This window comes from Gossypium hirsutum, chromosome D10 (assembly GCF_007990345.1).
Source record: "Gossypium hirsutum isolate 1008001.06 chromosome D10, Gossypium_hirsutum_v2.1, whole genome shotgun sequence".
Lineage (NCBI taxonomy): Eukaryota > Viridiplantae > Streptophyta > Magnoliopsida > Malvales > Malvaceae > Gossypium > Gossypium hirsutum.
The window spans coordinates 12,072,141-12,144,229 of record NC_053446.1 but is presented as its reverse complement, the minus strand read 5'-3'; the positions used below and the strand labels follow the sequence as shown (position 1 = coordinate 12,144,229).

The window sequence follows — 72,089 nt, the reverse complement described above, 5'->3', positions numbered from 1 at the left end:
CTTTAGACATGGGCAAGGTAATTTGAGGTTTTACTCTTGCGAGAGACAGGCCATTTTAGAACTCTTCTGTGCAGTAAAGTAGATACGATTTTGCCAAGGCATTATTGACAGTAAAGGTCAATTTTGGGTAATCCCGACCTTCCGAATCAACGTCACTCTATCTTTATTCTTTTTCCTAGTAACTTTGCCATAACATATTTAGTTGTTTATTTTTTTGTTTACATTCTATTCAGATCTCGTTATTACCATTACATTTCTGCTCTCACTTTTGCTATAACATTTCCAATTATTCATAAATTCCATCTATCGCATACATCACCATTCCTTTGAATTAGCACTGTATCCTTACCTTAGTTTACTATAGCATCTTATTCGTTAGCCTTGCCATAACGTTAATCATATTACAATAACTTGACCAATTTTGTGCCTCAATTCGATCCTCGTGAGAATGATACTCACTCATCACTTTATTACTTGAACCGACGTGTATATTTGCACAAATCACATATAATTTCATACGCAACAATGCCTAAGTAAGATGAGTTGTGTTATATGAAGCTAATACAGTAGGTAATATGTTAAAATACATGAATGTGTTATGTGGTTTACTGATTTTTAATGCACACATTGAGGTATGATATATTATAGCTCAATAAGCACTATTGTGGAACTTATAGTGCAATTAAATGTTTATCTGATAAGCATATATTGTATATGATGTTGTAATGCGAATTGATGAATATGAACAGAGGTTATGTGTATTAAAATAGTAAATAAATATGTGTAATTATGGATATTTTGACCTTTAGACCTCTTGAAACTATTGGATATAGTTGGCATGCCATAGGATTGTGAGTACTCACCTTTGTTTTTTTTTGTTTTGGGCGTTAAGGCCCCGGACAAGTTGGAGAGATAAGGGAATGTCAAGCTAAGCTCCATTCAGCGGGACATGCCGGTGTGTTGGAGAGTGTTTACTTAATGCTACACTTTGGGGATATATTAGACTCTTTGATTCATTGGTGTGACAGAGATCCGTTTATCCAATGTGTGGTTATTGAGTCCACTTATATGTTTCATAATCCTAAGATATCATATTAGCATTATGTGAATCATATATGAATTATGCTGTGTGTGAATCCATGTAAGAGAATATGCTAAACTTGTGAGATAATGAAGCATGAAAATGTATTTTTAGCTTGATGAAAACAAGGTTGTGAATGTGCCTTGGTATGTTCTTGTTTAATTTATGCTATTGTGTGTGCTTAGTTGTACTTTCAAACATTCATTGAGCTTGAAAAAGCTCACACTCTTTTCCTAAAACTTGTAGGCTAGTAGTGCATCCAAGGAGTGAAGAGTGGGCAAGTGTGGTAATCTATCCAAGACATAAACTTCGAGTAGGTGTTTTTGTGGTTTTGGACACTTTGAATAAAGACAATGTGGGTTATTGTTATTATTTTTTAGGACTAGACTCATGGACTGATGATATTATTTTTGGACTATGATTGTGGATATTTTGATGCTTGACAATGAATTGATAATGCATGCTATATTTTCTTTATGAAAATGTACTAATGTGGCATGTAAATTGGTTAAAAAGTGGTAATAGGATTGAAACAATATTCTAATAATTTGAGCATGTTTAAAGTGACCAAATGATTCCAAATAGACATTTAAGATCCTTAGGAAACCTTGAGATGATGATTTTTTATGTTAAGTAATGATTTCTTGAAGTAAAAGTATGGCTGCTAGCATGAAGGTTACTTAGTATGTCAAATTTTTCTATGATAGGTTATGGTGCGTGTGAACATGTCCTAATTGGTGTATGAATGTATTCTAACTTGTTCAAATTCAATTTAAACCTTTAATGCTTGAAATGGTAAATGGGGAAGTGTCCAAATATTGGTTTAGCAGTTCTGTTTGTTGCAAAAATTGCAAGGCTCTTTGAGACAATATTCGAACTTTGTCGGGATGTGAGTTTAGTGTCGGGACACCCTTATCGCATTGTTGGGACAAGTGTAACACCCCTAACCCGTCTTTTTCGTCAGATTAGAGTTATGGAGCATTACTGTACAATCAGAAAACATTTATCATCATAATATTAAATAAATTAAAATTAATTATAAGCCAATCAATCGTATGCATTTTGTCCCTAATTCGAGCCTTCGAGACCCTAAAGATAACTTAGAAGCAATTCGGGACTAAATCAAAACAAAATAGAAGTTTTAAGAAAAAGATGTAAAAATGTAAAACAAGGGGTCACACGGCTGTGTGACATAGTCCAAGCCGTGTAACAATCGAACTAGGGATGCATGGCCGTGTCCTAACCCGTGTAACTCACTGAGTAGGGTCACACGGTCATGTTGCAAGCTGTGTGCCAGACCGTGTAACTCTTTGAGTTGCCACACATGCCTGAGTATCAAGCCGTACGCTAGGCCGTGTAACTTATTGACTTGAAATATTAAAATTTTACAAATGACACACGACCGTGTGACAACCCGTGTCCTAAGCCATGTGAACCCAAAAACTTTCCTAAAGATCCTAAATCACCTAACAAATATGCCATTCAGAGGCACCACAATTGTATCAAAACATTACTTACCAAAAACAAGTCAATATTGCATATCCCCAAGCATAATACTCTAGTTCAATTAACTACCATACATGACCATTTGTAAGCCACCAAAACTTACCAAAAGAACCTTATTTGCAAGCACTTAAAAGTGACCAATATGACATATCTTGAAAAGGCATTAAAGTGTACCAAACCAACATAACCTCAAAAACTTAAACATACCAACACATACATTACAAAGATCCAATACATGCCATTATTAACCTTGGCCAAAATACACAAAGTCTACCGAAATGATTGCTGGATAGTTTGATAGGGCTCTAACGAGCTTTCAAACCGTCAAGCTTCCGATTATCTATAAACAAGGGAAAGTAACTAAGTAAAAAGTGCTTAGTAAGCTCATATAAACTTAAATATAACTTACCATTTCATTAATACAATTTATAGATTACGCATAAAACATTACCAAAGCCATAAGCTTAGTATAAACCTATACAACATCATCAAACTCACAAGTTAGTATGCTTGTTCATGATACAAATGAATTAAATCGTAAGATAAGTAGGTTTCCATATGTAAATACATCATTTAGCTCATAAATTATTTCATAAGATCATGATTCATTCCATTTGCATACTTACCCCTTCATTTCCTTTTCTTACCCGTTGAACCATCTAGAATTACATCGAATACTCGGGAAAGCTCACACATAGTGTGCATTTACATATAACTGTAACCTTTCCTTTACATCAATGCTCACACGAGTTGTGAAATGGTCTTGCTCACACGAGCTGTAGGTTAGAATGTCAGTTACACGATGCTACTCACATGAGTTGTGGAGAATCCACAACAAATGTAGGACCTCAGCCATCTGTGGGACATTCAAGACCAGCACCCAAAACATGAAATCCCTAATGACATGTCATTTGTATCCTAAGAATTCTTAAGGTTCAAATGGGACTCTTTATCCGTCAATTCATCAAAGCAATGATACATTTATATAGATTCATTTATATTAAAACAACATATTAAACATTCAATTTAACTAACATTAAAACGATCACAGTTTATACGAACTTACCTAGATAACTAGGGTCGTAGAAGTGGAATCCGAACTAATCCAAAGCTTTAACTTTTCCTCGATTTAAGTCTAATTGTGGTTTATCTTGATCTAAATAAATAATTTCATTCCATTAAGTACTTCTAGAATTCAATTTAATCCATAGTTTATATTTATGCAAAACTATAAAATTGCCCCTAACATTTTAACTTTTCACAATTTTATCCTTAAGCTCATAGCTTGAAATTTAACCATTTTAATCCTCCATATTAGCTAGATGAATTTCATATGAACTTATACCAGCCCATTTAAACCAACAGTTCATAATTTTAACATGAAATTTTACTATTGTCACAAATAAATCCTTAAATGCAATTTCATCAAAAATCACTTAACAAAACATGTTTATTTCATAACCAAGATTAATAATATATCAAATAAATTCAAAACCTATTCAAAAACATCCATGGGAAGTCCCTCAACCTCTAACAGTTTTGCAAATTAACCCCTGGGATAGATAGATTAAGCTAAAATGCATTCAAAAACTTAAAAATCATTAAAAACGAGGCTTGAATACATACCATGCAAGTGAGAACAATGCTTAGCCGAACCCTAGCTATTCTTCCATGGATGAATCGGTTATGAAGAAACAAATATGAGGAAGATGATGATTTTAGCCTCTTTGATTTTAATTTTATTTACCATTTTACCATTTTACCCTTATTACTAATCAAAACTTTCCATAAAGCCTTGTCCATAACTATCCACTAACTCATTAAATGGTATAATTACTATCTTATTCCATTAGTTTAAAATTTCATAGCCATTTGACCCCTTTAACTAATAGAATTCAAATTTTACACTTTTTAAGATTTAGTCCTTTTTACTTAATTAACCATTTAAACATCAAAATTTCTCAACGAAACTTTAATACGACCTTAATATAATCCTGTAGACATTAAATAAATAATAAAATAATAATACATTCATTGAAATTTGGTCCCCAAAACACTATTTTCGACACCACTGAAAATGGGTTGTTACAACAAAGGCCACCCTTCAAGGCATTTCGCGATATGAAATATCACGTCGTCCCGACGTGGTGCCTTCGCTCCAGAAGTCATTTTTCATAGCTTTGCAGATTAGTCCTTAGATGGTTGGTGCAATTGGAGTCCAAAGCGTTTACGAAATGTTTTAGAATTCACTTGCCAAAGTCCTAGATGACTTAATTTCATAAATCTACTGGTAATTTTGTATTTAGATTATGTTTAATATTCTTTCAATATTATGATTTAATCCCTAAGATGCTTCTTTTAAAATTAACTAAGAATTGCTAATCGGATTAAATTTTTTCTTTACCAAACATACCTTTAGATCGGTTATACACGCGTGTTTACATTATTCGGACATGAAATAACACTTTTTTTTCCTTTCTGCCTCGTTTGAGTAAACTTTGTTAGGACAAACATGTAGCTAGGTTTCAATTGTTTATAATTGTCTATATATGAGTTGAATGCAAGCATGTGGCTTCCGCTATTGATTGAAAAAAATGAATAATTAATTGCATACTAAAATATCATGTTATAACACCGCTAACCCATATCTGTCACCGAAATAGGGTTTCAGAGCATTACCAAGTAACCATAATATAAATCATTCATTTCAAAACATTTCAAATAATCATAACATAACCCATCATTAAACATGCATATCATCCCTTATTCAAGCCCTCGAGGCCTTAGAATCACTTTAGAAATGATTCGGGACTAAATCGAGAACATTTAAAAAATTTAGGAGAAATTCAGAAAAATTTCAATTGCAGGGGTCACACACCCGTGTGGCCAGGCCGTTTTCCCCACACTACTGAGACACACTCTCATGTGGCCAAGCCATGTAACTCTCTGACTTGGGTCACATGCCCATGTGTGTTGCTCGTGTGTGACACGCGCCTGTGTGGCCAGGCTGTGTGCATCCAAAAGTACCTTAAAACTCAAGTTTACCATTTCCTACTTACTTGGGCACTACGAAACTCAATTACCAATCATTTAACCTATTCAAAACAAGATAAAAAATGCCCAAAACATGCCAAAACAATCGTCTTAAGTGTCTAACCAATGTACCCTCATTGGTACCGCAAGTTTTAAACATGCCAAAATCAATCATTTTAGCCTAGCTTATAACTACCTAAAATATCAACTTAAATTCACATACACCTAACAAGCATTGGTTCAAAACAACATGCCAAATTATGGCTCCAAACATATGGTCAACCCAACATTATACTTATAACTCTATTACAAACCATTCACAAAATAACTATCAATTTAAGACATCCTAGGTACATGCCAACACAAAAAGATAAACATCACCACATTTAAGATCAGGATCATTACTGGATGCTGAATCGGTGATCAAAAGAGAAGTACCTAACCTGGGCACGGGAAAAAAAACCGCACACTGAGTAAAACTTAGTGATATTTCTATAATCTGAAAAATTAAAGCCATAATGATACAAGAATGCATAATTTGAATTATACGAACATACTACTGTCTAAGCTTACAATTACCATATACCATCATTTCATATCATACTCAAATTTCACATGCTATCATATTTGATTTGTTTAACAAATATCTCAATTCACATCACTTGCTATGTAAATAACTTTTAACATATCAATCCACATTTCAGTTAAACAATGGCATTATCCATTCCATATCCAATTGATGAGTACATAACCCATATATTTCATTTGTTCACAACATATTTCACATTTCATTTTCCATCCACTATCTCATTTCCATTTCACATGTCATGCCATTTCAATATTAATTATAGAAATTTATTATTTATTTACCCCTATTAACACGTCTCGGACTGGACGGATACACGAATCCAACCAACATACTAGTTTGGCACCTAGTGCCTCATCGGATAAATCCGAAGTAATAACTGCGCTCAGCGCTATATAAATTGGCATCTAGTGTCTCATCGGTTAGACCGAAGAAAATTGGCACCCAGTGCCTCATCGACTCGAAGTCGAAGAAATCCCTGAACTCTTCCTATCCTATGGCATGCCATCTATATCTGACTCAGCCCGATACAGTTAATAGGGTCTCATTTCGCTTTCAATATATATATCCAATATCAAATTTCATATAAGCACATTATCACAAATACACCTATTCAATTCAATCAATATAAATTCAATAAATTCATCACATACCAAATCAATCCATTTCAATTATAAAACACAATAGTTCTCACCTCCAATGTTTACCATATGCAAGAAATAAAAATGCAATAATTTACAACTTAGTTTAGATTATACAAACACAAACCGTGGATTCCCAGCTATTCGACGTCGATGCTATCCTTCCCCCTTTTTAGTCGAGGATTCCGGTACGACGTTAGCTACGAAATTAAAAAATTAAAATACATCAATAAAACACAATTCAAATTCACATTGAATATTTCAATTTTTACTCAATATTTGCTGAAATTCCAATTTAGTCCCTAAACCGCGACTAATTTTTATTCTTCATAATTAACTCTATATTTTCATAAAAATTTCACTTTAAACTAAATTTAACTCCCTAATTTCAATTAAACCCTTAAATTTTTAATTTTTTATAATTTAGTCCCTATTACTCAAAATTTACAATTTGTTCTACAATTTAATCCTTTTCCATTTCTAGCTTAAAAATCTATCAATTTAATCCCTAATACTAAAAATATTCAAGATTAACAACATGTAAAATATTCATCAATGTTAAAATTTTGACATGGGTCAGGTAGTACTTAACACCGGGATTCCAAAAATATAAAATTACAAGAAAAGGGACTAAATTGACTAACCAATTTGAATTTGAACCTTAAAAACCCTTAGATATCGTGCCTCCAGCATTCTTTTCTTTTTTCTTTTTCTTTCTTTTATTTTCTATTTAATTGCATGCTTTCTATCATCAAATTTCACTTTCTTTTTCATTTATTATACTTTAATATTGTATAATACATATATATATATATTTAACATTTAATTTATTAACTATTATAATATATATAATAAGTTTACATATAATAATATATATACTTCATAATGTCGTCCACTAAATAAGGCAAATGTATATTTGCTACTTTAGTCCTTCAATAAATTTTTAATCTATATTTTAACTTTTACCCTATACGCGATTTAGTCTTTATACAATAACAATTATTAATTCATGCAAATTCACTTAACCGAACTCTAATTAACTACACAAATAACTTCGTAAATATTTTTAATAAATATTTATGAGTCCGATTTATGGGAATGGAGTCCCAAGAATGCACTTTTCGACACCCCTAACTATCGGGTTGTTACCCGTATGGTGTTTGGGGTCACTTTGGTGAATAATGTGACGTTTCGAATTCAGGTCAGATCGTCCCAGCTGGGTTTGGGGTGTGTAGCGCTTAGGTTTCTGTAAGTGTACACAGTCGTTATTAAGTAATAAGTAAGTATCAAGTTAGCGTCTCCACAGGGATTGTATTTGTGCTAAGTCACTTAATTTGTAAAATTATATTAACAATTTGGTAAATAAAAACACAATATAGTTGAGAAGTGGTGATTAAAATATATTAAACTAAATGCAATGATCCCTAATGCCAATTATCCTAAGTATGCAAACTATATGATTGAAATAAATTTTAGTACAATTAAACACAATTTGCAACAATTATAACATAAATAAACTAGAACAATTACTTTAATTAAACTCAATTTATTATCAACATGCTTAATAACATTCGGAAAAACATTTCATGGCAACTTGATCTTTCATGAGTTTGGAAACCATATTAGGTCCTTTCGGAATCCTTTACTTAGTAAATACACATTTTACTTATCCTTATTTACTAAGAGTTTCTTAGCATTCGTGTGAGGTAACAGGGACGTGTTAGGTTTGAAACAATTTAATCACACAAATCTAAAAACTATGTAGATAACAGAGCTTGGTTAGAGTTGTTGTGCAACCTACAATTTAATCGTGTTAGGATCTAAATTGAGCATGCACATTTTAATTATGCATCCATTAGCCTTCGTCTGGTTACGATCGTTCATCTAATTTAGGTGCATTTCAATCACGTATGAATGAAATACAGACTTGATTTGATTTTAATTGAAAACATGATCGATTGAGGCACAAACATTATAAACATGAATCAAATAAATATTATTTAATCAAAGAAATCATCCTAGCTTAAATAAAATTAAGCTAACATTGTTGTAAACAAGAACAAAGAACACATATCAAACATTTTTATATTAAGTTAAAGAAAAGAAAGATCAAACCCAACTCAGAGTGGCTGTCACCCAAGACTCTGACTAACGAGACTCCTTCGTTCCTTTGCTTTGCTCCTTTACTGATGGTTCTCCAAGGTGGCCGACCAAGGGTTCTTTAAGAGGCTTAATTGCTAAAATTTCTATGAAGAGATGATGCTAGGAGTGGGAATGGAAAAGGTTAAGAGAAAAAGAGAGAATGATGCTTGATGGATGCTTGAGGGATGATGAATGAAGGAATGAGAGGGTCTTATTTATAGGTGAGGAGAGAGAGATAGTTTGCTAAAAAATAAGAGTTTCCATCTTTTGAAGCATCTTCCATGGGTGGCCGGCCATAATTTTAGTAAGTTGAGCTGATTTTTCCTTGATTTTTGGTCAATTTGAGTGCCACAACAACTCAGGATTGAGACTCGGTCAAGTGCAAATCTTCAGGTAAATCTCTAATTTCTTCTACTCTTCAAGGACCTTGTGCAATTAAACCAAAAAGTGGTTTATGGATAGTCATGTGCAGCCAAATTTTGGGTTGACTTGGTCTCCAATTTGGACAGTTTTGTAATCCAGCAAAGCTATCAGACCTGTCCAAAATAAATCAACAAGTTAGAAGACCAAAGAATTAAATTTATCCAATTTAATTAATTAAAACCCAAATTATTAATGAAATATTTTAAAATGAATTATTAAATATAATTTTATATTTTATTATTTAATTTAATCATGCATGGCCCACTTATTCTTAAAAAATATAATATATTCAAATTAATATAAATAAGCCATTTATTGCATGCAAACTATATAACAAAGCATAAAATCACATTTTAATAATTTCTATGTCATAATTTCATATTTTCACATATTTCATTAATTTATTAAAAAATTACTTAGTTTTAACAACGGATTTAAGTAAAAAGGTGATAAATTAAATAGGAAAAATCCTATATATTTTTCCGTTTACACACCCCCAAACTTAAACCATTACTCGTCCCAAGTAATGTTTATACACAGCAAAAGGTCTTCCTAAGGTAAAATTGCTAATTGTGTAAGCAGTATTAATCTTTGTCCCATAATCATGCATTAATAACTTCATGCTTATCGATCTTTTTTGTTAACAAGTAATTCATATGCAAACATTCCTTAGGATTATACTAAGCTTTAAAATATGCCAACACGAATCATAGTTTGCGTGTATGTCACAACCATAGATAACATTCTTCATTCAACATAATTTCCTATCAATCAAGGAAACAATCACAAGGCTTATTTATGATCTTTATATGTTGAACTTAGGACTTCCTCTCCACTAATGTAGGTGACATAATCATCAAATCAACAGGTCTTTTATAAGGTTGTAATGGGGCTCAGTTAAAGGTAGGGATTTTAAGAGATAGGACATTTCGGTTTAAAAATCTTAACCTTTAACTTTGTCTTAGTTTTCACATAATACAACTTTTTTTCTTTAAGTGAACCTTTAAAACACCCCCAAACTTATTTTGAACTCGAGCACATACATTTTTCCTTTTTTTTTTAGAAACTGAGCGAACTTTTCTTTACTTTTTTTAAACATGAGCACATACATCTTTATGAAAATTTCCTCAAATGTTGATTCCCAAGACAACTTTAGTTAAGATAGGTGCACAAATTTAGGATAGCTTTAAAAAGATGATAATTGGCTTATAATGTAGGCTCATTGCACAAAAAACAAGCCTTTAAGCTCAAAATTACAATTTCTAGGGTCTAGTATCATAGGGTTGGCTTGAAAAGGCTTAAACGATCCAAAGAAATAGTGCATATATCATTTAAGATTTTTATGTCCCCTGGGATTTCGCCTCAAGAAAGTTACTAAGTCAATTCTAAAGATATAAAACTTCATGCATGTTTAATCTCAAAAGAACTAAGTTTTCATGGAAAACATTACTAAGGCTAAGATCATACAAGCATTCCATTCTTCATGATAACATACTTTCACTTAGATAAAATCATCATTCATACTTGCATACAAACTATCTCAGTAACAAGAATATCTCTAAATATTCATTTATTAAAACATACTTGAAAATTTTAAAAGTTTGAGCAATTTATTTGCCTTACCCTCTTTCAAAAGAAGCAATGTTCTTATTGCAAGAACAAAGTAATGAATGAAAACTGAACACCAGGTAGGGTTGTAAAGAAAGAGAGGTGAGTCATTAAGACTGCTTAAGTACCAAATCTTCCCTAATAACCCAATTCTAGACATGTTCATTCCCATTACCACATCACTTAGTCTTATTCTTTCTAAAGAAGTGCTAAGTTTGTTCATGCTTACTATGTTTTATTCTGCAGAAATTAAATCCTAATTACGAAAGAAATAAATTCCTAAAGAACTAAAAGTAATTAAATAAATTGCAGGACAAGAATCCCCCTTTTATTTTTCTAACTTATTCCCATTATCTTCTTTAGCTTCATCTCCGCTTGCATCGTCAGTATCTTCCGTCCATGTCCCAAAGATAGCATTTGGGAACTCAGGAACAAAAGTATTAGAGATATTCTTAAAAGTATTTTGAATTGAGTTATCTCTAATTTTTGCATATTTCCAATAATTTTGTTGTTGATTGTGCATGAACTTGCACATATCCATCAAAATTGACAACTCCGATTTCCTTAAAGTACTTGCAGAAGTCGGCATGACAGTTGTATATTCAGGTTTAACACTTTGCTTGACTGGTTCTTCTTCTGGCTTAACCCTTGGTTCAAGAATGTTTGGTTCCTTATTAGATTCTTCCTCTTCAGTTTCTGTTGACTCCTTTGTATCCGGCTCAGTTGGCTCTTCTTGCTCGCCTTGATTCAGTTCATGCACCCTCTCTACTAATCTTTCAAGATCATAATTTGTAATACATCCTTGAACATATCGCCCCTTCAAATTTTCTTGTGTTATAACACGGGCCTTTAAGCAAAATGAAGTGATTAATGATGGGAAATAAACACTTTCTGTCTTTTTTTTAGCACAATCATGAATCTGTTTGAGGATAATTTTCCCAACATTAATGGACTTTTTTTTATCAAAATTGCATATAACAAAAGCATATGTTCCATCGAGATGGTGGAACTATGTGAGATAGGCATAAAACTGTAGCGAACAAAATAAAACCATACCTTTGCTACTGGTTTTAAGTATTCTCTTCGACAAGAATGGCTCTCATACTTTCTTATAATCCATTAGGATCCCGGATTTGTCACAACATCAAGCACTTGTTGAAGAAAATCCTAATTGATATTGTTCATCATAGGGTAGTACTCATCTTCTTCAACATCAGGTAAATTAAACAAATCATTGATGGACTTAGAAGTAAGAGGTACCTTTTTCTTTCGAATGATAACTTTAGTAGCATATTGCGTAGTCAAACTAGCATCATCGGGAAGTGAACAAGCATCACAAAATTGTTCCCACTTGAGAGCATTGATTTTCTTTCTAATCGGTATAGGAACAACCATCAAATCATTACTCTTCAAGTCAAAACCTTTTTCCGGCATCATAGGTTGATGCTTGAAGATTGAATCAAATCTCTCTTTCATTTCTTTATCGATCAAAATTTGGTTTTCAGGAGTAGTCTTTGAAGATCTGGTTCTTTTGCGAGACATGGTATTTTTTCCCAAAAATTCAGCAAAGTTTCTGCACAAAAGAGAAAAGAGAAATCGGAAAAGTGGGTAGAACTTGCTATAGCAAAAATCTTGCGACAACAAGCATGGAGCGGCAGTAACGACGACATGCGACAACAATGGCGGTGCTTCGGTAATCTCTTTGCGGTGGTAATAGGGAATTCTGGCAAAAAGGGAAGAGAACTAGGGTTTCTTTTGGGATTTAAGGTTGACGGCACAAAAGAGAGATTTAGGAGTTTTTTTAGGGTGTAAGCAAATTGCTTTGAGGGTTATGAAAATTACTAGAATGGAAAGGGGTTTATATAGGAAAAATTAAGGCAACATGTAGTAAAAATTTAGCTGCATTAGGGTTACTTGGGTGGCAAGCAATAGGTGTGACGGCAAGGCATGGATTTTTCCCTCCTTTTTGCTGTCTTGGGCCTCAAACTCAAATTGTATCTTACTAAAAAAAAACTAATTAGTACTTGGGCCAAATTTGACCCTCTCTATTAACATAAAAATTTAAAATTTAAACAGAACAAATGTAATAAAAAAAAATTAAGTCTTAGTTAGAAAATTTCTTCTTAATAAATTACATTAAATTAATTCCCAGGAAAGGTTGGAGGGGTCACATCGGTCCCGCTTAAGTTCCAATCTCCTTAGACAGGATTAATTAAATGTAATAAGTCAAGAAAATAAGTTCTAATTATTTATTTATTTACAAAATGAGTTCATGAAAAATTAAGGGTCTGCTAATTTGAATGAGGATTCATTTCGCTCAACTTCACCATCCTGGTAGTGTTTGAGACGTTGACCATTAACTTTAAACGTACCTCCGTAATTTTCGTATAATTCAACAGCTCTGTAAGGATAAACTCAATAGATGGTCTAAGGCCCTTTCTATCGGAATTTAAGCTTCCCAAGAAATTACTTCAACCTTGAATTAAACAACAAAACCTTCTGACCTTCTTTAAACTCACGAGGTTGTATATGACTATCATGCCATCTCTTTGATCTTTATTTACACATTTTGGCATTCTAATAGGAAAACAACCTCAACTCTTCGAACTCATCAAGTTGTAACATCCTTCTCTCACCAGCTTCCTTAAGATCAAAGTCCAACTGCTTCAAAGCCCAGTGAGCTTTATTCTCCAACTCTAATGGCAAATGACATGCCTTTCCAAAGACTAACCAATAAGGAGTCATTCCTAACGGGGTCTTAAATGTTGTTCAATAGGCCCATAAAGCATCATTGAGACTTCGAGACAACCTTTTCTGCCAGGGCATACTACCTTTTCAAGGATACCTTTGATTTCGTGATTCACGCTTTCAACTTGCCTATTAGACAAGGGGTGATAGGCAGTAGCAATCTTGTGCTTCACATCATATTTATCAACCTTCATCGCTAATAATAGTTCTTGGTGTCCCAAATCATGTAAACACATACTTATGTAGAAATTACATGACTACCTTAGCATCATTTGTAGGGTATGCTTCATCTTCAACCCACTTGGATACATAGTCCACAGCAACTAAGATGTATTTGTTCCCATACGAAGAAGGAAACGGGCCTAAGAAATCAATGCCCCATACGTCGAACAATTCAATCTCCAAAATGTTTGTCAAGGGCATCTCATTCCTCTTTGGTATATTTCCAGTCCTTTGGCATTTATCAAAGTTCTTCACATAAGCATAAGTATCTTTAAATAGTGTAGGCTAAAAGAATCCTGCTTGCAAAATCTTTGCTGCAGTACGTGAATCACCAAAGTGTGCCCCACTTAGAGATGAATGGAAATGATACAAGATCTCAGCAATCTCACTTTCAGCTACACAGTTTCGGATTATATTATATGCATATTGTTTAAACAAAAACGGATCCTCCCAAAGATAATACTGACTATCATGAAGGAATTTTTTCCTTTGTTGGTATGTCATTTCTCGAGGAATTATTCCACATGCAAGATAATTGGCAAAATCAGCAAACCAGGGTATTTCATGAATTAGATTTACCTCAAATAAGTGTTCATCTGGGAAATTCTCATTAATAGGCACACAAGAATGAGTTACCTCAATTTGCTCCAACCTCGACAGATGATCAGCTATTTGATTTTCGACACCTTTTCTGTCTTGGATCTCAAGGTCAAATTCTTGGAGTAAAAGTATCCAACGAATTAGCCTTGTTTTTGTATCTTTCTTTGTGAGCAAGTATTTAATGGACGTATGGTCAGTAAATATTGTAACTTTGGTACCTATAAGATATGAGCAAAATTTGTTAAAAGAAAAAATTATAGTGAAGAGTTCTTTTTCGGTTACCGTATAATTGCATTGGAATCTCGTCAAAGTTTTACTTGTATAGTAAATAGGGTGAAACACTTTATTTCTTCTTTGACCCATCACAGCTACAACGACATAGTCACTTACATCACACATTAAATCAAAAGGTGAGTTCCAATCAGGTGTAATGATTATTGGGGCTGAGATTAACCGCTTCTTTAGCTCTTCAAAAGCTTCCAAACATGCTTTGTTGAAATCAAACACTGTATCTTTCTCTATCAACAAACAAAACGGTTTAGAAATTTTCAAGAAATCTTTGATAAACCTTCAATAAAAATCGGCATGACCTAAGAAACTTTTGACTCCTTTCATATTCATTAGGGTCGGTAATCTTTCAATTACGTCCACCTTCTCTTTATCGACTTCAATTCCTTTCTTTGAGATTTTATAACCTAAGACAATCCCTTCCTTGACCATAAAATGACATTTTTCCCAATTAAGGACAAGATTCGTCTCTTCGCATCTCTTTAGTACCTTAGCCAAATTACTCAAACAGATATCATAAGTGTTACCGAAAACAGAAAAATCATCCATGAAAACCTCAACAAAATTTTCATCCATATCAGTTAATATTGCCATCGTGCTTCGTTGAAAAGTTGCAAGTGCATTGCATAAACCAAAAGGCATTCGCCTAAAAGCAAACGTACCGTATGGACAAGTAAAGGTTGTTTTATGTTGGTCCTCCGGAACTACAACTATTTGGTTATATCCCGAATAGCCATCTAAAAAATAATAGAATTCATTACCTGCCAATCAATTTAACATCTGATCCATAAAAGGCAATGAAAAATGGTCCTTTCGAGTGGCTTTGTTTAACTTTTTGTAATCAATATAGATTCTCCAACTGGTAAAAGTTCTCGTTCGAATTAACTCATTACGCTCATTTTCAACAATCGTGATTCCACCTTTCTTCGGTACACACTGCACCGGGCTTACCCACGAACTATCTGAAATAGGATAGATGATTCCTGTCTCTAACCATTGGATCACTTTCTTTCTCACAACTTCTTTCATAATAGGATTGAGCCTCCTTTGCCCATCAATTCGAGCTCTTTCACGTTCTTCTAAAATGATTTTATGCATGCAAAAAGAAGGGCTTATACCTCGAATATCAGCTATGGTCCAACCAATTGCTTTCTTAAATTTCTTTAGAACAGCAATTAGTTACTCCTCTTGATCTTTTGTCAGTTCCGATGAAATAATCACAGGAAAAGTAGAACAATCACCTAAATAAACATATTTCAACTAGGAAGGAAGTACCTTTAGTTCGAGTTTAGGTGGTTCTTCAATTGACAACTTGGGTTGCACAAATTCTCTGACTTCCAACTCCAACGGTTCAAACCGTATGGATTGAATAAATTTTTCTAGATTGGCTTCCATCAAAGCCATGTTTTCTTCACCTTCTTCATCTTCCAAAGGGTCAAGATCTAAAGCTTTCTCCAATGGATCTTTTTCAAAATTACCTTCCATAGAAACCAAGGTTTCTATCTCTTCCATAACTGAACACTCCTCTACCGGATCGGGAAATTTCATCACTTTAAGAATTTTAAAGGTTACCTGATCGTTTTGAACTCGTATGGTGAGTTCTCTTTTCTTCACATCAATTAAAGTTCTTCTTGTGGCTAAGAAAGGTCTCCCAAGGATGATCGACACTTCCTTGTCTGCTTCAAAATCTAAGACAATGAAATCAGTAGGAAAAATAAATTTATCGACTCTTACTAAAACATCCTCGATCTTTCCTTCAGGATATGCTAAAGATCGATCCACTAGCTGAAGCGTCACAGTTGTAGGTCTTACTTCACCTATCCCTAACATCTTGAAGATAGACTTTGGCACCAAGTTGATACTCGTTCCTAAATCACACAAAGTTTTACCACAGTAAGATTCACCAATGTTACAGGGTATAGTAAAGCTTCCTGGGTCTTTCAATTTCGATGGCAGTTTGTTTTGCAGGAACGCACTGCACTCCTTTGTCAAGGCAACAGTCTCATACTCACTCAGTCGTTTCTTCTTGGACAGTATATCCTTCATAAACTTCACATAATTCGACATTTCTTCTAAAGCCTCTACCAACGGAATATTGATGTGTAACTGCTTCAGAACATCCAAAACCTTCTTGAATTGCACTCCTTTTTCTGCTTGTTTTACTGCAATCTTTGCGTGTAACACCCCAAACCCGACCTAGACATTATGGTCGAATCTGGTGTGCCACATTGAAGTGTCTTTCGAAAAATTGAACTCGTTGGTAAATATTTGTTTCTAAGTTTAAAATAAACCCCTTTATTATTACTAATTAACAAACCAACCAGTCCAAATGTTTGTCTCGTTATCCGTTACTGATTTAATAAGTTGGTCTAAAATCGCGGAAGCTTCTTAAATTCTTATTGTTTAAAGCCTGTGTCTTTGAAAATAATAATTATTTTAAACAAAAAAACTCGTCTTCTTCGAAACTAGTAGCTTAAAATATGTAAGCAAAAACCCAATTAAAATTTTAAACCACCTTAAAGGCCTTATTACAAAACAAAACCCAACTTATGATTTAATTTAAAATAAAAGCAATTGTGAACAACAGCAATTGTGTGGCCACCTCCGAGTCTCTCGCAGCACCGAATCGCCTAAGGCTGGGGATTACTTGCACAGTTAAAGTAGAGGGTGAGTTTACGAAACTCAGTGTGTAATCTACTATCAATCAATCAAAATACGACATGCAGTAACAGTGTAATATGGGCCTTAGCCGATTTCAATAACAGTGTGAGCCTTAGCCCAATACAAAAATAATATAGTGCAGTAATGCAACCCAACCCAATCCAGCCAACACACCACTCCGTACCACCAACACACCATGTAGGGATAATGTCGACCCACCTAGCCAACACACCTATATCGTAGCAGAGCTGCCAGTAATAGAATCGCAGTGAATCTGCCAGTAACAGTATATGTGACAAAGCCACCAGTACAATATACTTCCCCTATATCAGAATCCCAACCCCATGCAGTATGTCATGCTCAGTAACAGTCATACATATATCATAGAACAAGTCAATCATACACACATTTCAACTCCTAGGGGTATAACAGTCCTTTTACCCTATGAGAGTATTTCGATTATTTTACACTTCGAGCGTATTTTGGTCATTTTACCCTTCGAGGGTATTTTCGTCATTTTACCCTTTGAGGGTATTTCAATTATTTTACCCTTTCAGAGTATTTCGGTCATTTTACCATTCGAGGGAATTTTTTTCATGTTCACCTTCGAGGGTATTTCGGTTATTTTACCCTTCGAGGGTATTTCAATCATTTTACCTTTCGAAGTTATTTTGGTCATTTTACCCTTCGAGGGTTTTTCGGTTTTTTTACCCTTCAAAGGTATTTCAGCTATTTTCTCATGAATCGCAAGTTGGGCTTGCCACTCGAGCGATCGCACGCCCGTGTGGTCTCAAACACGGTGTTTACGTCATTTTGGCTTTTCGCTAATCTATGGTTGTAGTGGGTGATTACATACCTGATTGTGAAGACGCACCTAGATCCACGAACACCCAAAATTTGCATTCAAACACATTTTCCATTAGTCGCTAAAAATAAGGCTAATCTACTTCTTTTACATCCTTAACCAAAATTAAACTAATACTTGCCTCGACTAACAAAAATGGCTTAGCCCACTTTTACAACCGATGAGGACTGACTTCAATCTTTTTGACAGATATCTACAATACAACAACTTCATTAAACAGTATTGCTTAATCATGTGATTGAAATCCACTCATGATCAAATATAGAACAATAGGAACATTCAACCTTCACTTAAAATAAGACTAGCCTACTTACCTTGATCGAGGGATGAGAGAGTGGTTTCGACGACATTAACAACACTTACACTGCACCGCTCTTCGAGAAAAACTCTAAAACCGTAACAAGCAGCATATTGAGAGAAAAGCATCAGCAGTCGGTAATCAAATATTACGAAGAAGGGTATTCAGTTTTAGGAAAAGAGAAAGAAAAGAACAGAGTGAAGAACATAGCACTTACTGGTGGTCGACAACTCTTGTAGCACTAGAATGAAGAGGAGAAGAAGAGAAGATATGAGAAGAGAGGATTCGACAACAAGAGAAGAAAGAGGAAAATGCAATCGACAAGGAGAAACCACCAATATTCGGCCAACACCCAAAAGAAAAAGAGATGAGAGAAAACGAAAAGGCAAAAACGAATATTTGGCACTCAAAAATGAAAAGGCAAAAACGTAAAACTGACCGAAATCAAACTGACAGAAGAAAAATAACTTCAGAAATTGATTCCCTCAGTGCCTACTGACCAAATTCGGCACAAGCACACCCCTAGCCGAAAATTCTAGCTAGGGTTCCCCGAATCGGCATAACTCTCCTCACACAACAAATCATTGATTTTCTACTAAAATCACTCCCCTTACCTCTCATTGATTCACTCCACCTAATCACAATCCCATTATTCTCTCCATGATTCACTCCTCCATTCAAATTCCACAGTATTTCAGTCAAACTCCACCACCTCACTGCACAGGTGATAAAAATAAACACTCCACAGTGCAGCACAGGACTTGAACCTCAAACCTTAAGAGTACTCCACATGCCACCTACCATTGGACCAACAGGCTCTTTTTGTCATAAAACAAGCACAAATATTTATAAAGCCTATATACCAACGTCCAGATTCATTTAAGGGAAAAACTAAAAATTCTGCCAAGGACAAGACTTGAACCCAGGCTTCTCAAACACTCTCATACACACCCAAATCACTTATCCAGTAAAGCAAACAAGCAATTTGTGTCAAAACCTGAAAAAATTAAAGACTTAGATTTTTGGAGCGTTACAACTCTACCCCTTAAACAAAATTTCGGCCTCAAAATTTACCTATTCAGAAAAGATAAAGGTATTATTGTCGCATTGCCTCTTCAGGTTCCCACGTGGCCTCTTCTGAACTGTGATTACGCCAAAGCACTTTGACTAGAGGAATAGATTTCTTCCTCAGTACTTTAACCTCAAAATTCAATCTCAGCATTGGTTCCTCCTCGAAGGTCAGATCTGGCCTAACCTCAATCTCCTCAACTGGTACTATATGTATGGGATCAGAGCGATAACGCCTTAATATGGAGACGTGGAACACATCATGAATCTGGTATAATTCTAGAGGCAACTCAAGTTTATAAGCGACTGGTCCCACACACTTCACTATACGATAAGGCCCAATGAACCTAGGGCTAAGCTTACCCTTCCGACCAAACTTTAGTATCTTTTTTCATGGTGAAACCTTGAGGAAAATGTAATCACCTCCAGAATACTCAATCTCTCGATGTTTAAAACTCGCATAAGACTTCTTCCTAGATGCTTCCTTCAACAAGTCTCGAATCAGTTTTACCTTCTCTTCGGTATCAGAAACTAACTCTGGCTGTCTTAAGATAGGGGCCTCAGTCAGAACCTTCTTCAATTTCTCCAAACTTTCTTGCTACTTGTCAGTCCAGTTAAACAGTACCCCTTTACGTAGCAACTTAGTCAAAGGTGCAGCAATTAAGAAAAGCCCCTCAACAAAACGTCTATAATACCCTGCCAGACCCAGAAAAATTCGAATCTCAGATGCAGTCCTAGGTGGTTTCCAATCCAGTACAGTTTTAATTTTTCGAGGATCAACCTTAATCCCTTCGGCAGACACCACATAACCCAGAAATGTCAGTTCTAGAAGTTAGAACTCACACTTACTGAACTTAGTGTATAGCTGCTTCTCCCTTAAGATCTGTAGAACAATTCAGAAATGAGCATCATGTTCATCATTGGTTCTCGAATACACCAAGATATTGTCTATAAACACCACCACAAATCGATCTAGGTAGGGGTGGAATACTCAGTTCTTGGATTTGAGCTTTTAATTCCACCAAATCCTTCGGTGCTATCCTATAAGGGCCGATGGACACTAAAGCTGTACCTGGTAGGAGCTCAATTCCAAATTCAACTTTGTGTCTAGGAGGCAACCTAGGAAGCTCATCAAGAAAAACATCAGAAAAATCCTTAACAATTCTGATATCTCCAGCAGAAGGACCCTCAGAATCAGATACACCAACATAGGCTAGAAATGCCTCACAACCCTTGCGAACCAGTTTTTTGACCCTTAATGTAGAGATCATATTAGACAAAAAGTCCCTTCGCTCCCCAATTACAGCTACCTCTTCATCCTTATTAGTCTTTAATATCATGCGCTTAGTAGTACAATCTAAATTTGCACGGTGTTTAACCAACCAATCCATCCCCAAGATTAGGTCGAATTCACCAAACGGTAGCTCCATTAAATCCACTAGAAATATAACTCTTTGAACTTTTAGGGGCACTGAACAACTTGTCTACCCTTACTGATTGTCCTAGTGGACTTAACACAGTCATCTCATTAACAATATTCTCACACATGATACCCAAAGTGCCAGACACAGTGCACGCAATGTATGAATGTGTAGACCCTATATCAATTAAATCAGTGTAAGGTACATTATGAATTAGGAATGTACCAGTTATAAAATCTAGAACGTCACCATCCTCTCGACGGCGAGTATCATAGACTAGTACTGGCTGTCTTGCCTCACAATTATCAACACCTCTGCCAAACGTTCCACGACCTCTCCCTACACTATTACCACCTCTAACCTGCCCATGGCCTCTCGGTGGCTGCTGACCACCTCTTGCTAGCTGAACAAAACCTTGACCCGCAGCCTGCATCTGAGCAGTCCTCTAAAGACAATCCTTAACTTGATGCTTCATAGACCCACATCTGAAACATGCCCCAATATTCTTCCAACACTCACCCAGATGATGTCTCCCACAATCAGCACAAGGCTGTGGTCTTGCAACAGAAACTCCAGCTCAGACTGGCCCATCAAACCTGGCCTTCTTTTTAGGCCTTTCAGAAGAACTTAAGGGCTCTAAATCCCTCTTATACCTGCCCCTATCTTTTTCACGGTTCTGGCACTCAGAGAACTTCATATCCTCGGTGATTTTCGCCTTTTCTACTAGGGCAGCAAAATCTCGCTCCTTCTGTGGAGCTATCAAAACACACAATTCATCTCGGAGACTGTCCTCAAATCGCACACAGCGTTCATATTCAGTCGCCACTATCCCACGAGCATAACACTTAGTTGCAGAAACTCTGCCTTATATTCAACCACAATTTTATTCCCCTGGACCAAACTCAAGAATTCCTTTCTTCGGGCATCCACAAAACTTGCGCCCACATACTTTCCTTGAAATGCCGGCTTAAAGAAATCCCACGTTAACCGGTCATCCTGAGTACCTTCTCTCACAGTAAGCATCCACTGATAGGCTTCATCTCACAGTAAAGACACTGCACCTTTTAGCTTTTGCTCAGAAGTGTAGTCGAGGTCATCCATTACTCTCTTCGTGGATTCCAACCAGTATTCAGCCACATTAGGGGTACCTTGAGAAATACCCCTAAAAATTTCTGCTATATTTGACCAGAGTTATTCTGAAATCGACCCTTGGCCCACAACACCAGTACTGGTCCCCGCGACCCTTTCAGAATGTGGAGCATAGCTTGGGATAGTGCATCATCCACAGCCACTCGATCGAATGATCCCGTCTCAGTCACTGATGAAGCTGGTGCTTTCTTAGCCCCAACATTAGGTATGTGACCTGATGCCGAAGACCCAACCCTAGCACTTCCTCAGCCTCTACCACGGCCTCGAGTACCCCTTTCGTGAGTACCTCTAATGCTCATATCGAATAACGTATAATCTGTTTACGAAGTTTTATGCATTATTTAGTAGTTCCATTAATTATTAACAGATGTCTTATGAAAAGCAATAATCAGAGTTTGTTTTCGTAATTCAAGAGTCTACCTACAGTTTTTGTTTTTCTACAGTATTTATTTTCCCTAATTTAAGAGTTTTAGTACAGTTCTGCTATCTATAGTAATCTCTCAATATATTTTAGTTTAAACAATCTACAATATATAGAAACTTATAGATTCAGTGTTGGAGACTCAGTGTGCCACACTTGAAACCTTCAAAAATAATTTAAAATAATTTTCCAAAAATTCTAGATATTTTTAAACCCATTCCATAGTCGAGTTTTGCAACCTGGCTCTGATACCACTAAATGTAACACTCTAAATCTGGCCTAGACGTTATGGTCAAATCTGGTGTGCAACATTGAAGTGTCTTTCAAAAAATTAAACTTGGTAAAAACATATTTCTAAGTTTAAAATAAACCCCTTTATTATTACTAATTAACAAACCAACCAGTCAAAATGTTTGTCTCATTATCCATTATTTACTTAATAAGTTGGTCTAAAATCGCATAAGCTTCTTAAATTCTTATCGTTTAAAGCCCGTGTCTTTGAAAATAGTAATTATTTAAGAAAAAATCGTCTTCTTCTAAACTAGCAGCTTAAAATATGTAAGCAAAAAATAAATTAAAATTTTAAACCAACTTAAAGGCCTTATTACAAAACAAAACCCAACTTATGATTTAATTTAAAATAAAAGCAATTGTGAATAGTAGCAATTGTGTGGCCACCTCTGAGTCCCTCGCAGCACCGAATCGCCTAAGGTTGAGGATTACCTGCACAGTTAAAGGAGAGGGCGAGTTTAAGAAAATCAGTGTGTAATCTCCTATCAATCAATCAAAATATGACATGCAATAACAGTCTGGGCCTAAGCCCTAAGTAGTAATAGTGTAATATGGGCCTTAGCCCATTTTATTAACAGTGTGGGCCTTAGCCCAATATAGAAATAGTACAGTGCAGTAATGCAACCCAACCCAATCCAACCAATACACCACTCTGTACCACCAACACACCATGTGAGGATAATATCGACCCACCTAGCCAACACACCAATATCGCAGTAGAGCTGCTAGTAATAGAATCGCAGTGAAGCTGCCAGTAACAGTATATGTGGCAAAGCCACCAGTACAGTATACTTCCCCTATATCAGAATCTCAACCCCATGCAGTATGTCATGTCATAAATCATACGTGTATGCAGTATGTCATACCCAGTAACAGTCATATATATCATAGAGCAAGTCGATCATACGTACATTTCAACTCCTAGGGTTATAACAGTCATTTTATCCTATGGGGGTATTTCAGTCATTTTAACCTTCAGGGGTATTTCGATCATTTACCCTTCGAGGGTATTTCGGTCATTTTACCCTTCGAGGGTACTTCATTCATTTTATCCTTTGAGGGTATTTTAGTCATTTTACCCTTCGAGGGTATTTGAGTCATTTTACCATTTGAGGGTATTTCGGCTATTTTACCCTTTAAGGGTATTTTGATCATTTTACCCTTTAAGGGTATTTCCGTCATTTTACCCTTCGAGGGTATTTTGGTCATTTTACCCTTCGAGGGTATTTCGATCATTTTACCCTTTGAGGGTATTTCGATTATTTTACCCTTTGAGGGTATTTTGGTCATTTTACCTTTCGAGGGTATTTAGGTTATTTTACCCTTTGAGGGTTTTTCGGTCATTTTACCCTTCAAGGGTATTTCGATAATTTGCCCATGAATCACAAGTTGGGCTTGCCACTCAGGCGAACGTACGCCCGTGTGGTCTCAAACACCGTGTTTATGGCTTTTCGAATCTTCGCCGATCTACAGCTGTAGTGGGTGATTACATACCTAATTGTGAAGACGCATCTCGATCCATGAACACCCAAAATCTGCATTCAAACACGTTTCCCATTAGTCGCTAAACAATAGTGCTAATCTTCTTCTTTTACATCCTTAATTAAAATTAAACTAATACCTGCCTCGACTAACAAAAATGGCTTATCCCACTTCTACAACCGATGAAGATTGACTTCAATCTTTTTGACGGATATCTGCAATACAACAACTTCATTAAACAATATTGCTTAATCATGTGATTGAAATCCACACATGATCAAATATAGAACCATAGGAACATTCGACCTTCACTTAAAAGAAGACTAGCCTACTTACCTTGATGGAGGGATGAGAGAGTGGTTTCGGCGACTTTAACAACGCTTACACTGCACCGCTCCTCGAGGAAAACTCTAAAACTGCAATAAGTAGCACATTGAGAGAAAAGCATCAGCAGTCGGTAATCAAAAACTACAAAGGAGGGTATTCGATTTTAGGAAAAGAGAAAAAAAATAACAGAGTGAAGAGCATAGCAGTTACCGGTGGTCGAAAACTCTTGTAGCACTAGAATGAAAAGGAAGAAAAGAGAGCAGAGGAGAGGAGATGAGAAGAGATGATTTGGCAACAAGAGAAGGAAGAGGAAAATGCAATCGATAGGAGGAAACCACCAATATTCGGCCAACAACCAAAAGAAAAAGAGATGAACAAAAACCAAAAGGCAAAAACGAATATTCGGCACTCAAAAACGAAAAGGCAAAAACGCAAAACTGATCGAGACCAAACTGACAGAAGAAAAAAAACTTTAGAAATCGATTCCCTCAGTGCCTACTGACCAAATTCGGCACAAGCACACCCCCAGCCGAAACTTCTAGCTAGAGTTTTTCCCAAACGGCACAACTCTCCTCACACAACAACTCATTGATTTTCTACTAAAATCTCTCCCCTTACCTCTAATTGATTCACTCCACCCAATCACAATCCCACTATTCTCTCCATGATTCACTCCTCTATTCAAATTCCACAGTATTTCAGTCAAACTCCACCACCTCACAGCACAGGTGATAAAAATAAACACTCCACAGTGTAGCACAAGACTCGAACCTCAAACCTTAAGAGTACTCCACATGCCACCTACCATTGGACCAACAGGCTCTTTTTGTCATAAAACAAGCACTAATATTTATAAAGCCTATATACCAGCATCCAGATTCATTTAAGGGAAAAACTAAAAATTCTGCCAAGGACAAGACTTGAACCCAGGCTTCTCAAACACTCTCATACACACCCAAATCACTTAGCCAGTAAAGCAAACAAGCAATTTGTGTCAACACATGAAAAAATTAAAGACTTAGATTTTTGGGGCGTTACATTACGGATATGAAGGTGATGGAATTTTCGGTTGAACTGGACAACTTTTCCGAGTAGGTAAATCTGCATCCAAAGAAGATGTTAAAATATTTGAATTCACTAAGTCAGGGTTTACCTTGTCGGACTTTGTAGTTTCTAATTCCTTTGGTGTAGGAACTTCAACAACTGGTTAATTCTTCTCAACAAGCTTATCTTCGACATCAATCAATAGAGGTTCTAGAATATTACCACTTTGCAATACCGCTTCCTTGATATGTTCTTTACCCAAATTTCTTGGATTCTCAGTATCGCTCGGCAAGGTTCCTTATGGTCTATTATGTAGCTCCATAGCTAACTGACCCATTTGGTTTTCCAAATTTTTCAGTGTTGCTACTTGGCTTTGGATCAAAGCGTCATTCTTTGCCATGTACGCTTTCAACAAGTTCTCAAAACTGTTTGATGCCTCAGCTTGAGGTGGTTTTGAAGCTTGCTGATTATACCCTTGAGATTGGTTGGGTCTTTGCTGTAATAAGCTGTTGTTCGGTCGATTTCCTTGGTTGGTCCAAGAAAAGTTAGGCTGTTTATGCCATGAAGGATTGTAGAAGTTGGACTAGGGTCCTTGTCCACTCCTATTTTGATATTGGTTCCCCACATAGTACACTGACTCAGGATTTGATGACCAATTATCAAAAGAATGACCTTTCCCACAGTACACAAAGGAAACTGTTTCAAACGGACTTGGTGGCTGAGCTGCAAAATTATTAGTACTATTAGCAGTTAACTGTTTTAACATAGAGGAAATAGATGATACCTGAGTTGATAATTAAGTGAGGGAGTAAAATTCATGAACTCCGGCTATGCGTCTTCCTGTTGTTCGATTTGTTGGCCATTGATAGTTATTACTCGAGATCCTCTCGATGATCTCATAAGCCTCATTATAAGACTTAGACAAAATCGCACCATTCGTGGAAACATCTACCATCAATCTTGTATGTGCATTGAGGCCATTATAGAATGTCTCTAACTGGATACAATGAGGAATCCCATGATGACAATGCTTGCGAAATAACTCCTTGAATCGCTCCCAAGCCTCATACAAAGAATCGTCATCCAATTGTTGGAAAGTTGTGATCTCGTTCCTCAGCTTAGCTTTTTTGCTAGGTGGGAAATACTTAACCAAAAATCTCTCTGCTAATTCTTGTCATGTAGATATGAAACTTGGTGGCAATGAATTGAGCCATGCTCGTGCTCGATCTCATAACGAGTACGGAAAAAACTTCAACCTCAATGCGTCTTCAGTCACACTGGCTATCTTGAATGAATCACTCACCTCCATAAACAATTGAATGTGGAGATGTGGATCTTCAATGGGCATACCACTAAATTGGCCCACCGTTTGTAGCATTTAAAACACCACTGGTTTCAATTCAAACTGGGTTGCCTCAATATCGAGCCTTCTAATTCCTGGGTTTAACTCACTGAAAAGTGGCACAGCATATTGTCTGACGCATCGATCCCTATCATAGGCAATGAGGATAGGATTTCGTACGTAATCGGCTTCATTACATTGGTATTGATTCTGATTTCCAAGGTCCATCTCGACTTGTCTTTGAGTTGTTCGTTCACGTCTTCTTTGTCTGAAAGTTCGCTCAATTTCAGGGTCTATAATAAGTATATTGATAATTCGATCTATGCTCATAAAAACCTGAAAAGAAAATCACAAAAATTAAAAAGAATAAGTTAGTAATGTCAGAAATAAATCAAATTGAAAATAAAAAATTTCACGAAAAAAAATAACTATGGCAACAGTTGACAATCCCCGGCAACGGTGCCGAAAACTTGTAACGCTTAGGTTTGTGCAAGTATACACAGTCGTTATCAAGTAATAAGTAAGTATCAAGTTAGCGTCTCAACAGGGATTGTATTTGTCCTAAATCACTTAATTTGTAAAATTATATTAACAGTTTGGTAAATAAAAACACAATATAGTTTAGAAGTGGTGATTAAAATATATTAAACTAAATGCAATGGTCCCTAATGCCAATTATCCTAAGTATGCAAACTATATGATTGAAATAGATTTTAGTAAAATTAAACACAATTTGCAAAAATTATAACATAAATAAACTAGGACAATTACTTTACTTAAACTCAATTTATTATCAACATGCTTAATAACATTCGGAAAAACATTCCATGGCAACTAAATCTTTCATGAGTTTGGAAACCACATTAGGTCCTTTCAGAATCCTCTACTTAGTAAATGCGCATTTTACTAATACTTATTTACTAAGGGTTTTTTAGCATTCGTGTGAGGTAACAGGAACGTGTTAGGTTTGAAACAATTTAATCACACAAATCTAAAAACTATGTAGATAACAGAGCTTGGTTAGAGTTGTTATGCAACCTACAATTTAATCGTGTTAGGATCTAAATTGAGCATGCACATTTTAATTATCCATCCATTAGCCTTCATCTGGTTAGGCTCGCTCAGCTAATTTAGGTGCATTTCAATCACGTATGAACGAAATACAGACTTGATTTGATTTTAATTGAAAACATGATCGATTGAGGCACAAACATTATAAGCATGAATCAAATAAATATTATTTAATCAAAACAATCATCCTAGCTTAAATAAAATTAAGCTAACATTGTTGTAAACAAGAACAAAGAGCACATAGAAAATATCTTTATATTAAGTTAAAGAAAAGAAAGATTAAACCCAATTCAGAGTGGCTGTCACCCAAGACTCTGACTGACGAGACTCCTTCGTTCATTTACTTTGCTCCTTTGCTGATGGTTCTCCAAGGTGGCCGACCAAGGGTTCTTTAAGAGGCTTAATCGCTAAAATATCTATGAAGAGATGATGCTAGGCATAGGAATGGAAAAGGCTAAGAGAAAAAGAGAGAATGATGCTTGATGGATGCTTGAGGGATGCTTGAGGGATGATGAATGAAAGAATGAGAGGGTCTTATTTATAGGTGAGGAGAGAAAGATAGTTTGCTAAAAATAGGAGTTTCCATCTTTTAAAGCATCTTCCATGGGTGGCCGACCATAGTTTTAGTAAGTTGAGCTGATTTTTCCTTGATTTTTGGTCAATTTGAGTGACACAACAACTCAGGACTAAGACTCGGTCAAGTGCAAATCTTTAGGTAAATCTCTAATTTCTTCAACTCTTCAAGGACCTTGTGCAATTAAACCAAAAAGTGGTTTATGGATAGCCATGTGCAGCTGAATTTTGGGTTGACTTGGTCTCCAATTTGGACAGTTTTGTAATCCAGCAAAGCTATCAAAGCTGTCCAAAATAAATCAACAAGTTAGAGGACCAAAGAATTAAATTTATCCAATTTAATTAATTAATTAAAACCCAAATTATTAATGAATATTTTAAAATGAATTATTAAATATAATTTTATATTTTATTATTTAATTTAATCATGTATGGCCCACTTTATGTGTTAAAAAATATAATATATTCAAATTAATATAAAATAAGTCATTTATTGCATGAAAACTATATAATAAAGCATAAAATCACATTTTAATAATTTCTATGTCCTAATTTCATATTTTCACATATTTCATTAATTTATTAAACAATTACTTAGTTTTAACAACGCATTTAAGTAAAAAGGTGATAAATTACATAGGAAAAATCTTATATATTTTTCCATTTACAGGGTGCCACATTAATTCTTGACAGCACAGATTGCTTTCTAAGGTTTCATACAATTTGTATTATTTTTTGGTCTTCGGCATTGTAATGAATTGATGTCCTTTTAGCAATAAGCATACGTATAACATATAATATTTGAATGCAGATTTTTAATATGAAAATTCATGTAAAAGTTACGTTCCTGTTTATTTATTTATCATTTGTAATTTGGAAGGTTTATCATTCACCAAATATTTTAAGTTCTTTATAACCTCTCCAGCTCAAAGCTCGACAAGCCTGTAACTTGATTTGGCGAGCCATGTTTTATTGCACCCACCCTTCACCATTAGTTTTTAAGATATAGATGAGTTTCCTTCCAAGGTGATGAGTTTCCTTTCAAGGTGGTGTAGATGTGTTTGTGTTGGAGTAATTTCATCAAGTGTTGTAATTATAACATGACTCACAAAGGTTAGCGTATAAATTTGTATTACAAAAAATACTGATATTTTTCTCATGTCTTGTAAAGATAAGTGTAAGAGACATAGTCCTTAAGAGATAGTCCTTTTGTAACACCCTTAACCCGTGTCCGTCGCCAGATTGGGGTTACGAGGCATTACCATACTTAATGCCTATTTCAAGTTTTTTTTAACAATATATATATACGATATAAACAATTATATCAAATTTGCATGCTTAATATTTAAACCAAATACACAACCATAATTTACTATTAATTTATAAACTTAAGAATTTAATTCCAATTAACATTATAAAATTAATTATAATATAAAACCAAATAAATAAGATCAAAAATAACATACACATAAATATGCATATCTTCCATTTCCAAAATTTCCAAAATCATATAGACGGTTTGGTCATTTCCAAAGGCGGTTTGGTCATTTCCAAAGGACTTCATTTCATTTCATAGTATACTAATATTATATTATAAACTAAAAAGTTATGCTTGTCATTTTATATCATCTCATTAACCTAATTGCATTGTAACATGTTATTTCAATTCAGATATAAAACCTAATTTCATAGTTCCATACTTACCGAATATACCACATGCATTTACTTAAATAGCAAACCAAATATAAGTAGTAATCAACCTTTGCAAGCATATTACAATTTCTAAATCATAACCTATACTTATTTATTAAATCCAAGCATATCATACATATCACTTATGTATATTTATTTATATATATATCACCCAACCAATGTGAATTAGTTTAATATTGTATCTTTAAATACATATGGTAAAATTATCCATTAATAAGCTTATTGCCGAATCACATAGATAAATATCATCTTTTTATTCAACTTATGTCTCAAAATTTTAATACCTAACTTAAACCATTTATGTCACATACTTGTAACTTTAATATCTCATTCGAATGCAAGCTCAATCATGTTCCAACATAATCAAATTCAAGCATAACAATTAGACACAACAAGCATCCATTCAAAATCACATGAATTCATCTTGAACTAAATGATCATGGACAACCATTTTTAAACCAAACCGAACATATATAATCAAGATATACCCAAATACATTATCAATACAAACCAAATCAATTTAACCTATACTTCCTAATTATAATAATCCAACTCAATTAATTACCAAATCAATACTTACTACCATATTATAAATATACATATATATATCATCCATTCACCATATTATCAATGAAACATAACTACCGTATACTACATATAAATAAACCATAGCTGAAATTATATAATTAAACACATCAAACACTTAATCAAGAGTCCATAAAATCGATCTAATCACTAATGATCAAATTCAAGCCATTTTTGCATGGCTATGTATATTCAAGTCCCAAAATCAAATATTTCATCTAGGCTATACATGCCATAAGCTCAAAATTTAACTTAGTAATATACCGAATAAAATAGTCGATAGTGTGATAGGCTTTGCTAATGATCCTCGAGCTCATAACGACTTCAAAATCTATAAAACAAAGATAAATAAAAATACAAAGTAAGCTAACTTAGCCTAGTAAATCTTTAGCATAACATATAAATATATGAATCATATAATTCCTTAGATAATTTTACTAAAGCCGAAAATACATCATACAACATTACCAAAACATTCATTAACACTACACCAAAACAGGGATTTAGCGGCGCTTTTTTAGGCCTTTAGCGGCGCTTTGTAAAGCACCACAAATAATGCCGCTATCGACCACGTCGTTAACTTTAGCGGCGTTTATAGCAAAAAACACCGCTAAAGGTCACGGCCTTTAGCGGCGTTTGTGAATTGAGCGCCGGTAAAAGTCAAGCTCTTTAGCGGCGTTTCTGACTTAAGTGCCGCTAAAGGTTATTATCTTTAGCTGCACTTTACCATAAAACGCCGCTAAAGAGCTTGACTTTTAACGGCGCTTAAGTCACAAATGCCGCAAAATACATTAGCCTATAGCGGCGCTTGATTTACAAACGCCACTAAAGACCTTGACCTTTAGCGGCACTTCAATCACAAACGCCGCTAAATACCCTGACTTTTAGCGGTGATTTTCTTGCAAACGCCGCAAAAAGACCTTGACTTTTAGCGACGCTTTTCATAAAAACGCCACTAAATGCATTAACCTTTAGCAACACTTTTCCCACAAACGCCGCTAAATTGAGCAGGTTTATAAAAGAATATTTTCTATATTTTTAGACCTCCTGTAACAACAAATCAGAAGAAACTAAAATCTAAACCAACCGAAAGCAATAAATTTATATAATATTTAAAATTAAATGAATAATATATAATAAATATCAATAAATAGAATAAAATTCATATTATTCTTACAAATATGTTAAAAGGTAAAATGATAATATAAAGTTAAAATAATAAAAAAATTTACACGATAGTCTAAGACGACGGTGGTTGTGACTGTTGAAACATCTTCATCATATTCTGAAGCTGCTGCTGGAGTTCATCGTACTTTCTAGTCTGCTCTGCTTTCCTCTCTGCCGCTTCTGCTTTTAGCTGTATCTGGAGTTCTTCATACTTCCGTTGAACCTCAGCTTCTCTCGCTGCTGCCTCCGCTTTAAGTTGTGTAATTTGCTCAACTGTTGTCGCTTGCATCTGAGCCATCTGGTCTCTTAACCTCTGGACTTCAGCTTGAGCCTGACTCCCCGAAGGCATGTATTGTTGCGAGATAGATCCAAAATATTGGGTTGGGCTAACAAAAGATCCTTGAAATCGAACCCGACCTTACCTTTTAAGACCCAAAACATCAGTGATAATACGGTTATCAATGTCTTCAATATGAACAGAACTATCACTGGAAGCAATCGCTTCGTACTCCGCTTTTTTATCTTTTAGTTTATCCTACAACAATAAATCACATAGTTAGGAACGCAATATATATTAAAAAAACAAATGCAACATAACTTAACAAAATTTGCATTACAAGAAATGAAATAAACCATTAGAAAATATACACTGTAAAATATTAAAACAAGTCAAATTGAATTAAGCAAACGTACCAGAATTTCTGCAGCTTCAGGAGTCATAGGGTTCCCATCTTTCTTCCTATGTGTAATGTCAAAAAGTTGAAGGCGTCCAACTTTCTGACCGGACGACAGTTCCTATAGTACAGTAGTAAAAATATTATTTGATAGAAAGTAATAAAAATCTGACAGAATTACAAAGTTCAAAATACCTCAGAGTGAGCTACACAAGCAAAACTTTTGGACCCAGCTGTGTGAGTGAATTTCTGTTTCTGCCTACTACATTTTCCAACTCGTTCACGATCCTACGTTATGAAATTATTAGAACGTTGATTAATAAATAATATAAACCAAAATAATTACAAGATTGTTTTAGTAACACATACCTCTCCTTTTTTCGAAGTCCAAAATCTAACGACCTCTTCCCACTAATACCTCAGCATTCCCGGTGGGACATTTTGTAATCTCTTGTCCAAGGTTGTTTTTGTCTTAAAATAGTATTTCTTTAATGTGCTCTTATGGTATCTCCATCTTTTTCCCAATGCCTTTTTTACATAAGCATCGGAGACCTCTAGAGCAAATCTCACCTACAAAGAACAGAAGCTAAGAAAGTTAATATAATTGAAACTTAAACCCAAGTATTATAAATGAAATTAACGTTTTGTTACCTTAACGTTATCAAGAGCTTGGTTCTTGTTACTATCGGGCATTTGTCGCCATGTCTCGAAGTTAATTGGCAACATATTTGCATTCCGTGCGAGAATGCCCAAGTATCCTGCTAAAAGACGAGCTTTTGATCCAACAGGCTGACCAAAGCTATTACTGCAAACTTTGACACGCTCGGCTGGATCTAGCTCGTATAAATCCCTCAGTAGCGTACGCCCTCGAACTCTCCGCGTCCCACCATTTTCAACTGAAAATTTTTATATTGTTATAAGAATTTTAAAAATAAATAAACAAGAAGTCAACAAGCATTTAAATTAAATGTTAAAGTACTTTGAATTTCTGTAGGTTCCTCAGGTGTAATAGAAATATTTGAAGACCCAATAGCAGTCTGTTGATCAGTGCTGTTTGTTTCCGCAGAGTTTGGAGTACCTGGAACCAGGCTTAGCTGTCGCACTTTTCGTCCCCGCATTTTATCTGCAATACAAATGAAATCTTTGAAAACTTAGTTGAAATATACAATAAGATTAATATTTATATTATGATATTACATATAATTAAATAATCGTAAAAGCTTACTACATTATAATTCGTAATTATCTTCATCCGTATCCTGGCGGACCCATTGAAATTGTGTACTAGTACTAGGGATGTTTTCATCTAAGTTTTGTTCTGGAAAGGGCAAAGTTTGTGTTCTATCGTCAATGCCATCTCTACTTCCACTGCCCATGTCAAACAAGTCTCTAGGGATGTTATAGAGTACAACGTACCAACCCTCATCAGTTGGATCTTTTGAGTAAAAAACTTGTTTGACTTCAGAAGAAAATACATACGGCTCATCAATCAACTGTTGTCCTGTGTGAATTAATCGAGCGAAGTTCACCATTGTGAAATCAAATTGATCTTGCTTAATTCCACGAGCAGTATTAACATCGGCCCAATCACCTCGAAATAAGACAACTTTCCATTTGTCGTAGTAATCCAACTCAATTATGTCAATAAGAAGTCCGAAATATTCCACATTTCCCTCGACCGGATTATTGTCCCTAGCACTAGCATAACTTGTAATTGAGGAATTAACAACTATTCCACAATTTTGCATTCTCCTCAATCTCTCGCGATATTTTGTATGAAATCTGAATCCGTTGATGAGGAACGCAGTATATCTTTTAACCACCCGATTTGGACCTTGAGAAAGCCATTTAACTTCGTCGGTGACGTTCTTCCCACTCCAAACCTACTGAATGGAAAGTAAACTGAGTTATTAAAAATGTTATAAGTGAACATTATGGATTTTGTTGATGAAAGCTCCAATTGCATACCGTTTGGCTTAACCATTCATGGAAAGATTTTGTGAACAACTTATTGATATCCCGATGTTGTGTTCTTCGGGAGCGCGAACGAGATCTCAATATTTTTTTGTACTCACTATGTCAGAAATATTTTTGAAATTTATTAGAAGATAAACAATTTTTTATTGATGAATATTTATCAAATTTCTAAAACTTACTTACGTAAAGGTTCCATTTATTCGTGGTGAAACAAAACATATCGATGTGCTTGTACCCACGATAAATCATCTAATTCTGTAATTTCAACTTTGCCTAGTGGTTCTCCAAAACTTTGGAACAAATAAGTATCGACAAAGTGATGATCCGTGAGTCCAGCATTTCTATTTGGTCTGTTAAACCTTGTTTCAACACCTTCCAAATATCTTGAACAAAAAGTCATACATTCCTTCGCCAAGTAGCCTTCAGCAATCGATCCTTCTGGATAACGCTTGTTGCGGCAGTAAGACTTCAATTTGGAAAGGAACCTAAACACGATATACAACATTATCAAAAAATTTTAACTGAAGGCATATAGGTGAATGAAGGAAAAATTTAATCATTTTATTTAAGACCTTTCTATGGGATACATCCATCGATAGAAAACGGGTCCACCAAGAATTGCTTCATGCGGGAGATGGATTATCAAGTAAACCATAATAGTGAAGAAGGAAGGTGGGAAGATTTTCTCCAAGTTGCATAAAGTCAACGCAGCTCGATCTTGTACCTTCTGAAGTTCTTCAACATCCAAAACTTTGCCACAAATGGCTTTCATAATATTCGATAGTTCAATTATACAAGACGTCACATTCTGTGACATACAACGTCGTAGAGCAACTGGCAGTAAATCTTGCATCAAGATGTGATAGTCATGTGATTTTAGCGAATACAGTCTTTCATCTTTTACACTAACACATCGAGATATATTTGATGCATACGCATCTGGAACCTTTATATCCTTCAACACCATGCAGAATACTTCTTTCTCCGTCTTTGACATTGAAAAAATAGAAGGCGACAACCGATATTTCCCATTCGGAAGTGGATTGGGATGAAGATCAGGCCGAATGCCGATTTGGACTAAATCAAGTCGACTCTGAATATTGTCTTTTGATTTTCTATTGACATTTAAAATTGTACTCACAATGTTCTCACAGACATTTTTCTCAATGTGCATAATATCAAGATTGTGTCGTAGAATGTGATGCTCCCAATAAGGCAACTCAAAAAAAATACTTCTTTCTTTCCACAAGTCCGCCTCATTAGGATCGTCCTCTTCATCTGACTCATCATCAGCTTGATCATCTGATCTTCTATTTCTTTGCGTGTTAGGCGGTTGGTTCGTCTTCCCGTAAGTGAAATTCATATGTTCCAACATGAACAAGATTTCAGAGCCAGTGGTCTGCAAAGGAGCTTCTCTGAACTCTTCAGTACCGTCAAATACAGAACTCTGAAATCTAAATCTATGATTTTTCGGTAACCATCGACGATGCCCCGTGTAAGAGAACTTCTTCCCATTATACAACCATTGCGAACATGTTTGTGCAGCACAACAAGGACAAGCATAACGACTCTTGGTACTCCAACCGGATAAATTGGCATAAGCAGGGAAGTCATTAATGGTCCACATCAAAGCTGCACGTAAATTAAAGTTCTCCTTTCTTAGCACATCGTATGTCTCAACACCGGCCCATAATTGATTTAACTCTTCAATAAGTGGCTGTAAATAAATGTCGATATCATTCCCGAGCCCTTTCTCTCCAGGGATAATCATAGATAAGATAAGGGAAGATTTTTTCATGCACATCCACGGAGGCAGATTGTAAGGAACAAGCACCACTGGCCAAGTACTGTACGCAGTGCTCATGATCTTGTAAGGATTGAAGCCGTCAGATGCTAGCCCAAGCCTCACACTCCTAGGATCGCTTGCAAAGCTTGGAAATTTATTGTCAAATGATTTCCATGCTAAAGAATCTACCGGATGTCTTAGTAATCCATCATCGGTTTGTCCATCATGGTGCCACGTCGTTGACTCCGCTGTTTTCGATGACATGAAAAGCCTTTGAAGCCTTGGTATCAACGGAAAATATCGTAAAATCTTGACTCGCTTCTTTCTTGACTGTGCATCATTTTCATCATCGTTCCCATCTTCTGTGTTTCTATTTATCCAACGGGATTCGCCGCATACATGGCAGCACTGTTGGTTTTTTCGATCGCCCCAGTACAACATGCAGTCATTAGGGCAACTATGGATTTTGTTGTAACCAAGGCCTAAATCTTTAATCATTTTCTTCATATCTTTGCATGATTGAGGGATTTTTGTAAACGGAAACATTTCTGTCAAAAACTCTAACAGTATTGTCAATGAGTTTCCAGTCCACCCTCCCAAACATTTTAACTGAAAAAGCCGAACGCAGAAGGACATTTTTGAAAATTTTGATCCCTCATACAGTTCTTTGTTCATGTCATTAAGTAGCGCGTAGAAATTCGCCGCTTCACCATTCGACTCTTCAGGAGGTACAGTTGTTCCCGGTTCGGTAAAAGTATTTCCATGAAGATTACAATCATCAGATGGCACAAAGTCAGATGGGATCGACAGCAGATGCTGATTGTTCATATTAAATGCATCCCGCAACGTATATTCCATGTCATCCCCTCTAACAGACTGATGGTAAGCAGTACCAGGATAAGATACATCCATCGTTGAAGATGAGGTACTAGCCGGGCATTCTCCATGAAAAAGTCATTTTTTATAACCCCGAACAAACCCATCGACAATTAGATGCTCGTACACAACTTCACGATAATGCCAGTTTGTGTTGACAGAGTTGTTACACGGGTAAAGAATCATGTTCTCTTGGCTTGCATGTTCAAATGCAAAATTAAGAAAAGATTGTACTCCTTTTCGATAACCGTTGCTTAACCTTGACAATTGCATCCAAGAACGGTCCATTTCTAAATTCTTGAAGTCTGATTTTCACCATAAATTACAACGGTAAGTTGTTCAGTTACAAGTATATATGAGTTATGTAAGTTACGTATTACGTAAGTTATGTATTATGTAAGTTATGTAAGTTATGTAAGTTAAGTATTATATAAGTTATGCAAGTCCGACAAGTTAATGTATAATATAAATTAATTTAGTTATGTGAGTTATGTATAATATTATGTAACTTATTATGTTATTATGTAAGTTATGTAAGTTAAGTATTATATAAGTTATGCAAGTCCGACAAGTTAATGTATAATATTAATTCATTTAGTTATGTGAGTTATGTAAATATTATGTAACTTATTATGTTATTATGTAAGTTATGTATTATGTAAGTTAAGTAAGTTATGTAAGTTAAGTATTATATAAGTTATGCAAGTCCGACAAGTTAATGTATAATATGAATTCATTTAGTTATGTGAGTTATGTATAATATTATGTAACTTATTATGTTATTATGTAAGTTATGTATTATGTAAGTTAAGTATTATATAAGTTATGGAAGTCCGACAAGTTAATGTATAATATAAATTGATTTAGTTATGTGAGTTATGCAAGTTGTTATATAAGTTTCTATATAAGTTACGTAACTTATTATGTAATAAGTTATGTATTATGTAAGTTTATATATAAGTTGTTATATCATTTTAATTACGTAACTTATGATATCATTGATATTTAGAAATTTTGAATTATATATGTAACTTATGATTGATATTTGAATTATGTAATATTTACAATTCTTTCTAAAATTATAAAATTTATTATTGAAAATATAGATGTTAATATTTAGAAAATAACATTTACAATAATTTCTAAAATTATAAAATTTATTATTGAAAATATAGATGTTAATATTTAGAAAATAACATTTACAATAATTTCTAAAATTATAAAATTTACTATTGAAAATATATATGTTAATATTTAGAAAAATAACATGTACAATTAGTTTTAAAAATATAAAATTTATTATTGAAAATATATATGTTAATATTTAGAAAAATAACATGTACAATTAGTTTTAAAAATATAAAATTTATTATTAACAATATTTAAATATAACTTATATACGTAAATTAATATATGTATAATATTTAAAATATAGTAATACTTATTTAAGTTATCAAATTATGTCCCAAATTTATTACGTTTTTTCCACGAATGCTTGTGTGATTTTCTAATATAAAAGCATAAAAACCCTCGACAATTTAAAGTTGCATGCTTTTATATTTTATTTCTATAAGTTTACTACCATTTCTTTATTTTATAAGTTATCATTGATTTTCAGAGTGTAATTACAATTGTAAATCATATATATTACTATCAACAACAATAATTCTAATTTAACTTGAGTACCTTTTAATAGTTCGAGACCAATAAGACATTATGTTTCAAAAATATTAACTTGAGTACCTTTTAATATTCATATGTTATAAATCCATTTTAAAAATAACTAGTATTAATTAATAAAATTTGCATCAGCAAAAGGAACTATTAGCACATAAACATAGTCCACTTGCTTAAAACCATTTGGGGATTTGCATAATACATGTCGCAACGGCTATATCAGTACCTCGAAAAGCACCACGCATAACTGACGCTGATACATTACAACAAAAGAATGAAACATTTACCTTCCACGCCAAAGAATAGACAACTTATGCAGCGAAACAGGCAACAATCTAGCCCGAAGAAATTGACCTTTCACACCAAAGAATAGCGTTCTCCTTCCAACACAGCAAGCTAAGCACAACAACGCAAACATGAATTATGAACACAGTACTGTAAACTACAAACAGGATATAAACAAACAAGATGTTTCCTTAATGTAATGCACTGGATTAAGCATTTCTATATTATTTGACTGCATATGACCAATGAATTTTGTCATCTAACTATATATATTCAACTCTGTTTTAGGGAGGGAGAGCTGAAGGAGGACAATGACCAGATTTATTTTTATTTTATTTCATTTAAGCTATATGTATATTAATTATGCTATATTATTGGTGATCACAACAAGAAACCAAATTTCCAATAATTTCGGTCAAGACTTCACTAAAAACGTCGCTTCTAGGTCTCTCAAAGTCAAATTTAACAACAGCATAAATGATAGGCACTTACATCAATTTCAGTTAATTAACTACTCCATACTATACGAATTGTAACTATAATTACAAAATTTAAATTTTAAAATTTAAATTTAAAGTTTCAAACTTATGAACAAAATTAGTACAAACAGTTCATGGCACCAAGGGATGAACAAACAAATTTCAAACTTATGAACATATAAAACGCATATAATACAACTATGCATATAAAACGCAGTTCAAGTGAATCCAGTACTACAAGCCTGCAAATCCTGTAATACAAACAGTTTCAAACTTATGAACAAAATTAGTAACAATTATGAACAAACAGTATTACAAGCCTGCAAAATCATTTTCTATAATACAACAGGATAGTTAAAATTATGAACAAAATTATGTTTCAAACTTTTTTTTAAAATACAAACAGCAAAGAAACCAATAATGAACTAAATCATGCAACGGGTATAGATAAAATTGTAAGAACAAATTCCAAATTTTTTCTGTCCCAAACACGATACTGAAAAATTGTCTAAAACCCATCAATAATTTGCGAATTCAGTCCTCAATGAAGGTGTAAAACTATGTAGCACAGGATGCAAGACAAACGGAACCTTAACAAACTTTCTTACTGCAGGAGAGAAAGAGGAAAACCTTATATTTTGTTGTACCCTAGCGACGGCAGAGGACTGCGGCAGCACAAGACAGTGACAGTCGACGGTCGACGAGCGACAACAGGAGGGTCGGTGAGCAATGTAGCAGAAATGGTTCGGGGCAGCCTAGGGTTCTAGAATTGAGGGATTTTTTGGGGAAAATTCGGGGGGAATTTTGGGGATAATTTGGGGGAAATTTCAGCTAAGTGTTGGGAAAAAATTGATATACCAGAATGAACTATTGTGGCGTTTGTAACATAACGCCACTAAAGCTGTTAATGAAGCAAATAAAACGACACCGTTTTATTAAAACTGTGAAGAAACATTGCGGCGTTTTCAATATACCGCCGCTAAATCCTTCCTTTAGTGGCGTTTGTACACTTACGCCACCAAAGCCATTCAATTCCAAAACAAAACTACACCATTTTCTCTGATTAATTAATAACTTTTTGCGGCGTTTTTGCTTAAAATGCCGCTAAATCTCACATCATTTCTTTATTTATTTTATCTTTTATTAATTGTATCTTTTAATTACTAAGTATAATTAAAGTTTATCAATTCTTTTGACAATTTCAATACAATAAAAATAAAAATTTATTAATTATTAAAACATTTGTACACTACTAAAAGTTTACTTATATATATCTAATTAAATTATAATATTTTAGAGTAAATGGTTTAAGGTTTAATACATTTAGATAATATTACATCTTATGCATGTATACATATAATTTAACCATTCAATTATACATGCATATATATATAAAGTTATCTATACACCTATCTCTTAATTAAATAATATAAACTATGCATCCAAATCCCGCCGTTCATCCAAGAAGGCTGAACCAGATTTTGTAGACTACTGACCAAAAATTGGAGGAAAACAAAACCGCGCAGCTGGGCGATAAGACATAATATTATATACTCATAATTTAAATATATTAAATTAATTTATTGTAATATAAATTATCAAAACTAATTAATATAAGCAACCATCCCTAACTTGAGTACCTAACCCCTAAATCCCAAACCTCAAACCCTAAATACATAACTCCTAAGTCCTTAACCCCTAAACCTTAATCCCAAACCCTAAAACCCTAAAACCTTAAACCCTAAATCACAAACCCCAAACCCCAAACCACCAACCACAAACCCCAAATCCTTAACCCCTAACCCCTAACCCTAGACCCTAACCTCAACCCCTAAACCTTAATCCCAAACCCTAATCCATACCCGGTACTCCTTAAAAGACCATCCAAAATTTTTTTCCCTAAATCTTTAATAATCATAAAATATATTTAAAATCGACTAAACAATAATTAATATTTAATAATTTTGTATAAAGTACCAATACACAATATTAATCTTTATAAATTTTTTTATATAAAGTTACCAATCATTAATATATTTTTTTATTTCTAATTAAAAAATTCTCTATTTAACTACTTTATTATACTTTTAATTTATCAAATAGATAAATGAAAACACAAAGGACGAACAACGACTATATATATATGTATGAGATTTTTTTTAATATTGAAGTGATAACAAAAGGAATGATAGGGAGTTAGGTATCATGCATATATTTTAATTTGAATGAATTCAATTCAAATTCACAAATCTATTTAAGTTACTAATTATATTGCAACCTTGAATTTAAATTAAATAATATTATATATCCATCGAATTTTTTAATCCTAATAAAAAACATATCTTTAAAATTGTAACCCTTTTTTGGATTTTCATATCCACAATAACCACAATTTTAATTTAAATTAATAGTTCTATATACATTAAATTAATAATCATGATATTAATTCAACATGATTATAATTAATTAGATTAAACGTAAAACCCTAAATTACCTAATACTGATCAGTAAGTAATTCAATTTTTAAAATTTATAATCATAATATCTATTTTAGGATAAAATGCTTTTTACCGGTGTTTTTCAACAAACGCCACTAAATAGACTAATTTTCAGGCGCTTGCCAATAAATGCCGTAAAAAACCCAACCTTAGCGGCGATTTAAAACCAAACGCCACTAAATACCTTAACATTAGTGGCGATTGACCAAAACACGCCACTATCACCCCCAACCAATAGCGGCGCTAGGATAGAAACGCCGCTAAATACCTTAACATTAGTGGCGATTGACCAAAACACGCCACTATCACCCCTAACCAATAGCGGCGCATACATAAAAACGCCAGGAAAATTCACAACATTAGCGGCGCTAGGATAGAAACGCCGCTAAATACCTTAATATTAGTGGCGATTTACCAGAAAACGCCACTATCACCACCAACCGATTGTGGCGCTAAGAGAAAAACGCTGCTAATACCTTAACACTAGCGGCGATTGACCAAAAACGCCACTAAAACTCCATCATTAGCGGCGCAAATGTAAAAACGCCGGTAAAGGTAAGAGCATTCGAGACGCCACACTAGAAAACGCCGATAAATATCGTAACATTACTAGCGGTTTCTCACAAACGCCACTAAAAGACCCACGATTAGCGGCGTACACTCAAAAACGCCGTTAAAAGTCTCAGCATTACCGGCGCTAACAATGAAACACCACTAAAGCCCTTCGAAGACCACAAAAACGACGCCGTACCGTTTTTTTTACGGCGTTTTATGTGGAAACGCTGCTACTACATATTTTTTGCGGCGTTCTCTTCAAAACGCTGCTAAAGATCAGTTTTTACTGGCGTTTCTTATTAAGTGCCGCTAATTCTCTATTTTTTCCGGCGTTTATTCGAAAAACGCCACTAAAACTGCCGCTAAAACCCAATTTTGGTGTAGTGTAATCTCAAGACATTTAGTCACAACTATTTAACATTATATAAACTTTCAAAATTATACCTAACATTAACATAAGGCCGAGTATACTTAACATATACATAGGCACACATAAGTATTATTTTGTTACTTATAATCGACCAATGTACTTACCTAATCATCAAATAAGATATGAAATATCACATACCTGGTTATATTACTTCACAATCCCATTTGACATCACATTAACATAGAAATTTCTAAGCACATGTCTTGACATGATGCACCGACACGTAGTTTGCTAGGCCTGAAGCCTGATTCAGTTCACCGGCATAAAGCCTGCTAGACATAAAGTCCGAAATAATTCATCGGCATTAAGCCTGCTAGGCATCGAGCCTGACTATCACAGATACGAAGTTGATCTTTCACAAAATTCTTTATAAGAAATTTTAAATATTCTTTATGATTCATATAAATTTTCTCAATAATCAAATCTCAGCAAAAATCGAATATATTCAAATATTCGTAGCAAACATACATTCGAGTAACATATGTATAATTCATACTATTAAATTCGGCTCATATAACTCGAAACATACATTCGGTTATTATCTATATATATAATTTATACTACTAGTTTCAACTTATAATACTCAAGCATATATTGGCTAACATACATATAATTCATACAATTAATTTCAACCTAGCGAATTCAATACATACATTCGGCTAGCTTATATGAAATTCATAAAATTTTATTCAGCTTATAGAATACATATATATATTAATTTAATAACATTCATTTGCAATTAGACTTACCTCGGACGGTGAAAATCAGAATAAGGCGATTAATTGATGATTTTGGTTTTTCCTCGATCCAGCTCCGATTTCTTTTCTTTTTTTATCTAAATATATTCAAAATAAACTAGTTTAAATATTATTCCATTCAATTTAGTCCAAAAACACATAAATTGGTAAATTATCATTTTGCCCCTGATATTTTACACTTCTTACAATTTAGTCCCTATTGCATAAAGCACAAAATACACAAAATTTGCACATACTATGCTAAGGCCGAATGTTCCTTGTCTTTATAAAAATCTACACATTTCATTTATTTATATTTTAACCCCTCAAAATATTATTTTTGCAATTTAGCCCTAATTACTCAATTTCATCAAAAATTCCAATACAAAACATATTAATCTAAAATATATCTTTCATTATTCATCATCAAACATCACATAACACAAATGTTCATCAATGGCACAACTCAAAATATTCATCAAAATCAAAAATTCAAACATGGGTCGGATAGTATTCGAAGCAACGATCTCAAAAACGTAAAAATTATCAAAAACTGAACAAAGAACTAACCTTAATCAAGCTTCAAAATGGCCGAATATTGCTTGACTTCTTTTATTTTTTCTTTTGCATGAATTCGGCTAAGGAAGATGATAATAACCTTATTTTTATGTTTTTATTTTATTTAACATATATTATTCATTTATTGTTTTACTTATTTAACCTTTATTAATTAAATTAATAAACATATAATACAAGGGTAATGTTGACTATAGCCATCCACTATCTTAGGTTTGGTTTTATTGCACCTTTAAAACTCCCATTTAAAAAGACAACAACAATTAGGTGCTTTTATATCTGACCCCTAAATTTTTATTTTACGCGATTAAGTGATTTTCTTTAATCAGTTATTCAAACGATAAAATTTAAACACGAAAATTTCACACAATCAAATTCACACATGATAAACACACAAAATAATATTAAAATATTTTTCTGACTCAGATTTGTGGTCCCGAAATCACTATGTTCGATTAGGGTCAAAATCGAGCTGTTACACCTTTAATGTTTTTAGGTACACATCAACGAAAGTATAATTATATGATATAAATAATTATTGATGTTTTTATTAAGTTTAACACTTCACCAAACTTATCTTCACTATGGCTCGTTAAAGGGATAAGTTACAAGTGGGAAAAGTCACCAAGTTTTTTCAAGCTTACCTCAATGAAAGGTTAGAAATTTTATGAGAGTAATGAAATTCGACAAAGATTGCAAATTTTGGAGAAGGAATCAATATGAGTGATGGTGGTAAATTTAGCGAAGCATGGTTCACAAAGGGACAAGTATCTTGCAACATACCTTGTGGGGTAAATATTCTATAAAGAATGCATCATCGAATTCAAAAGCATCGTGCAAAATTACAACTCTTGATTGGTACAGGTTTTGTTAACAAAATATAAATTCTCACCTCAATTTACATATATTCCTTCATATTGATATATGCAATGCCAAAGTAACTAATGCATCGCCAGACTTATTTTTCTCATTATTTTTTCAATTAATTAGTAATGTATATCATTTGTTATTTCCATAGCCATCGACATTATTTATATCTCTATTGTGATCCATGATTCAAAATTTACGCTTTGCATTTAAGGCGAGCCTCACTCTACCTTAAAAAGGTACAAGGTCCAAAATCCACCTTTTGCTTGCGAGATTTTAAGAATCCCATGAACCAAATTTAAAACTCTCTAATTTACAATCATAACTTCAGTTCATTGATTTACGATCATGAGCAATTCATTAAGATTTCGTCAATTTACGATCACTACTCCACTTAAATAGTTTGTTGATTTATGATCACAACTGTCATTTTCAAAGCTCACTAATTTACGATCACAACTTCAGTTCATTGATTTATGATCATGAATAATTCATTAAGATTTTGTAGATCTAAGATCGCGACTTTACGTAAATAGTTCATTGATTCACGATCACAACTGTTATTTTTAAAGCTCGATGATTTAAGACCACAACTTCAGTTCATTGATTTACGATGATGAACAATTCATTAAGAGTTCACCAATTTACGATTGCTACTCTACTTAAACAGTTTGCTAATTTACGATCACAGTTTCAGTTCATTAATTTACGATCATGAACAATTCATTAAGAGTTTGTTGATTTACGATCGCGACTCCACTTAAACAATTCATTGATTTACGATCACAATTGTAATTTTAAAGCTTGCTGATTTATGATCACAATTTCAGTTTATTGATTTGTTATCATGAACAGTTCATTAAGAGTTCACTTATTTATGATTGTAACTCTATTCTCACGGTCCGTTGATTTACGACCACGACTGTCTGCTTACAAAAATTTAAGAATCTCATGGTCTTTAAAAAGCATTTTCCCCAATATCCTTTTAAGTTCTGTACAACACTATCAGATAATAAAACTTACGCAGCAAAGTTTTGAGTTAAAACTTACATAGTAAGCTCCCAATTACACACTGCACACGTCTAAGTCTGTCTCAAAAGAGGCACTTCATAACTCTTCTTCGACAATGTGGGGGATAAATTGTTATAGAATATATCATAACCCAACCTAAAATTCGAATCGCAAAAAGTCCTTTATATACACTTTTAAAGAATCTTAAAAGGGGGGTCGTTTCTCTAAAAACTCTATTTTCCCCATCTCCTTCTTTACAAGAGAACCTCTTTCTTCTCCATCCTCTAACTAAAAAGAATATGAACTGATCAATAGAACTACCAACTAAATCTTGTATCAACAAGATGAAAACACTTTTGTTTCATTGAAATTTTACATTATTATATGCCGTCAATCTTGTTACAATACAATTGCGCTAAGTGTTCACTTCTCCAATAGTTAAGGCTCATCATCTCGCTAGCATTAAAAACCTCACCAAAGACTAGTTACTACTTATAAAGCACACTTATTGATTGCTATGAAAATTGAGGAGCTTTGCAAAGGAATATATGACTTAGGAACCAAATCTTAACATGTGTGCAAGCAGACTCACACGACTCGGTTCTCAAGTGCTAATGAAAAACATCTAACTAGGGAACATTTATAAACATGTTACCACTTATTAGGGAGAGAGAAAAATCTTCTCCCTAGCTCTTGGCACAACTCTTTGTATGAACCACCATCACCCTTAACCTTTGCTACCTGTATCAACAATCATTATTACACTTAACTTTTTTTTCTTATATCAGCGATTAGTACAATAAGTGTGGACTGACTTTGCTCATCCCACCAAAGGTATTCTCGATCATCAAATTTGAAATATTATAAAAAAATCTTGTTGAAAATGAATTGTATAATCTATACAATCCTTGCAACCAATATCCGTACTCTGCCCAACAACAAAACAGTTTCCCAATACCTTTTCCACCACCACCACTACCAATAGAAATGTGACCTTACCTTACCCTTGGTAACTAGACTACACAATACCCAAACTCCAATCCAATTCGAACTCACAATTAATCGTCAAACTCTAAGATCAAGTGAAAACCAAGTAGGAGAAATCGCATCAATAATGTGAACAAAATAAAAAAACTCTACCAATGAAATAACGAACTCATGCAAGAGTTGAAAGTAAATTGGGCAACCCATTAGATCCGAGACCTCACAAGGAAGAAAAAGCTCTATCATTCCAGTTTGGGGCAAACAAAGCTCCTTAAAAAGGAAACCCTCTAGAAGATCAAATGGAAATGACAAGAATAAAATTAAAAGCATTCCAAGAAGGAAAATCTGATAACATAGAATGGACTTTGTGCACTAATAACCCTTTATCCCTAGATATTGCCATTGAATAGGTGCCCCAAAATTTAAGCCATAAAGAAAATTAGAATGGTAAAAGAGATCTTTATGACCAACTCCAACTCTAAAAAATTACATGAAAATTATAAGTACTATAAACAAGCTTAAATGCAAGGTTTTTCCTAGGATGTTGACAGACCAAGCTAGAAATTAGTATTAGTCAATACATGTAGGATCTCTTTGTAGTTTTAAACAATTCAATAGACAATATATGGGCCACTTTTGGACCAATATAGTAATTCTCAAGTACCCTACATGCTTACTTTTCATAAGGAAAAACAAGGGAACCACTTTGAGATAACATTCATTAATTTAATGCAGCTACCATGGAGATTAGGGATTTGAGTGACGAATGGCGATTCGGACTTTTATTGCAGGGGTAAACCATGACCACTTCAAGTATGCCCTTCTTAATAAAAAAACTAGATTTCTTTTATCATCTATATGAAAATTCCATTTGATTTGTTGAAACTGAAAAAATGACTCATTCTTTTACTAGTACACATTGTCCTCATTATGCATTAACGCAAAATAAATTTAATCATCCTCAACGAGGCCACCTTTATAGTGGGCATCACACCCAAATAAACCCAAATTTAGGAGCCTACATGGGAGGAACACCCTCTACAATATTTCTTAACTAGGAATAATGACCCCTGCAATAAACAATAACTCATCTAAAAAAAGAAACAAGTAAATAAAGCACCATACAACAAGTTTGACAACCACCTTTTATGATATCCAACCAATCTAGAAGGTAGTCTTCAAATAATTGTTAGTTTCATAATGAATTGGGTTACAAGACTAAAGATTGTGTTAACTTGAAGGATAATATTGAAGTGGCAATTAGACGATGACAATTGAAACAATATATCACCCAAGCTCTCTATCAAATGAAAATGAAGATGTAGGGTCTTATTACCAAGCTAGACAGTTCAAGACGTAAGGAAAAAGATGCATTATAGGGGTTATAAATGTAACACCATGAATAATTTAATTTTTTTTTAAATTTAACAAATGTGTATTTGCTTCAATGGTTAAGTGTTCTAGGTGTGTGTATGAGGTATTAGGTTCAAAGTCTCCTTTTTGGAAAATTTTGTTATTTTTTATCCAAGCCTCATCTCTGTTGGGTGGGCTTATATAAAATTGTCTTTTAACTTATATTAGAATGAGCCTGTTGGTTCGAGTGGTAAGGAGTTAGTGTGTTAGAGGTCTTATGTTCAAATCCCTGCGCGAGCGTGAGTGTTAATTTTTGCTTCGGGTGTCTGATAGAGGTTTGGAGAAACCAAAATTATGAGGTGGTTGAGAGTTAGTGCGTTAGTGGGGAATGGGAGGAAAAGTAGGGATAGATTATCAGGTTTTCTGAATTTTAATTTTAGTTTTTCTCTTTTCCCAAACAAATTTTTCTCTAACTTTTTTTTCTTTCAATTTTCGTTCCTTCTTCCGATTTTTATCAAAATTTATCTTTGAATTCATGATACTTTGATGTTTTTATTCCTTCGTGTTGTTGCGTAGGTAAAGGGTTCGTTTTTTTTGGAGTAGTTTTGATTATACTTTAGTCCCTGTTGGTGTACGAGGTTAATTCGTCATACCATTTTGCTAGGTGTTCTTCAGGAAAACCCTGACTCTTCAGTTGTGTAGTTAAGTTTAGAGGCTGTCTCGTCGAGGGTAAATTTTCTAAATGTTTTAGTGCTGTTTTTCTTTTGAAAGTGTCCGTTTGGTTACGTAAATTTGAATGAGGATTCATTTGGATTTGTGAACTCACTTTGATTGTAGGCATTTTGTGAATTCATTTGAATTTGAACGAAGGTGCATTTGCTTCAAAAACGAACCAGGTGTGTTCTCCTAACACAAAAAATTGAGTTTCAACGAAAGTCAAAAATAAAATTTGTCGACGCCACACGGGTGTGTGAAGCATGTTTAATCTGATATTTCTACATTTGTACTCTGTATCTGTGATTGGGGTGAGAATTGTATATGTGGAGGAAGTGATCTGTATGACGACTTCTCATCTATATTTCGGCAGCTTGACTGCATATGATCTGTTATGTGTCGCATCGACACTATATGGTGTGTAGGGATAAATGGGTGTTTTTAACCCTACAGGTGTGATGGGATGGTCGGAGACAGTGTGTAGAGGATAAGGGAAGGATTCTATGTATCTGCATCTGTTATGGACTTAGGTTCGAATCTGTATCTGACTATATACGAAACATTATGCATGATACATGGCTATTTCTATCAGGTTACACACTGAGTTTACGAAAATTCACTTCTGTTTGTTTGTTATGTTTAGGAAATCCCTAGACTTAGGCAGGTCAGTGCGACAGAGGCTCAGCGGTGACTACTCGACCAAGAACTATTTTTATTTAGTAATTAATGGTTTAATTTTAAAGTTTGATTTTTCTTGAGAGTTTGTAATTTTTGAGACTCACTAGAATCTTTGGTTTTAACTTTTGGATTTGGAGTTTTTTTGCTATTTTTCTTCAACGTCAACAAAAATACTTTATGCAACAAATAGGTTTTCGAAAATACGAGCTTGGTTTTTGTTTTAAACGATTTCCAAACTTTTGCTGCGAAATAAACGGTTAATTTTAAAGAACAACTTATAACAGTTTCAGTAATGAATATGTTTTATAATACTTGGACGTTTATCAAATAGCTAAACATAGTTTATCGAAACATCATTGATTTCAAAAATCTTCTTCGTAACACTCACAGATTCAGCCATAACGTCTAAGCCATGTTTGGGGTGTTACATTTAGTGGTATAAGAGCCAAGTTGTAAAACTCGGGCAGTGAATTTTGGGGTCCAAAATTGTGCTTTGAAAAAAAAATCGGTTTTCAAATAATTTGGATCATTTTGAGTAAGTATATGGTACACCGAGTCTCCGACACCAATCCTGTAAATATCTTTGAATTTAGAAAACAATGTAGTTAGTACTTTCTGAAACTGTACTAAGTTAGTTAGAGACTAAAACCTCTGAAATACTTCTGAACTTCTTATAATATAAGCATAAAATACTTGATAATAAACACTGGAACTGATGCATAAATTTTTCTAATGTAGATAAATTTGAAATTACGATGAGCGTTTGTGGAACTCGCGATCGTGGTATTTGTGGGCGCCGTAGGGGGCTCGAGCTGAGTTTTCTTTCCTGGGTAGTATGCTGAATTTAGACACGAATGAGACACTGGTTTCACCTCTACTGACACTGGGTCTCAAAGCCGCTCAGCTGGGGACGACACACTGTCCTAAGCAATGTTAAAAGTTTTAGAGAGGATTGCTGGACCCCATTCTGGATCTGGGGGCCATGGGTCGGTAATTAAACAACTTTGATCCAATAGAGTTAAGTTGTTTAGGGGTGTCACTAGAGTCTCCCCTACTGTGGCCGAGTATTGGTTGGAGACCACTGAAATGATTATGAATGACACTGATTGCACTCATAATCAGAAATATAAGAGTGCAATTTAAGGGTGCAGTTTATTTGCTTCACGATGAGGCATATCAGTGGTGGTTGTCGGTTGAGGAGGGTACTCAACTAGATCGTCTGAACTGGGACTATTTTAAGACTGCCTTCCAAGAAAAATATATGGGCAAGAGTTATGTTCATGCTCGTAGGTGTGAGTTCATGAATCTCACGAAAGGTGATAAGTCTGTGGCCGAGTATGAGGCAGAATTTTTGAGACTGAGCCGCAACACTCGAGGCATGGTGGCATCTGAGTATGAGAAATGTATCCGTTTTGAGGATGGTTTGAGGGATAGTCTAAGAATTCTAATTACTCCACAGAGGGAGTGTGAGTTTGCTATTTTGGTAGATAAGGTGAAGACCACCGAAGAGGTTAAGCGCGTGGAGTGCCAGAACAGACCCTGAGAGAGAGGCAGGAATAAGAGGGATTCGAAGCCCTCTAGTTCTATTCAAAGGCCTAAGAAACGGGCCTGTTAGAGTGGGGGTTCCTGTTGCTCCTACTGGGATTCAGCCTTGTGGTGGTTGCGGTAGGCACCATCTGAGCGAGTGTTGGAGGAGATTAGTGGGTTGCCTGCAGTGTGGGTCATTGGAACACCGGATTAAAGAGTTCCACATCATACGAATCAGATGCAAGCTTCGATACCAGGTTTTACTCAGCCTCAAATAGCAGTACAACAGCCACTTAGAGGTCGTGGACTGGCTAGGGGTGGTAATGGCATGGGCTGAGGACAGAGAGCATCAGGAAAAGGTGCTAGTTAGACTGAGGTGAGGCAGTCTATATTGGTTTATGCTGGTCGACACCGAGAGGATAGAGACGCCCTTGATGTGATCAGAGGTACGTTTTTAATTTTTGATGCTTCATTTACTACTTTGATAGACATAGGTTCCACACACTCCTATGTAGCTAATTCTGTTTTCGAAAACTTGGGGATTTCTGCTAAATGTACTTCTAGTGAAATTACAATATTGAGTCCATTGAGATAGTCTGTTCGGGTAAATAGACTTTATATGAATGTTCCGTTGGAAGTACAAGAGACTATGTTTCTGAAAAATCTAATGGAACTACTGTCTGGGGAGTTTGACTTAATTATGGGTATGGATTGGTTAGTTGAGCACCGAGTTAGCTTGGATTGCATGACTAAGAGGGTCGTTCTAAGGATTGAGGATGATAAGGAGTTGGTTGAGATTGGCGAGCATTGAGATTACCTATCTAATGTAACCTCTACTTTAGTGGCTAAGAAATTAGTTCGAAAAGGGTGTAAGGCGTATTTAGCTTATATCAGTGTTTCAGTTTCTAGGGGCTCTTCTGTTGGGGATATCAGAATAGTAAGGGAATTTTTGGATATTTTTCTTGAGGAGTTACAGGGTTTACCTCTGAATCAGAAAGTTGAGTTCGATACTGAGCTTCTACCAGGTATAGCTCTGGTGTCCATTGCTCCTTACTGTATGCCACCGAAAGAGTTTACAGAACTTAAGGCTCAACTTCAAGAGCTTTTGGATTGTGGTTTCATCCATCCTAGCATGTCTCCGTGGGGGCACCGGTTTTGTTTGTAAATAAAAAAGATGGTACCATGAGGATGTGCATTGACTACCGGCAGTTGAATAAACTGACTATGAAGAATAAGTACCCACTTCCGAGGATCAACAATCTGTTTGATCAATTTTGTGGGGCTGCGGTATTCTCGAAAATAGATATTCATTCTAGGTATCATTAGCTTAGGTAAGGAACCTGATATTCATAAGACGACATTTAAGACTCGTTATGGGTACTACGAGTTCCTAGTTATGCCCTTTGATTCAACGAATGCTCCGACTGCATTCATGGATCTGATGAACCGAATATTTCAGCTGTATCTAGACCAGTTCATCGTAGTCTTCATCAACAATATTCTGGTGTACTCTAAGACTGATGATAAGCATCATAGAGTAGTGCTTCAGATACTTCGAGAGAATTAACTCTACGCTAAGTTGGGTAAGTGTGAGTTCTGGTTGTGAGAAGTAATTTTTTTAGGGCATTGGTTTCTACTGAGGAGATCTGAGTTGATCCTAGAAAGATTGAGGCTGTGCTTGATTAGAAACAGCCTAAGAACGTATTTGAGATCTGCAGTTTTCTGGGTCTTGCGGGTTATTATCGACGATTTGTTAAGGGGTTTCCACTAATTGTAGCTCCTCTGACTAAATTTCTACCCAAGAATGTTCCTTTCGTCTGGACTGATACGCAACAGTCAAGCTTCGAGAAGCTCAAGTCTATTCTGACTCAGGCTCCTGTTCTAATACAGCCTGAATCTGGTAGGGAGTTTATGGTGTATAGTGATGTGTCACACGTCGGTCTGGGATGTGTACTGATGCAAGATGGTAAGGTTGTGGCTTATGCATCCTATCAACTTAAGTCACATTAGGGGAATTATCCAACGCATGATCTCGAGTTAGCTGTCGTGGTGTTTGAATTAAAGATCTAGAGGCATTATCTGTATGGTGAGAGGTGTATCATCTACACCAATCACAAGAGCCTCAAGTTCCTCCTTACTTAGAAGGAGTTGAATCTTAGACAGCGTCAATGGATTGAGCTGTTAAAAGATTATGACTGCACGATAGAGCATCATCTTGGTAAGGCTAATGTGGTGGCCGATGCTCTCAATCGTAAAACGATGACTGATTTGAGAGTGATGTTCACTCGTCTTAGTTTGTTCGATGATGGGGATCTGTTAGCTGAGTTGCAAGTTAAATCGACTTGGATTGGGAAGATTCAAGAAAAGCAGTTAGAGGATGAGTATTTGGTTCTACGGTTTTGTTAGGTTGAGAGTGGCAGCACATCTGACTTTGGACTAAATAAAGATAAGGTATTGTGTTTTCGAGTCGGGTTTGTGTACCGAATGATTCTGATTTGAGGCAGTCGATTCTGAGGGAGGCACATAGTAGCCCTTATACCATGCATCTCGGTGGTAATAAGATGTATTGGATCTCCGCGAACTGTATTGGTGGCCGAATTTGAAATAAGAGGTAACAAATTTTATTGCTCGTTGTCTAACGTGCCAGCAAGGTAAAGCTGAGCACCAGTTGCCTACGAGTTTTCTTTAACCTGATAAGATTCCCTTATAGAAATGGGAACGAGTGACGATGGATTTCGTTAGTGGGTTGCCCTTGAAACCCACTAAAAAGAATTCTGTTTGGGTCATTGTGGATCGATTGACCAAGTTTGCCCATTTTATTCCGGTGGACGGACTACTCTCTGCAAAAGTTAGTGAAGCTCTATATTTCTAAAATTGTGAGACTGCATGAGGTTCTGGTTTCGATAATCTCTGATAGGGATCCTAGCTTCACTTCTCGGTTTTGGAAGAAACTGCATGAGGCTCTGGGTTTGAGATTGGAATTCAGTATTACGTTCCATCCTCAGACTGATGGTCAATCTGAGAGGGTGATTCAGATACTGGAGGATATGCTTCAAAGTTGTGTGATTGATTTTTGAGGTAGTTGGGAGGATTTTCTACCGTTAGTTGAGTTCACCTACAATAAAAGGTTCCAGTCTAGCATCCATATGGCACCCTACGAGGCTCTGTATGGTCGTAAGTGTTGTACTCCACTATGTTGGACTGAGTTGGGAGAATGATGAATTTTGGGTCCTGAGTTGGTTTTCGATACTGAAGATAAGGTTAGACTGATTCGGGATCATCAGAAGGTGACTTCTGATAGATAGAATTCCTATGCAGATTTGAAAAGGAGAGATATCGAGTACTCGATGTGTAACTTCGTGTTCCTTAAGGTATCCCCATGGAAGAAGGTTCTGAGGTTCGATCGTGAGGGCAAGTTGAGCCTTAGGTCTATTGGGCCATACCGAATTCTGAAGGGTGTGGGATCGGTCACTTATCAATTAGAGCTACCTCCAGAGTTAGACCATATCCATGATGTGTTTCACGTCTCGATGTTGAGGCAGTATAGGTCTGATCCATCTCACGTTGTCTCTGTTGAGGAGATCAATGTTAGACCGGACTTGACTTTTGAGGAGGAAGTCCATTCCATTAGTTAAGATTCTGTGGCGAAATCATGACACTAAGGAAGCCACGTGGGAACCTGAGGACTCGATGCATTAGCAGTATCTTCATCTATTAGGATAAGGTAAATTTCGAGCCCGAAATTTCCTTTAAGGGGTAGAGTTGTAACACCTTGAATAATTTAATTTTGTTTGTGTGAAATCTGATAAATGTGTATCTACTTCAATGGTTAAGTGTTTTGGGTGTGTGTATGAGGTATTGGGTTCAAGTCTCTATTTTGGAAAATTTTGTTATTTTTTATCCAAGCCTCATCCCTGTTGGGTGGACTTATATAAAATTGTCTGTTAACTTATGTAACACCCCTAGCTCATATCCATCGCTGAAATAGGTTTACAGAGCATTACTGGAATTTACAGATAAAATAAAATGATATTTCACATCATATAGCATTCATATCAGAAACCAATTGAAATCAAGCATAATGTCCCTTATGTGAGCCCTCAAGGCCCAAAATACACATTAGAAACAAGTTGGGACTAAACTAGGTACTCAGAGAATTTTTTAGATCTCTGTGAACTGTATTGGTGGCCATGTCACCTGGCTGTGTGTCACACACAGTTGAGACACACGCATGTGTCTCTGCCCGTGTGGACGAAAATAGGTCATTTTACAAGCCATATTTATCACCCAATTTGGTGTTAGCCTACAATCAACATTATGCATATCAACAAGCCAAAATTAGGAACTAAAACAAACCAAAATCAAGCTTTTCACATATAATATCTTTACATACAACCAATATGCCTTTAGGCACCTCAGATGACAAATTATAACATGTGTACTCATGTATTCAATATATTTATATGTATAACTAACTTACATGCACATTTGTACCCAAGGTTTACCAAACTAATTTGCATTATTTCAAACCAAGTTACTTACCTACCAAAACATACCATTTGATGCCAAAATGTATTTCAAATACTAGCATATTTAGTTATATATACCTTACATATCAAGGTACCGATTCATGATCAACTTATCGCATACTAAAACACATGTATATAAATGCATGTTTAGCTAACACTTTACCTTTCACTATACAAGCATAAACTAAACCACACATCAACCACATAAGGCAAATATGCACAAACCAAAATGTGCCAAAACACAAGCCAAATAAGTAGCTAATCTCCACAAATTACATATAGGCCAACATTTAGCCAAAATAACCTATACATGCCATTATAACCAAAATAAAAACATCCAAAAGTACCGGTAAAACCAATGGATAGTGTGATTTAACTCCGACAAGCTTCCAACCCAATCGAGCTTCTGATAATCTGAAAAGTAAAGAAAACAAATATGTAAGCAATGAATGATTAATAATCTCGTATAAACTTTAATCATATCAATTCATTTCAAATATGAAATATATACATATTAAGAATAATTCAATATCGATACCGCAAGATTCATAAAGCTATATTCAACAACTCACAAGGTGAATAAATCCACAGCATCACTTATACATATCATTCCTAGCATAGTAGGATTTTAAATAACTTTAAACCTTACTTCTATTTCATGAGCTCAAACATATTTTCATTTGAACACTTACCATTTCAATACAACTTATAATTAAACATATTACCATTCAACCAACAGCTTGGCATTTGCCTAAGCATCAAACAATAATACTTGTTAGCATACTTGAATATATTTCATATAAATTCAACATCGATAACCTTATTATCTCAACATGTCACACTTGAGTTTATTACTCGTCTCAACTTACATAATTTCCATGTATCAACATATCAAAGATATTTGTATATGTTCATGTCATGATACATATCATTCTCTTACCATTTCTTCATATACATATATCATCCATTTCAATATATCAATATATCATGTACCATCATTTCCATGTATTTCATGTATATATTGTATTAGTTCGTATCAAATTCATAACATCTCATAACAGAACACTTCTCGTTGAACCATTTAGGATATCGTTGGATAACTTTCAAATTCATTAACTAAATCACTTTACCAAGACTTTCCCAAATCGAAGAACAACTTACGGATAAGAGTACATCGTTAACAGAAGCTCATAAGAGCTGGGCATTCCAAATACGCCAACATAAGCTCGAAAGCTAAATAGAAGCTCATAAGAGTTAAACAGAAACTCAAAAGTTGAACAAAAGCTCGTCAGAGCTGAACAGAATCTCATAAGAGTTGAACATAAGCTCGTAAGAGCTTAATAGAACTCATAAGAGTTGAATAGAAGCTTGTAAGAGCTGAATAGAAGCTCAAAAAAGCTAAACAGAAAGTAAAACACGAGAGTTCACAACAAATGCTGAACCTCGGTTTACTTGGGTAATTTTTTGATATCTACCTTCAATAGCGCCATACACCAAATATCGAATGTACTTAAATCCCGCGTTCTATTCAACATAAATATTTAATTCAATATTATAATTCCAACAATAATTCATTTTCAACAATAAAATAACTTCATAATACCATTCATCAAATTAATACAAATATTAATTTTTAACCGTACGAACTTACCTGGATAAATTGCAGAAATACCAAGATTCAGGGGCATTTTGGTAATTTTTTATTTTCCTTAATTTTCCACCAAGTCTTGATCTAAATTAATAATTTCATTCAATTTATTAATTTAGACAATAAAAAAATCCATTTCATGTAATTTGGTCATTTTTTACATTTTTACAAAATTTCCCCTAAAGTTTTACTTTTATTCAATTTAGTCCCTGAACCCAAAATATGCAAATTAATCATTTTTAATAGAAATACAAGCTAGCCAAATATTTATGGCATTCAATACAACCCAATTTTGCAATAAATTCACAACAAACCCTTGTATTTATACTATTTCAATAATTTAGTCCCTAATAAAAAAATTCATCAAAAATCACTTAATAAAATACTTTTAAATAACAATTAATATCTTAAATTCATCATTTAATATCAAAAATCACAAGGTTCATCAATGGAAACTTTCAAAATCTTTAACAGTTTCAAAATTGAAGGTACAAACTAGCTAGATCTAGTTGCAACGATCTTAAAAACATAAAAATTATTAAAAACAAGACGAAATTCACTTACTGATTGACTTTTAAAGCTTGGCCAAACCCTAGCTCTATTTTCATGGAAGCTTTTGATTTGTAATTGAAGAAGAAGATGATAACCACACCTTTTTTTTTCTTATGTTTTTAATTTAATTTAATTTAATCTATCAAATTACCATATTACCCTTAGTTAATAATTAATTTAAAACACCAAATCTATGCCCATATTTGTCCATCACATAAATATATGGCATAATTACCATAAAAAAAGGTTTAATTTCACAATTGTTCCTTCAATTTAATTAAATTCTAACTAAATAAACTTATTTACAATTTAATCCCAAACTTATTAGGACTAAAAGAAAAATTAATCCAAAATCTAGTGGAATCAATCATAACACCACCGCTTGGAAACTTTGACTATGGTTTAATTACCATTTAAGTCCCTTTTCCTTTATCAATTACCCATTTAATCAAATAGTGATTAAATTTAACATCTTTTACAATTTAGTCCTTTTTAATTAATTAACAATCGAAACGTTAAAATTTTTCAATGAAACTTTAATACCACCTTAATTTCACTCTGTAAATATTTTTATAAATATTTACGGTTCGGTTTATAGAAATGAGGTCTCGATGCCTCACTTTTTAAAACCACTTGACCTACGATTTTACCACTCGAACCTAATAATTCATTATAAAACATAAATTACCCATTCAAAAATCTTTCTAAAACCATATTTGACTCGTAAATATTCAATAAAAAAATTTATGAGCTTATTTGACAGATTTGGTGGCCTCGAACCACTGTTTGACACCACTAAAAAATTGGGCTGTTACAACTTAAATCAGAATGAGCTTGTTGGTTCGAGTGGTAAGGAGTTAGTGTGTCGGAGGTCCTGTGTTCGAATCCCTGCACGAGCATGAGTGTTAATTTTTACTTCGAGTGTCTGATAGAGGTTTGGAGGAACAAAAATTCTAAGCTGGTTGAGAGTTAGTGGGTTAGTGGGGAGTGGGAGGAAACGAAGGGATAGATTATCAGATTTTCTAAATTTTAATTTTATTTTTTCTCTTTTCCCAAAATTTTCTTTCTCTGACGTTTTTTTCTTCCTATTTTCCCACTTTCAATTTTCGTTTCCTTCTTCCAATTTCTGTCAAAATTTATCTTTTAATTCGCGATACTTTAATGTTTTGATTCCTTCGTGTTACTATATAGGTAAGGGGTTCATTGTGTTTTAGGGTGGTTTTGATTTATACTTTAGTCTCTATTGGTGTACGAGGTTAATTCGTCATACCATTTTGCTAGGTGTTCTTCAAGAAAATCGAGACTCTTCGATTGCGTAGTTAAGTTTAGAGGTCGTCTTCGTTGAGGGTAAGTTTTCCAAACGTTTTAGTGATGTTTTTCTTTTGAAGTTGTGCGTTTGGTTACATGAATTTGAATGAGGATTCATTTGGATTTGTGAACTCACTTTGATTGTGGACGTTTTGTGATAATTTTAGGTTCCGTTCACTCCATGGGGTATGTTTGCTTCAAAAACGAACCAGGTGTGTTCTCCTAACATGAAAAATTAAGTTTCGGTGAAAGTCAAAAATGGAATCTATCGACGCCACACGGCATGTGGCCTGGCGGTATGGTTGGCTATGTACGAGACACGGTTGTGTGACTGACGAAGGCGTGGCCATGCGCAATACACGGCTGTGTGACGGTACAAGTGTGGCCGTGTGGGCCATACAAGCTAGGCCGTGTGCGCCACACAGGCAAGGCCAATCTGGGCATGTGGGCCCAGAATTCTGAAACATTCTCTAAGGGCGCACAGGTTATTTCGATCGACTGTAGGCCTACCGTAAGGTCGATAAGAGCTAACCAAACCCTATTTCATGTGATTTAATATTCTAATAGACTGATCTGAATAGGATACTGATATGTATGTCTGACTATACTGTTAAAGCATGTATCTATCTGTATACGATCATGTTAAGCATGTTTAATCTGATAGTTCTGCATATGTACTCTATACCTGTGATTGGGGTAGGAATTGTATATGTGGAGGAAGTGATCTGTATGGCGACTCTTCGCCTATATTCTGGAAACTTGACTACATATTATCTGTTATGTGTCGCGTCGACACTATATGGTGTGTAGGGATGGATGGGTGTTTTTAACCTCACATGATGTGATGGGATGGTCGGAGATGGTGTGTAGAGGATGGGGGTAGGATTCTGCATATCTGTATCTATTATGGACTTAAGTCCGAATCTGTATCTGACTGTATACGAAACATTGTGTATGTTACATGGCTATTCCTGTCAGGTTACATACTGAGTTTACGAAAACTACTTTCTGTTTGTCTGTTTTATTCAGGTAATCCTTAAACTTAGGCGAGTCGGTGCGACGGAGGCTCAGCGTGACGACTTGACCAAGAACTATTTTTATTCAGTAATTAATGGTTTAATTTTAAAATCTAATTTCTCTTGAGAGTTTGTAATTTTTGAGACTCTCTGGACTATTTGGTTTTAACTTTTGGATTTGGATTTTGTTTTGCTATGTTTTCGCAATGTCAACAAAAACACTTTACACAAAAAATAGGTTTGCGAAAACACAAGCTTGGTTTTTGTTTTAAATGATTTTCAAACTTTTGTTACGAAATAAACGATTAATTTTAACGAACAACTTATAATGATTTCAGTAATGAATATGTTTTATAATATTTGGACGTTTTATCAAATAGCTAAACATGGTTTATCGAAGAATCGTCGATTCCAAAACTCTTCTTCGTAACACTCCCGGATTCGGCCATAACGTCTAGGCCGTATTTAGGGTGTTACAATCAATATGATTATTGGTAGTGATAAGGAATGGGCACTTTCTAAATTTGAGAGAAAAGCATTCAAGAAACACCATGTCAATTAGAACTTCTTTAAAATTACCTTATTAGAAAAAAGCATGGTGAGTTGAGTTTAATGACAAGGACGAGGAAATGGTCTTCGATGACAAAGGAAATGACCCTTTGGTAGTAATAGCAGCCATTACATGATATTAAGTTAAAAGAATCCTAGTAGATTATGGTAGTGCAGTGGAAGTCTTATATTAAGATGTTTTCAAACAAATGCAGTTGAAAGAGACAACCTTGAAGAAAGCAACACATTTGGTTTTGTTAACCAACTTATCCAAGTTAAAGGATTGATTATGCTTTAAGTCATAATCAAATATGCTGATTACAAAACTATGAAATGGAAGATTTTTTTTTTGTAGTAGTAGATCATCTTTCAACATACAATGCTATTTTTGGTTGTTTGATCATGCACATGACTAAAATGATTACGTTTATGTTTTGCATGAAAATAAAGTTTCCTACTTCAACAGGGATTAGTTATTTGAATTCGGATCAACAAATGGCGAGCTAGAGCCATACTATGCCCCTCCAATTAACCACCAAGACTGCACCAACCAAGACCTTAAAGAGGTGCATTCTAGTATTTGAGGTGCTAGAATTGATTCATTTTCTTGTAGCTAATAACAAATATTAGTTATCCTTTAACCACAAAAAAATAATTTTTCTTTTTAATGTATTACACTATCAAAAAACATCCTTCAACAACATAGATTTACTCGACCTAACCAAATTAACTTTTTAGTAAAAATTTAAGGGCCTAAAGATATGTTTAAATGTTGGGTTATCCATTCCCCTAAAGTTTTGGACATAGTATTTATTAATTCAGGTTGGATTGGTTTAATCTAAACATGTCTAAAGGTCGAGCTATTTATTTAAATTTAAAGTCTTACTCAATATTTGACAAAAATTTGAATAAAAATAATAAACTTAAATATGAGATTGAGTAAAAACAAAAGTTATGCATGTTTAATATATGTAACAAGTTTAGGCTCCAATGTTCAAAGCTTAAACTAAATTCGACTTGGTTTGTTTTACAATTTTATAATTCAAAACGATATTTCAATTTATTTTTATATATTATATAATTTAGATCATATGAAGATTAATACATTTTTAACATGTTAAGTGAGTCTAAATAAACTTGAGCTAGCCATTTACAAATATTGATAAGTCAAGACAATTAAGGCATATTTCGAGTCAAATCACATTTGAACAAATACGTGTGGTGTTGATACTATATAAAGGCCGAACTTAAATCCGATTTGACTACACATTAACACTTTTAGGCTTTACTTGGTAGGGTGAAAAGAAAATTAGAAAGATAGAATATTGAAGGAGTGGAAAAATAAAAAGATGGAAAATATAAAAAAAAAAGTTCAATAGAAAAGTGGAAAGAAAATAAATTTTGAGTGTGTTTAGTTGGAAGAAAAGTGAGAAGAAAGAAAATATGAGAGATGATTATTTTCCATCTTAATGCATAAAAATCAATCTTTTCAAATTGGAATGATGAGAGGAGAGAAATGAGACAGATGTATATGTTAGTTCAAAATGATTATTTTTCAAATGTTTTATTTTTTTAATTTTATTTGTTTACTCTACCAAGCAATGGATAGAAAGAAAATGTTCTTTCCAAATTTCTATATTTCCTACAAAGCACACCTATGAAAAGAATAATTATATTTTCCATTCTTTTAATTTTTCTTTTTCCTCTACAAAGTAAAGCTTTAATCTTTAATGATAAAAAATAATTATTTTATTTGAATTTATAATTATCAAATATATAAACACTATGTTAAATTATTTTAATATTATATTATGTTTTAAATAGTGAAGTCCAGCCCTTTAGACAAAATTTTAAAAAATTGGAGGAAGCCCATCCAACGAATTCTAAGTCAAATCGAGTATGAATTTGCCGCGAAGACCGTTTGGTTTAAGATGAGATATTTTTGAACGGGTAGGCCTTGCATTTCGCTCAATTTTCTAAACTGTAATGAAAAAAGCCCCCATTATTATTACTATACTATGCTTCAAAAGGAAAAAGAAATGAAATTAAACTGCCGAAGTTGTTGTCGAGACGAGAGTTGAGATTTAGTCAAAGATCACCAATGGGTAATTGCCAAATAAAGAAGAAAAAAACCCACCCATTTTCTTCTTATGTCGTTTTTGCCTCTTTGTCTCTCCACCATTTTCGAATACCAAGCTAAAAAAATCCCATGTAAAATAGAATTAATGAGCTTTTTGTTATATTAATATCCCTACCATCCTCCTTCCTACTTTGCAGAGGTACATCTTTTTTTGTTTTTTAATATTTGAATTCTGGGTTTTGGTGTTTCTTAATCATCTTTGAATGTTGGTTAGTAATATTTAACATTGTATTTGCAGGAATTTGGGTCCAAGGGGGTCGATAAGATATACGATAAGACGACTGTGTGATCCTTCTGCCCTTTACTGTTGCTCACCTATCTGGAAAATTCTCTCACTACCTTCCGATGATGTCTGCTGTTCAAGCCGAGACCCAAGGTCCTCTCTGTTTTTTTTTTAACATTCTTTTGTTAGATCTTCATGCATCTTTAGATTTTCCATTAACATGTTTATAGGTATAATTAGTCTCCCCCCCTTTTTTTTATGTATTGATTTATGTCTTCTGTGTTGCTCGATGGGATTCCATCGTTAAATCTAAGGTATCCGTTTTGAACATCCACAGATCATTTAAGAATTTGTCAACCGAATGTGTGCTTATGTTGATTCGAATCAAGAACTTCTCATTTAAGAGAGATCTTTTCTCAAGGCAAGTAGTGATTGAGCTACTTGTGTTGTAAAAAGGTCCCGAGAAGTCCTAAGTTTGAATCAATGGAGGCGCACTTTCGAGTGATAAATCCTTTTAAGGGATCATTGGTTCTCAAAAAGGATAATACCTTAAGTATAAGCGCATGCAAGGAACATCTTGGTGGAGAATGCTTTTATTTATTGTACCTTTGAATGTTGATTTGCATGGCTTTTTTTTGTGGCATAACTGTAATGCTATTCCAGTGCTATGCTATTTAGTCGTTTTTTGTTAATGATGGTTGATCAGAAACCAAAATGTAATGTTGGGAGATGAAAAAGCTTGGAATGTTTTCGGGCTTTTAGTATATATCCATTTATAATGTTAATAATTTGTTCATCATATCGGCATTGATCAGATATGGAGCTGAAGCAATCAGGGTCTGTTAAGAAGGCAGCAAGGAGTGCATCCAATAAATTCAGGAATTCACTTTCAAAGAGAGGTAGGAGGAGCAGTAAAGTAATGTCTATTGAAATAGATGATGAGATTGATGCAGAGGAGATGCAGTCTGTTGATGCCTTGCGTCAGGCACTTATATTGGAGGAAAAGTTACCTGCAAGACATGATGATTATCATACGTTGCTAAGGTAACTTTCTTTCCCGACTCTTTATTTTTCTTTAAAGTACTCGTATCTGACATATTTGGATAGGAGGGAGGAGTTATAATCTTTCTAAATATATGAAAATGAACTTCTAAAAAATTGAGCATAATGTCTGTATAACATAGGTTTCTTCTATCTTGTTGTAGATAAATACACTGTTATATTTTATGTTTCGACATGTCTATTCATGTGTAAGCTGAATGAATGATTAAAAATGGGTTTGCATGTGAATCCAGAGTATAGAACAAAATATGCAGAGTTCAAGAAGGATTTGAGCAGCTATGCACAGTCCGATGGGTAACAAAATATTATATTTAAGTTTCAACATTACTCACCTGTAAATGTACCTCTCTATAATGCAGGTTCTTGAAGGCCAGAAGATTTGACATTGAGAAATCAAAGGAAATGTGGACTAATATGCTCCAATGGAGGAAGGAATTTGGTACCGACACAATTAATGAGGTATTCTTCTTACAGAACATACAACTCTGCTATTTGTTTAAGGTTCCTATCAAACATTGCCTTTTTAAAACTGGCCCAGAAGATGACTCTCATTTTTGCTAGTGTTTTCTTCTTTTCCTAAGGACTTCGAGTTCAAGGAGCAGGCGGAAGTGTTGAAATATTATCCTCAGGGGTATCATGGAGTAGATAAGGACGGACGACCGGTGTATATAGAAAGACTAGGCCTTGTAGATGCTTCCAAGCTCATGCAAGTCACCACCATGGACCGCTATCTCAAATACCATGTAAGGGAGTTTGAGAAGACCTTTAGTGTTAAGTTTCCTGCTTGCTCGATTGCAGCCAAGAAGCACATTGATCAAAGCACAACAATCTTAGATGTACAAGGAGTGGTAAGTGAGATTCAATAATTACTATGTCTATGATACAACAATTTCAATGCTCAGTTTAACAAATCCGGACTTAATCCAGCTGGTTCTTCTCTAGCCATCCTTTTTGGCCATTGAATAAAAGAGAAATGCTAGTTTCGACCTCTAACCTTCCAACTCAAGTATTTTTACAAAGAAAAAAGGAAACTTTTATTAATGTATAAGAATGTTTTTGGGGTTTAATTTCGAGTTAACAACACAGGGTCTTAAGAGCTTCACGAAAGCTGCAAGGGACCTTGTAGGTAGCCTTCAGAAGATTGATGGTGATAATTATCCTGAGGTACTGATTTCCTTAAAATTAGTGATGGATAATATCTAAGTTTTTTATTTAGTTGTGACATTTTAAATTGTAAATGATAGAAGTCTGATGTGCAACGTTGTTTCCATTTTGGCAGACATTGAATCGCATGTTCATCATCAATGCAGGTTCTGGATTTAGAATGTTGTGGAACTCTGTCAAGTCTTTCCTAGATCCTAAAACCACAGCCAAGATCAATGTAAGCATACAGATTACATATGTTTCCTCACACCTGAATTTGCTAGTTTTAACCAATAAGCAAATAATTGGTAAAATCAATTACATACCAGGTTCTTGGCAACAAATATCAGAGCAAGTTGCTTGAAATAATTGATGAAAGGTATGTTCCCGCTAGATTATTTAAATTTTTCTTCTTTTTCATGATGTTGCAACATTTTCCTGGTGTTGCTTCTTTTCTTTTTCCTATATACATACATACATATGTATGTATGTATGTATGTATGTATGTATGTATGTATCTATATGTAGATGATATATATTCATGTTGGGGCTCTATATCAGTGAGTTGCCAGATTTTCTGGGAGGCACTTGCACTTGTGCTGATAAAGGAGGTTGCATGCTTTCTGATAAGGGTCCATGGAAGGACCCAGAGATCATTAAGGTGAACCATTCATTTTTTATTTCTTTTTTCTCCCTCAGTTGCAGTCATATTGATGACCTTGTATCGTTTGTGATCTGGATTCAAGGCACTTCTAATCAGTCCTTTTGACTTTGCAGATGGTTCAAAGTGGTGCACATAAAGGCTCAAAGAAATCACAGGATGAAAGCACTGAAGAGAAAACGACTTCAGAGGTTAAAACTGAGTCCCCAAAGGTTCTACTTGCTCTTTTGCCCTCTATATCGACGTCCTCTTCTATTTCGATTCTTCATTTTTCTTTGATTGACCAAGTAGTTTGTTTCACAGTCTACGCCGGCTAGTGAACCCGTGGCTGCTGAGGCAGTTCCAGTTGCACCAATTAAACAATCAGACAATCCTGTTGAGCATTCAGAACCCCCTCCCGTACAGGAAATAGTAAGTTTAGCAGCCTTTAAGAGATTTCAGGACCTAAAAGGTGAATCAAGTTAATATAGAAGCCTTAAAGGATGCTATGCAAGGCCTATTGGCAAAGAACTTGAGTTGCTAAATATCTTAACCTGATCGAATTTATTTGCTTTCCCTCAATCCCTTCATTTTCTTCCGAAAGTCACAGGTCCAAAAGAGCCCAAATGAAAATGTTGTCGCAGTGGTTAATGAACCCGTGATGGATTTGGCATTGGCGAAACCAGAGCAAAATGGAAATTTTGCTCCTCTACAGAGAGGTGCATGGCCTACTCAGACTCTAATTTGCTCTTCGTGTTCCTCAATCATGTATTCATATTGTGTTTGTTATTATTTCCGTATCATAATATCGTGTTTAAGGTATTACATTACGTGTCTAGATTCTAACAGGTATAAGGTTCTCTACTGTGGAAATCGCAGATTCTTTTAGTAAGCAGGCAAGTCGCAAGCACCCGGATGCGGCTAGCTCTCATGTTTTCAATGGTGTGATGACCTTTGTTATGGGAATAGCCACCATGGTGAAAGTGACACGCAACATGCCAAGAAAGGCCGGCGATGACAAGACCGACTCTAGTCCGGCTGAAGGCATTGGCACAAAGGTTAAGAGCGCGGAAGGTCCGGCCAAGTTAACACCACCACCATCACCAGCCATCTCCCATGATGAGTTGGCGTCAGTCATGAAACGTATGGCTGAGTTGGAGCACAAACTATCTGTTGTCAACAGGCAAAGTACAACAATGCCCCCTGAGAAGGAAGAAATGTTGAATTCTGCACTAACCCGGGCTGATGCCTTAGAACAAGAGCTTATGGCAACCAAGAAGGTAACCGTTTCTATTTTTGATGAAACGAGCTATAATTGCACATATATATATATATAAATTGTATTGCATGGACGTAAAACTGATTGCAATTTCCATTGCCTTGCTTTTTTCAGGCTCTAGAAGACTCATTTGCACAACAGCAGGAGCTTGTGGCTTATATTGAGAAAAAGAAAAAGAAGAGGAGGACTTTAATAGTAAGATATCAAGATCATATTAGTTAATATTTGCCCAATTTTATCTTTTGCTTATAAACCTGTCTCATTCCGAAATCTCCATTTGCTTGTGTTCCAGTTTTGGTGATGAATGAGATGCTGTAAGCTGACACAGGTGCTCAGGAAAGAGGTGGTGGAATAATTTGTTTCTTTCAAGACCAAGCCACCCCACACCCTGCAAATGCACTCTGGTCTCATAAGATGCTAATCTCAAGTTTTTATCATTATTAATTGCCCCGCAAGGATCAATTGTACAAATATACATATATTTATATATACCTATCGCCTGGCATGAGCTCGACACTCAACTGTTTATTTTCTTTTTTATCTGCCTTGTTTAGAAAACCAGTGGTTACAAAGCAAGGAAATGAAACTTTCCTGGAAACATGCAGCGGAATTTAATTATGTAGTCAGTGTTAATCTGCATTCTTTAATTCCTAGTCTCTGTTATAAAACATTATGGGAAGTTATATAATCAGCCATCTATTTCAACATTTTTTACATTACATGTGACTCAATGCATGTGTTTAACCAGTAATATAGACAGATAATCCACACTTCTATCATAAATTTAGTGTACCCTTTATTATAAAACAATAACCCTCCCTAATATTACCAAAATGAGATGCGTATGTGTAAATGTCGCATCATTTCTACAAGCGAAAGCAAGGAGGCGGTCCAAAGAGGCCGTGTTTACTTGGAAATGGAAGGTGTAGTTGAAAATTTTTCACTTTGATGATTGAAGGAAAAGCAAAGTCAAAGGCAGTGGCTATCGGCGAAAATGTAATCAAAAGAAGAAGCTATTTTTTTTTCTACGCTTTTATCAATGCAAAGCAAAGCCAACCCCTTTTTAGGCATTGAGATGGTTTTCAACTCCACAATGTCAACATTTAGTATTAAATTCACATTAAAAGTGTTAGAAAAAATGGAACACGTGCTTACTATATATTTGCTGTTATTTTGTGTTCCATCAAAGTAACATGTTTACTAATAAAGCATTTGATCGTTAATTTTTTCGACATGAGTAATCTCTCTAGTACTCTCTCTGGTACTCTAGCATTGGCTGCTCAAACAGGCAATAGGGCAACTAAAAAAGTCCGATTGAGGGAGGAGGAACCTCTCGATGGAGGGGGAATGGATATAGATTCGACAGCAAAAGGCAGCCTATCGTTCAAAGATATGTTGATGATGAATGAGAATAAGAATAATGAGGTATTAAAGGATGCGGATTCAAATGATATTAACCTTAAGGAGGAGGATGTTATCACGAAAATGATAGGAGGAATCCCTTCTGTTAGATTCTTTGATAGAGTCCATGGAATTCTGAGTCAAAGTATAAAGAGAACTGTGATTATGAAGCTTTTAGGATGGTAAATTAGTTTTAATGTCCTTTGGAATAAGGTTTGTGTGCTGTGAAAACCTTCTTCATCATTCCAACTTATGGATTTGGAGGATGATTAAGTTTAAATCTGATGTGTATTATACCAAAGTTCTTGCAGAGGGTCCATGGATTCTATTTGGAAAAATTCTCACTATTCCACCTTGGTCCCCTCTTTCTCTACCGCCCAGCCATATCCCACAAAAGTCATGGCATGAATTCGATTGTCTGGTCTTTCAGGATTTTTTTTTTGTTTTACAAAGTCGGCCATTAGCAATATGGTTGGCCAGGTCATTAAAATTGATGAAAATACTTTTGGATACAAGATGAAGAAAGAAGAGAAATAGAAGCAAAAACAAGACAAAAATGGAGAAATCAAATTGTGACAATTGTTTCATTACAAGAACTACATATTAGCTTACATGAACTATTATGCTTAAATAAGTAAAACAATAATAATAAAATAATTATAACTTGGCTTAATCTTGCAACTTGATTCATACAACTTGCTTATTCAGTTGATTGATTTCAGTTTTATCAGCAATCAAAACGTCTTATAAAAAATTATCATTGTTTCAGTGCAAGTTTGGCAACTTGCAGAGTAAGGGCTTGCATCTATAAGCTCGCCTAACATAGCTTGCACTTTCCCAGACTACGAAGCTTTGGTGAGCTCGCACTATTGGAGAGCTCGCAGTCTTGATGAGCTCACAGTTTTGGGTGAGCTCGCACATTTGGTGAGTTCGCAATCCTACGATAAAGGTTCGCTAATGATCGGATGGTCACTTCGCAACACTCCTCCTTGGCCTCCATGTTGCAAACCTCAATATCATGACGCAACTTTTCAAACTTTGTATTCCCAAGTGATTTTGTTAACATGTCAGCCAACTGTTCTTGCAAACTACAGTGAACCAAAGTTACTTCCTTAGCTTGTTCCACTTCTCTCACAAAACGATACTTGATTTTGAAGTGTTTTGTTCTTCCCTGGAACACTAGATTTTTTACAATTGCAATAGTAGATTGATTATCGCACTTAATCTGTTTCCCAACTTCAATTCAAGAACATTTTTTTCTTCTTATCTAAATATTGTTTGCTAACATAAATTTTAGGAAATTAATTCAAAAAGAGTCCTAGTTCATCCATTCTTTTGATACTATAGTAGTTAAAGTCAACTGCCAGTGAGAAGCCTTCTATTTTTAATGGTGACACAGAACATTTTAGAAAATCTTTAGAAAGACATAAGATTTCTTCTAAAACTCTGTGTTTGTTAATTGATACTTGGCTTTAGCAGAATCACCACTCACTTTACCTCTAAACTCTTCGGTCCCGCATTTTCGAATTTAATAAATAAGAAACCTATGAATATTTTGTCGTATAAAGCTTTGAAAACGAGGGGGTGGAGGTCATTGAGCCACTAGATTACTCTAAAATTCGCGTAAAACATATAATTCATTAATAAGAGAAGTATTGTGAACCTTTTCTCTAGACTTTTGAATTTCGGCACATAATAAGCAGTCATTAGATTGGAAACTTGAGAATTGCTCACAACTTCCTTGGAATTAGCTCGGTTGGAAGACATCCTTTATCTATGAAAGAAACGAAATCCCTTTAAGTCAAGAGAAATCACACTATCACAGGTTATAAAATGGCATGTATTTCTAGACTCCACACATGTTACGTTCAATCCGAGAATCAACTAAACTATGCTCTGATACCACTAAATGTAATACTCCTAACCTGTTTCTGTCGCTAGACTAGAGTTACGGAACGTTACCATACAAATCAGAATAAAACTTCAAATCATATTAATAATGCTATTTAATATTAATTATTCAAATCTCCTACAAATCCAACAAACATACACATTTGGGCTTTAATTTGAACTTTTGAGGCCCTAAAAACAGTTCAGGATCAAAATGAGACTAATTTGAAATAATTCAGAAAGTCTAGAGAAAATTTATAAATACCTAAAAATAGGGGACACGCGGCTGTGTGAAACACCCTAGACCTTGTAACTTTCAAAATTGGGACACACAGCCGTGTTCCAGCCTGTGTAACTCACTGAATTGAGACACACGGTCGTGTTCCAGCCCTTGTGTCTACCTATATAACTCACTGACTTGAGACACACGGTCATGTTCCAGTCCGTGTCTTAGTCCGTGTGGGAACTACACTTGTATAATTTTACAACACGCTTAGGGCACATGCCCGTGTGATTGCCTGTGTGTGTCACATGGCAGTGTATCAGACCGTGTTTTAGGGCGTGTACACCTAAATGTACCTTAAAACTCAAGTTTACCATATATGCTTACTTGAGACACAAACCTACCATTTACCAACTAATTTACTTATTCAAAACACACCTAAACAA

At 34.7% G+C, this 72,089-nt stretch overlaps 1 protein-coding gene and 1 non-coding gene across 3 annotated transcripts; both read left to right on the top strand.

Moving 5' to 3' along the window:
* Positions 1-26,918: 26,918 nt before the first annotated feature.
* On the top strand, positions 26,919-27,025 carry LOC121222803 (small nucleolar RNA R71). Its single transcript, XR_005920174.1, has one exon. It is a non-coding gene; the product is annotated as a small nucleolar RNA R71 (small nucleolar RNA).
* A 36,642-nt stretch (positions 27,026-63,667) lies between these two features.
* On the top strand, positions 63,668-68,836 carry LOC107914277 (phosphatidylinositol/phosphatidylcholine transfer protein SFH12). Of its 2 annotated transcripts, none has more exons than XM_016843144.2 (15): positions 63,668-63,921; positions 64,021-64,158; positions 64,821-65,049; positions 65,427-65,526; positions 65,649-65,915; positions 66,154-66,231; positions 66,347-66,448; positions 66,540-66,589; positions 66,772-66,871; positions 66,988-67,083; positions 67,175-67,282; positions 67,455-67,569; positions 67,730-68,130; positions 68,244-68,324; positions 68,422-68,836. In XM_016843144.2, exons 2-15 carry the CDS (start codon positions 64,128-64,130, stop codon positions 68,428-68,430), a joined length of 1,767 nt encoding a protein of 588 aa, XP_016698633.1. In that variant the 5' UTR covers positions 63,668-63,921; positions 64,021-64,127; the 3' UTR covers positions 68,431-68,836. The 2 variants fall into 2 exon arrangements, with proteins under 2 accessions (XP_016698633.1, XP_016698635.1); XM_016843146.2 differs by having other exon boundaries at positions 63,714-63,921; positions 67,461-67,569.
* The last annotated feature ends 3,253 nt before the right edge of the window (positions 68,837-72,089 follow it).

Excerpts from the sequence above, each read along its gene's own strand:
- LOC107914277 (XM_016843144.2), top strand. The coding sequence starts at position 64,128 with ATGATGTCTGCTGTTCAAGCCGAGACCCAAG. Across the intron at positions 66,872-66,987 it reads AGGACCCAGAGATCATTAAG|ATGGTTCAAAGTGGTGCACA; the intron begins GTGAACCATTCA and ends TTGACTTTGCAG. Across the intron at positions 67,084-67,174 it reads TTAAAACTGAGTCCCCAAAG|TCTACGCCGGCTAGTGAACC; the intron begins GTTCTACTTGCT and ends TTTGTTTCACAG.